General features: G+C 41.1%; 2 long non-coding RNA genes across 3 annotated transcripts; both read left to right on the top strand.

Annotated features, from left to right (window-relative positions):
- The first annotated feature begins 508 nt into the window (after positions 1–508).
- On the top strand, positions 509–14848 carry LOC135179482 (uncharacterized). 2 transcript variants are annotated; one of them, XR_010304009.1, is made up of 6 exons: positions 509–693; positions 5859–5935; positions 8656–8801; positions 9005–9060; positions 13166–13220; positions 14712–14848. It is a non-coding gene; the product is annotated as an uncharacterized LOC135179482 (long non-coding RNA). The 2 variants fall into 2 exon arrangements; XR_010304010.1 differs by lacking the exon at positions 9005–9060 and having other exon boundaries at positions 511–693.
- A 5412-nt stretch (positions 14849–20260) lies between these two features.
- Positions 20261–30112, top strand: LOC135179483 (uncharacterized). The gene is made up of 3 exons (XR_010304011.1): positions 20261–20611; positions 21115–21271; positions 29934–30112. It is a non-coding gene; the product is annotated as an uncharacterized LOC135179483 (long non-coding RNA).
- The last annotated feature ends 41977 nt before the right edge of the window (positions 30113–72089 follow it).

Consider the following 72089-nt stretch of genomic DNA (forward strand, 5'->3'; position numbering starts at 1 on the left):
AATGGGAGCTTTGTATTAGCCAAATTGGCTATTTCTTTACAGGGATGTAGCTAATTCCATGCCATAGACTCAATAGTACCCAGTGCTGGATATTATTTCTTTGATAATTGTCATTACACAAGCATAGATACCTAAACAGAAAGTGCTAGGAACATCTAAGGGTGTCTAGCTGTGCATAGTTATGGATAAATTCAAAAAGTTTATGTTGTTTGACTGGAGGACTTGTAGCATTTCCTACAATTTGTGCACTAATTACAGTCCTTTAATATTTTATTGAGCAATGGACATTCCACTTAGAGTCTGATTTACAGGTAAGCCCTGCACCGCACAGCTCCAATTGAACACAGTAGGGTCTGGAGATGTCCACAAGTTAGAGACCTTCCTCCTCTGATTCTGTGAACTGGCAAGCAGTAAGTCACCACCAATGCCAGGCAGAAGAAGAGGAAGCACTTTTATGCAGTGCAGAACCAAACAGTGGTGGAATCTTTGCCAGGAGAATTGCATTTACAAGAAACAGGTTGCTGAGAAGCATGCAGTGATGCTCTCCCTTAGTGTGACAACACTTTTTTCTGTGAATGCAGGTCGTTCTCCTTTCTTTGGTGCTCTTGGAATATATCTTTATGAAGAGGACAAAGAGTGAGGTGGTTGTATATGAAGGAAGAACTGTGATGGCCATAGATTTGCTCCTGATCTGTAAGTTTATGCACTACTACTCTCAATTAAACTGTTTGTTACTGATCAGTTGACAGTGTAATAAACACCAAAAAAAATCTACCCCTGTAGTCACCTTTATATATTTCTTTGTAGTACTGCTACTACCCTCCACGATTGCCAGTATTTCCAGCTTGCACCATTATGGGCTAAGGGCCTAGAGAATATATCTTATGAGGAGCAACTGAGGATGCTGGGGATGCTTAGTTTGAAAAAGAGGAGGCTGAGGGGAAACCTCATTGCTGTCTACAGCTACCTGAAGGGACATTATGGAGAGGCTGCTGCTGGGCTCTTCTCACAGGTAATTGGAGACAGAACAAGGGGGAATGGCCTCAAGCTGAGGCTGAGTAGTTCTAGATTGGACATTAGGAAAAAGTTTTATCACAGAGAACATAGTCATGCATTGGAATGAGGTGCCCAGGGAAGTGGAGTCACCCACCCTGGATGTGTTTAAGAGTCGTTTGGATGTGGTGCTTAGGGATATTATTCAAGATAAGTCTTGTAGAGTAGGGTTATAGGTTGGATTTGGTGATCCTGAGGGGCTTTTCTAACCTGGCTGTTTCTGTGATTCTGAGCTGCCCTATCCCTGGCACTCAATTTCCTTTGCACATGGAGTTGGGCACATATGTACTAACATGTTTACCATGCACTGAGTTTGGATCACTAAAGACCCTCCTCTTTGCAGCTTAACCCAATACATTTGCTTTTCTGTTGCATCTGAAGGATGATGCTGAGGCAGTAAGTGGAGTGCAGCAGCTCTTATCAAGTTCTGCAAGGCGCTGAAGAGACCTTCAGGCTTCAGGAGGAGCCCTTCCAGAGTCTCAGTGAAAAGGGCTTTGATGTATCAGAGTTGTCAGTAGTGGGGAAAGGCATGATACAGCTTAAAAGTGATCCACAGTAAAAGGGCCTTAAATGGCTTAGAAAAAGCACAGATCAGGTTCCTTTCAGCAATGCTGAAGCTCTTATTGATAGTTGCTGTGTTTGCTGTTACGCCTTGCTCGTGTTAGCCATTGCAGTAGCAGCAGGATCACGAGACAGACTCCATGTGCCGAGGTGGCTCTCAGGAAACCCACGTCAGCTATCTTCTTAATCGGCCATTTTTGTTTTAATTACAACAGATATAATGAATACACTGTGTGCTTGCCCCTGAGCTGTATGCCTTGCTCCCAAAGGCAGCTGCAGATTTCAGATGGAGCAATGAACATCTAGCAGCCAGGATAAAAGCCCGGAGAGGTGGAATAATCGCTTGAATGGAGATAGCAAGACCCTGCAGAGAGATGGGTAGATCCACAGTACTTTAAAGCAGTAATTCAGAATGAAATTCTTCTTTGAGCTCTGAATCCTTTGGAAGGATGTGATACAGTACACCTGTAGTTTTGAGATAGATGCAGGAAAATTTAAAACTTGCTAAGTAAGAGGTTACTGACAGTTTGCAGGAGAAGCAGTCATGACTAAACCTCTAGAAACCTGAAGGGAGGCCACTGCAGTTGGACAGGGGGAAAAGGAAGAATTGCTGAGGCAACAAAGTACAGGCTCTTGTAGGTTGGACTTGGTGATTCTGAGAGTCTCTTCCAACCTGGATGTTTCTGTGATTAAGGAAACAAGGAGCAGCCTCGCTATCTGTCTTTGATACATGGACATTGTATCCTAAAAATTGTTCCCTTTCAGATCTTGATAATTTAAGATTATTTTTATAATGCATCTTACCCTAGCATGCAACTAATGTAGTCTTGCCTGCAATTGTAATATACAACAAAGCAAGGGCCATCTGAACTGAAATTAATGCCCAGTGTTAAATCAGGCACTTAATCACTCATTTTAGTTTGATTTACTGAAGCTGTTGTGTTTTTGTTCTGTATTACTGGCAAAATTTAGCAAGACACAACATGTCTCTGAATACCACTACATGAAGGCTCACTTTAGGAAGCAGCATAGATCATCCTGATTCTTAAAAACCCAATAGCACCATTACACTTGCATATTAGAATACCCCTTTCTCCTCTCAAACACAGGCATATACTGCCCTATCAAGTGGCAAGTGATGCATTGGTTTGCTATGTAAAAGGGCTGTTAAGAGGACAGGAGAAATTAATTTCAGCCAGCTACAAATGTTTTTTAAAAATACTAAAATACTTTTTACTGGAAGACTTTTAAAAATCAGCCTGTGCAGGAGGCTGATTCATTTTGTGTATGCTGCTGCTCTATCTTTATTTGGAGATAAATGATCGCATTATACTCTTTGCTCTCCCACTTGCAAATTAAGTTGTCATTCAACAACTCATAAAGAGGAAAGCTGCAAAAATCCATAAGAACAAACAATGCAGTTATTCTTTGTTTAAAAAATGTGGGTTTTTTTTTTAATATATGGGTTTGTGATTTGTTTTTTCCCCCTCGCTATGCTTTGTACCTGACTACATATTGGCAAGATGCTTGTAATTTCTTTCCCTGCTAGCTGGACATCATTAAAATCCTATTGAAAGCAAATACAATTATTTTTCAAGGAAAAAAAAAAGAAAAAAAAATCTATTTTCTAAGAGATTAGTTTTGGAAAAAAAATGTTTCTTTCTTGGCAAGAAAGTTTTGACTAGAATTATTTTTCTCAGAAGAATGTGAATTCCAGAACAAAAAAAAAATGAAAAAAGAAAATGGCTTTTCCAAATTAGCATACAAAGAGAATATCCAAATCCCATTGATGTGTTTTGTTTTTACATTACCAAACTCTGATATTCCAAGTCAAAACAAAATGAATAATTTCAAAATAATGATGTAATACAGTCATGTAAAATAAGTATCTCAAGGGAAATGTTTTTCTGTGGAACTTTCAGATGGGAAGCTGCATGAAGAATATGTCATAGAATGGTTTAGGTTGGAAGAGACCAACAGTGTTAGAAGCTCTACCCTAGATGATTCTGCATGGACTAGAATTTGACCTCTTGGATTGCAGCCATTCATTATTGTTTTCTGTTTAAGAAGGAACATTTCTGCTTTCACTAGAATTTATTTTTTCACCAAGCACACTTGAAGAAGCAAGATCCTTTCCAGTATTTTCAGTTGAACTTTTCTCCAAGGCTTCTGTTTTCTCCTCAAGCTAAATGTTGTAATGCAAATTCTTAGCCCTAGTGGAAATCAGCAAATACAAGTTGTGCTGGTTTGAGGCTAATTGGAATATTTTAATGAGAGAAATTAGATTATTGGCTGTGAAAAGAAAATAATAGTGATGTCTATATCACTAATTTGTTCTGCTGAGAGATATAAAACTAAAAAATGTAAACAAAGCCAGTGAGTCTCTGTCTGGCTGCCATTTGCTTCATAATTCCTCTGCCTGGACCTGTATAACTCCTACCAATTCTGCTTCTAACTTCTTATCTGGCTTTCAGCATCTCACCCCTTGCACATAGGTTTTGAACTAAGGGAGGAGGGGTGAAAAGAGGGAGGGGGGTTGGTTTGAAAGCCCTCCTGGGTGGTTCTGCTGTTCAGGAGGGCGTTTTATGTTTATTTGTTTTTTGTTTTTTTCTCAACCAGGTTGGAAGAGATCTCCAAGATCATCCAGTCCAAACTAGTGCCCAGCCCTGTCCAATCAATTGACCATGGCACTAAGTACCTGATCTAGTCGTTTCTGGAACACCTCCAGGGATGGCAACTCCACCACCTCCCTGGGCAGCCCATTCCAGTGCCAATCATTCTCTCTGTCAAGAACTTTCTCCTAACATCCAGCCTACAGCTCCCCTGGCACAGCTTGAGACTGTGTCCCTTGTTCTGTTGTTGATTGCCTGGGAGAAGAGACCAACCCCCACCTGGCTACAGTCTCCCTTCAGGTAGTTGTAGACAGCAATGAGGTCACCCCTGAGCTTCCTCTTCTCCAGGCTAAACAACCCCAGCTCCCTCAGCCTCTCCTCACAGGGCTGTGTTCCAGGCCCTTCACCAGCTTCGCTGCCCTTCTCTGGACACATTCCAGTACCTGAACATCTTTCTTGAATTGAGTGGCCTAGAATTGGGCAAAGTGCTCAAGAGGTGGCCTGATACAAACAGATATTTACAATGTATTACAAATATTTACAGCTATATATAGAAATATAAAAGTTAAAAATAATAGAGAATCACAATACCCCTCCCAGCAGTCAGAGTGCCCAGGAGGGACTCCCAACCACCCTTACACCTTCTTTCCACCCCCCTCCCTTATCCCAGAGTCTGCCTTACATGCAAGGTGAGTTGGAAGAATCAGCAAGGGGAGTTAGAAGGAAATGATTAGCTGGATTGTGTGCAGGGTCTGACAGAAGCAGTTAATATGGCAGAAGACAGGGAGAGACTCTGACGTATCTATGTTTGTGTTCTGTTTTTTATATGTCTTAGCAAATCTATGAGTGGAATAGACATCGCCGTTGTTTTCTTTTCACAGCCTATAATCTAATCTCTCTCATTAAAATATTCTAGTTAGCCTCTAACCAGTATAATTCCTTAACTTCCAGCAGGCTGAGTTAGTCTGGTGAATTCATGGCAGAGATGGGAAACTCCCAAGCTACCACACAAGTATAGCAGTGATACAGTCCTGTATTTCACCTTAATGAAACAAAGCTTTGAAAGTGAGCTATGTATAAAGGACTATATCTCACTTGTGATGTCAGTCAGGGCTGTGGTCTTGCTTCCTGATTGCTTGGTGGGTACAGTGCCTGTGAGGCTTGCAGTGCAAACTTTGCATGCGATGAAAAGCAAGTGTAGGCAGCAGTAACCCAGTATTTGTATTCTCAGCAAGTGTGTTAGAAATGGTTTAAAGCATGTAAAATTCACTGAGCTTGAACAGCAGCATCTTACAATTTTTGTCCTCATTGCTTCTTGTCTTACACCTACAGTGACAAGAGGAAAAGCACTTGGGACTTTGGTAGGCTGTCATTATCCGGCACATCAGCTGCTAGTGCTGTGTGTCAGCAGACGTTTAGGTTGGATATTAAGAAAGTATTGTAAAGCACTGGAACAAGCTACCAAGGGAAGTGGTGGAGTCCCCCTCCCCAGAGGGGGTTTAGAAGAGGTAGATGTGGTGCTCAGGGACATGATTTAGTGTTGACTTGGCTGTGTTGGGTTAATGGGTGGTCTCAGTGATCTTAAAGGTCTTTTCCAACCGAAACAATACTATGATTTTATGTCTTCTGTAGCTCAGCAAATACAGAGTCAAACACGTCTGACCAACTGTCTCTGGAATAGGTGCTGTTTTCTTCGATGAAGACACCAGGTAGGACCTGAATTTCAGCTTTTTCTGTCTGTTCTGGCTTTCCTGCAGCCCATTGATTGCCCATAGCATCTGTCTCACAAGTACACACCTCTTCTCCCTTAACTCATGTTTCCCACAGACGAGCAATTTTATATGTACTGGCTTTAAATGGACACGAATCCCTGATGCTATAAATGCTGACTCTGGGAAAACTGTGTTTAAAACAAATCACTCAGAAGAAAGACACCAGCCTGTTACCCTGTATTACACAAAGCTAGATAGAGGCTCATACTGCATGCCTGGTCAAGCACTTTGAAAATCTCCTTTTCCTGAACTGCAATAGCTAGTGGGGAAATCTGCCTGATTAGAGCTAATGCTGTCTCTGTGCAGGCTAATGGAGCAAGAAAGAGAGGACAGAATACCTGCTGGGGCTTGTGCTCATCTTGCTGAGGCATATCTCTGGGCATCATCCCTGATAGGCACCAAATGGGTGCAGACTGTGACTCTCCCATGCTGCAGACACTACTAAGCTGCTCCCTGGGGCTGAATGTTGAACACTTCCCCTCACACAAATGACTTGGGGCAAAGCCATTGAGGAGCCTACAGCTTGGACTGCTTTTCTTGGTGTTGCTTAGAGGTTTAAATTCCTTATCCATGGTTGCCAAATAGCAAATGAAACTGCATCACCTGTAATCCATGTTCCTAGTGGGATGCAGGGTAAAAGGGCTGTCTGTAATCAGTGAATGGATTCTGGTGTCCAGAAACAGGAGATATCAGGTATCTAGGCTTACTCTAGAAGAAGGTTTTTAATTTATTTATTAAAAAGGTAGACTATGTGGAACTTTATATGTTGGCAGTAGAGGAATGGCTTTTTCACAGTATCAAATTTGACTGTAATTTCTCTAATGGTACTAGGATGACTACCCATGGACCTCAATGTAGTCATGCAATTGATCAGGAGCTTCATCCCAATCTGGTAGATGGGAAAACTGAAGGGAGCTGGGATTTCTCTAATACATCTGATAAAGGAACCCAAAATCTCAGGCACTCAATTGAGTGTCTTCTTCCCCGATTTCTGAGGACAACTGTGCAACTAAGTTCTCTGACTTAAAAAATAGATGGGGGTCTAGAATATTATTAAGTTTACAAATGTAGCCTTTTCTCCTGCAAAAACCCAGAAGACTTGCCTCTATTTTTATTTCACAATACATAGACTGACACAGAGTGTCTGCTAGTAGACTGCTCTACAACAGCACTGAGTGATAAAAACAAGGCTGCAGTGTAATATGATAGAGAAATGTTTCTGCGAGGTCTTGACTCTGACCTTATGTTACCTGTATCAAAATAGTGCAAAAAAGGAGACAGAAGAAACCAGCCAAGTGCTCTTGCTGGCACCAAACTCACTAAGCATAGATCATAGTATATTTTTATGAATAGATCTTGGAGGAGTTGTGGAAGATTTGCAGATCCTGTAATTTTACAGCTGAAGCTGATGCCTGGCAGTCAGCTGCAGCTCTGGTGGCTGAGGATTGGGCACAATGACTGAGCTCTCCAAGGGAGATCTACAAGTAAGTTGCAAGGTTCTTCAGCCTTCAGAAGCTGCCTATCTTTGAAAATCTTTGTTATATCAAAATAAATGTCAGGGAATACAAGCATGGAGATATTCTCCAGTTTATCAAATGAAACCTCTACAGAATCAGTTAAGCCTCTGTTTGCCAGATCCACAAATCATCAGTCTGCTCTTGGATGTGCTTACCAGTCTTAGTGGGTATCTCTTGCACTAGAAAGTATCTGAAGGCTCTGGACAAGTGAGTTGTTCTCTCTGCTGCAACACCTGGGGGCACTACACAGGAATTAGAATACAGGGTTTTGAACAAGACACTTAAGCATGTGGCTAAGGAGCTCTGCTGCTCTGCAGTCTGAAGCAGGTGAGTGTGTAGCAGAGAAATAGGAAGAAGAGGTATGAAAGGAGTGTACAAGTGAGCAGAGGTTGAACATCAACAGTATTTGATTAAATACTTATTAAAAGCAATCCATGTTATATGGATGCTACACATATTGGTCAAAAGTTTATGTGCAAGACAAAATATCTATGTGCCTGTTGTTACTCTGTGCTTCATGCATGCAGGTTGGGTTTCCCTGTGCAGTGACATTACAGATGTCTACAAATTGTGTCTTAGCTCTAAGTTGTTTATAATGTGATTGCAAACAGCGAGTGCATTGTTTCAACATGGTTAATGTTTATGAGCTGCATTTCGGTTTATAGGTGCACACAGATTGCCTGGAAAAATACCAGGCCATTCCTGGTAGAACAGAAAGATGGAAGTCTATGTACTCTCTTCTCATGCAAAATCACACTGGGAGCAAAATGACTGCAGCAAGTCTACAATTGCTTGGGTCTTGAGTTTCTGTAACTGACCTTGTGTCCTCCTTATGTCTGTGAGATTATCTGAGATTCCAAACAGGGCTGCTTCAGGCAGAGAAAGGAAGAAAATAAGGACTTGGGAGCCTTTGAGCAATCAAGTCTGCAGTGCTGTAGATTTTCAGCATAGACATGCAAATTCCCTTTTTCCAAAGGTTTTCCTCTGGCCACCACTAGAACTGTCAACAAAGCCCAGCTGGTTGTTGTACTGCTTTTGGCTCCATGACCCATGTGTGCACTCTGGTGAGAGGGGGGCTCATGCAGTGTAAATGGATTTAATGCTGCTTCAAGCCACATTAACTGTACTCAACATTTACAGCATATGGTTCCCAGGTTTCCCAGTGGAAAATATCATTCAAACCTGCTGCTCCTCAGCTCTTGTACCTTCTCTGCTATGCCTCTTATTAACCTAGGATCTAAAGCCACTCAAAGGTGTCAGAGAAGAAGGATGCACCATGGAAAGAGGTAACATCAAATATTGCTTTCTTTGTTTAATTTTTCCCCCACTTCACTAGAAAAGATTAGAAGTAGTAAAATGGACCTGCTAAGTGTAAAGGTATCAACATGAACACCTTCTGTGTTTTAGGTTAGAAAACAGCAAAGAATGAAATTAAAGCTTATTTATGGATAGAATGATGGGGTGTTTTTTTTCTTATTTTCACTTGCAGTTCTTCTCTTATGTCTGCAAACAGTCTCTCTGGAGAACAGTAACACAAATGTACAGGTAAGCAGCAGTGTTACGTAGAACAGGGATGCACAGGTTACTGATGTTATGTGTTCACAGAAGAAGAGAACAGTCAGTGAATGGACTCTTCACATAAGCCTCCAGCTCCCCCAGCAACGTGATGGGTGATGTTAGGTATTCTGTGCATAACTCTCCTTGAACAGTGAAAGCTGCATTGCTTAAGCTGCCAACTGCATTATACACTTTTACCTGCTCAGCTGTAAGAGTTAAGAGCTTGGCTTGCCAGGCATGGCACAGAAGGGAGGTGTGCTGAGGAAGGAGCAGGAGACCCCTGCTAAAAGCTGTGCATCTAATTTCTCATGCAGGGTTGTTTTCACTCATTTTCCTGTTCTTCGGCACTTAATGATTTTTCTGTCATCAATGGAGCTTTAATTGAGTGGGATTAGGGGTGGATTAAAGGATCTCATCAGAGCTCATACTCCCTGCATCCACTTCCTGTTGAGTCCTCTCAACAGAAGAGCTATTGACATTAGAAAAATGAAAAATACTTAAGACAGTGACACAGTAAGGGAGAACTCAATTGAAATATAACCACAGAGTTGCAAGTGTTAAGGCACACATGTCATACAGCCTTGGAGATTGGTTTGTGTCACTTTGCCTGCTCCTGGATTTCACCTGGCTTTATAGAAGAGGGGTTGAAACTTCAGCAGACACAAAGATATCATCTCCTCCCTTTCCTCAACTTCTGATGGATTTTTTTTTTTTTTTACTAGAGGCCCTTCCTAACACACAGTTGGATCAATATTAAAAATAATGTAAAATTCACAGCATAAAAAGCCAATGGATTTGCATTTCATTCTGTATTTACACTAGATTTAGACTGAAAAATACAGTAGAAGCATAAACCTTTTCTTTTCTCCTTTTATGCCAGTGAGAAGTAGGATATAGAAATTATGCATTTATTTGGGTTAGTTCTCTTTTTACTTTTTTTTTTCCCCCCTTGAAAATACTTTATCTTATCTAAGCAGGAGAAAAGGGAGAGGGAAAGGTGTCTCTGAAAAAAGAATATATTGAGTACTTTCCCAGACATGGGAGAAAATCCTGACCCAGCAAAGAAAAGGACATACTCTCAGTGATTTCAGGGTGTGCAAATTCACGTATTGCTTCCCATATAGAGCAAAAGCTTAGCTCTGCTCTTCGTGTCCTGCTTTAATCACCAGGACTTACACATGCAAATCCATAGCAAGACTCTAACTACAACACTTGGGACTAATCATACAGCTCTGTGTACTATGACCAAATCTCATCACAAACATTTTTTTTATCTTTTTGACACTTCTCCAGTAACAAAAATTTCCACTCAGGTATGCACAGCAGAGCTCAAGTTTGATGTGCCACTGTCATTGATGGGATACATGAATACGGCACACACAGTCACGTATGCAAGTCAAAATTTACCAGGAGGTTGTGTCAGGTTTACATTAGAGATGGCTTCTCTTCCATATACATACTAGAAAGAAACAGTGGCATTTTAGTCTCCTGAAGGATGCTTTAGATGCAGTTCTAGATATATCCAAGGCCTTCAAAGTTACACCTATTCAAAAGGGTCCAAAATGCTCTATGCTTAAATTATTTGTAAGACAGGTGTTGTTTTTAAATGTGCTCTCTGCAAGTCTTACGTTAAGCATGACTTTGTGTGGCCATTTCCTCTGCTCCAGGTCTTCCCAGTTTCCTGTTATCTTGATTAGTTGATTGAACATATCAGCATTTTAGTATGGCTTTTTTTTGGCTATTACTAATTAATTATTGCTTTAATCAGCATTACCTCATGACTGGGACATATCCTCTCCCAGATAAAACCCTGTGTGCAAAGCATGAGGAGATATTCTTCACATATTTAGCAAATATTTTTTCCTTATGATTGTGAATTAATTTTCTACTGAAGATACTCAGTGACATGGTCTCAAGCTAAGACTGGGTAGGCTTAGATTGGAAAAAGGAAAAAGTTTTTCATGGATAGAGTGGTCAGGGACTGGAATGAGCTGCCCAGGGAGGTGGTGGTGTCGTTCACCCTGGATGTGTTTAAGGGTCGTTTGGATTTGGTGCTTAGGTATATGGTTTAAGGTGACTCTTGTGGAGTATGGTTATAGGTTGGACTTGGTGATCCTTAGGGGCTTTGCCAACCTGCACATTTCTGTGACATTAATTTGGCTGTGGACCGCCTGTAACTCCTTCTGCCCAGCTCATCTGGAGTGAGCACTGGGGATTTGTTGACATCTAGTAGCCTGCCTAACTCCACTGTGTATGCACAGTACCCATTCAACCTTACAGGGTTACCAGGTGCCTGCAAATTTGCAGAGAGGCTTTTGAGAGACTAAATCTATTTGCACTGCAGAGCTGCTTTTATGCAGGTGCAATAAAATAAATCCAACCAGTCTGTAAAACTTCAGAGTAATCTTATAATGGAGAAGAGAAGGCTTCAAGAAAAACTTGCAGTAACCTTCCAGTATCTGAAAGGGATCTACAGGAAGGTTGGGGAGGAACTATTTACAAGGTCTTGTAATGACAGGATGAGGAGTAATGGGTTTAAGCTGGCAGAGGAGAGATTTAAACTGGAAGTTAGGAAGAAGTTCTTTACAGTGAGGGTGGTGAAACACTGGCACAGGTTGCCAAGGGAGGTTGTGGATGCTTCCTCCCTGAAGGTGTTCAAGACCAGGTTGGACAAGGCCTTGAGCAACCTATTCTAGTGGGAGGTGTCCCTGCCTATGGTGAGGGGTTGGAGTTGGATGATATTTTGAGGTCCCTTCCAACCTAAACCATTCTATGATTCTATAATGGCACCTGGCTTACTTCACTGCCTGTGTGACGATGCATCTCTCCAGGAAGTCCCAAACAAAGGTTGGTAGACCTGTACTTATGAGACTGGATTTTAAGATAGATGATGAGAGTTTGCCTAATAATGCTATAATGATTCAAACTTGTTGCTAACAGTCCACAGGAAGGCACACGTCAGAGAAAAAAAGGGATTGCAGGGTCTCATCTGTTTACAACTGGAAGATTATGGATTTTGTCATGTGGAGTCCAGTTGCAAGAAGGCTTTGTAATGGCTGTTGAAGGACGAGGGCCAATGGATGTGCAATGAAGTACAGATAAAAATTAACTTCAAATAGAGCTAAGGAAAGGAAAAATCAAATTTAGAGCAGCTTTTTCAAATCACCACAACTAGAAAGAGTACATGTTCACTCTGGACTGTTGCTACAAGCATTCAGGAAAAAAATATTGCTGGAGAAGACAGCTGCTAAAAATACAATCTGACATGTTGCTCCATATTTGCTGAACACAGAATTGACACAGAGAATTGACTATAATGTGTTTCTTAGTAGTTTTTTTTCCCTTCAGAATAGATGACTTTAAGCACGTGACTTTGAGCCCAGCTTGTTTAAAACCAAATAGCATAGCACAAATGATGTTAAACTGTGGAAACCATGGTTAGTAGAACTCAAGAGTCAAATTCAGACACTTCTTATATGCTGCTGAACTTCAGGTATAATTGGGTCTGTCTCATGTTGATACTAAAAATAGAGATATTGTAAATAAAATGGGGAAAAAAATTATGGCACAGGATCCCATGAGCTAAAGCCTGCAGAGCATCATTCTAGTGGTCAGACATAATGTAACATGGCCAATAGATTCTCCTGAAGTGCTCCTTGCCCTTATAAGGCAATAAATGAAAACAGTCAGAAGAGAAGAGGAGATGCTTTCAGTACCCTCTGCAAAAGAAGACAAATGAGAAAACTAAAGCTCATCAGATGCTTTGGAGTTCTCTAAAGGAAAGGAGAACAACTCTAAGAGTGATTGAGAACTGTTAGTGTTTTTGTTACCAGTCATTCTTATTCCTTCCAAAAAAGAGTTGTAAGGATGATCCCTCCTTGAAGGAGCTGTTATCATGTTGATCCAACAGCTGCTGATGAGAAGTGAGACAAAGGCAGACACATGCACACACAGGTCTCATCTCCTTCATAAGGGTTTTTCCCTTTAACATTTTCTGTTTAATGGATGTATTGAAGTTTCATAGTTACAAACTCAATCTTGAGCTTCTCATTAACTACAGCTGATAAACACTACATTTACATTTATGTTTCAGGCAGTAAGAAGAGAGCACAGGGAAGTACTCCTTGATTAAGTGCATCTGCTTTTAGGTAAATTTATTTTCTTATTTGCAATCATTGTTCATATTTTCTAGAACTAATTTCCTTAACTTAACAATAGAATTGATTGCTGTCCTGCAACAGCTATTTCAAGAAGACTGGCCATTTCTAGGTCTTTTACTATCTCAGTTAAAATGCTGCTACTTCATTTGACAGTAAGAGTTCAAGTTAAGCATGTAAAAAACTACCACCGTGAGCAGAAGGAAATTGCCTTCCTCTGTTTCCCTATGATATACAGAACTGCAAGATTTAAAGCTGAGAGGCCTTTTATAGGTGACTATAACCACTGTGAGAGTAGAATAACAAGTCAGAGGGAGAAGAGGAGCAGTTTTCATATCCTTAGGTAGATGCAATATTGCAAGAAAGTTTCATAGTTTGCACAACTTGTTGAAATGCTGAAAGAGGCTGAGAGACACAGCCAGAACTTTGAATAAATTAGATGATATGGTTTAGAAGGGTTGCAAAAATATCAGAAATCTGTATATAAAGAGGCTTTAAGGATCAAGGCTTTGAAATAAGCTGGATTTGTAATAACAAGGTTTTATAAAGCATCCAGTCTAGAGGAATGTACAGCCAAAAGATTTCAAGGCTGAAGTTTTCCATAATACAGTAAAGAAGCATTTCTTCATTTGCATCATATTAAATTCTGCACCTGAGGACATCAGCCTGACCAAAACTCTCCATAGATCTTGAGAACTGGACATGACCTGACTCTCAGACCCCTCTCAGAGAAATGACATGCTATATGCCATCTTTTCCAGGCACACTGGTGAGCTTTTGGCACAGAGCTTGAGGCAACATTGTTTGTGCTTACCAAACACAAACCTTTCTGTATTCAGATCCTATGAGGAAACCAGGTCTTGGCATGTAGTTCCCTGTTGCTCCTTTGTAAGGAGAAGTCAAAAAAAAGCAGGTCAACCCTGCTTAGTCTACATCATCTTTTGTTTAGATAACAGATACAACTTCAGCTGCGGAGACACAATGGGGAAGGAGCAACATATGGTACAAAGTCATAGCCTGAATGCTATGTTTTTACTAACTTTGAAAAGCTCCCAGGGAATTCATTGGAATCTATGTTAATCTAAAGTAGAGGGAGTTACTATAGTTACTAATACAATAGCTACTAAATATAATTCTTACTATACGAAGCACACATTCTGGGATCCTATAAGTTGAAAAGATAAAAGATCTTTAATTATGTTTGCCACGGTAATAAATGATTGGCTTCCTTTTGCATAGTTTCAGAGCACGTGCATTAACACTGGATGTTTTCAACAATGCAGCATCAGCCAGGAGTATTAAAGTTCTTGCTCCCTCTCCTTTTTTATTTTCTTTTATTTAAAGATTGGAGGTAATTTTTCATGTCAAGGTCCTGATTGATGTGGGTTAACTTTCGCTAAAATTCTTTTGAAACGTTTTGAGTAATGCTAAAAATTATGGCATGCAATATATCAAAATAGCTCTTTTTTTTTTTTTTTTTAGGCTTACTGCATAAGTAAATAAACACCAGGGAATTGTGGAAGGTATTCATGGTATTTTGTAAGTGAGTTTCAAAGTGCATGCTGCAGATTTATATGCTTTGTAAGCTACACTGCGATGCAGGTTGCATTCTATTAAAATGGGCTGTGGGTGGGGAATGCATGAGGATCTACTACATTTGTGTCTTTGCCAACATCAATTTGAAATGGAGATCAATTCACCAAGAAACGTATTCAAGCATGGATTATGTAGGCTGTCCATCAGTTGTCAGCTTCCTGGGGAAATACTAATAGCAAATCCTCAATCTTAGGCCAAATGTCAAGGCTGTAATGTCCAGCACTCTTGAGTATGGAAGATGGGATTACAAAACCATCTGCCATTGACAGGCAAATGTTAAACCCACTGATCTTCAGCAGTCAAGATCTGAATAGCACAGAAAATCCCTCCAAGACATAATTCCTAAAGATAAGTAAAGTAAAACAAGATGAGGAACAGGTGAAGTGACAATGTCTTTTTCTAAGAGAAAAAGAAAGAAGGGTGTCTCCTATTAGTAATGTGGGGGGTGGGGGGTGTGAGGAAATTACAGACAGATCACTGGCAGGGGTACAGTGTGGATCTCTCCCAATTGTTTTACAGTCATTGTCTTCAGTTAACAGAAAATCAAACCAACCTGGGAAGCTGAAGATACCTGCCTTTCCCCTCCACATTTAGATATCTCAGTGAGGTGCTCAGGACAGATGTCTAAAACCCCTGCGGTCAGCCCATCCAGAATAGCTCAGACAACTCACCTTTCTATTTTGAAATATCGAGAGAACAGGTCCCTAAGCAATGTCCTGAATTATCAGACTTGTGAATGCAGCCTGTACGGTAAGGACAAAGAAAATATGCTCTTACTTTGAGCAAAAGGAGATGCTGAGAAGACAACACATGGCTGAGGAAAGGTTCAGAGATGCTGTAAAACTACTGTGGATCAGTATTAGGAAATGTTAGAGCAGAACAAGCTACTCTATATTTTTCTTTCCGTTTCAGATCCATAATGATAGCTACTATTTAAGTGTAAGGGATGAACTGCTTTCTGAAAGCACTTATCTTTCTCTTACAATGATTGCATTGGACTGCTAGTTTGGATTAGACATGGTATGATTTTAAACTGTTAAACTTAAGGGAGGCACATTGGTGAGACCCCACCTGGAGTACTGCATCCAGTTCTGGAGCCGAGCCACTATTACAAGTGGGATAGGGATGTGCTGGGAAGTGTCCAGAGAAGGGCCATGAGGATGATCAGGGGGCTGGAGCTGCTCTGCTGTAAGAAGAGACTGAGGGACTTGGAGCTATTCAGTCTGGAGAAGAGAAGGCTCCAAGGTAACCTTATTGTGACCTTTCAGCATCTTAAGGGGGCTACAGGAAAACTGGGGAGGGACTTTTTAGGCTACTGGGTAGTGATAGGACTGGGAGAGTGGAACAAAGCTAGAAATGGGTAGATTCAGACTGGATGTTAGGGAGAAGTTCTTCTCCATGAGAGTGGTGAGACCCTGGAGTGGGATGCCCAGGAAGGTGGTGGAAGACTCATCCCTGGAGGTGTTTAAAGCCAGGCTGGATGAGGCTCTAGACAGCTTGATATCTAGTGTGAGGTGCCCCTGTCCATGGCAGGGGGGTTGCAACTGAATGGTCCTTGTGGTCCCTTCCAACCTTGACTGATTCTATCTAATGCATATAGGTAAACACAAGCAGATGAAAACCATTTTAAGATCCTTTCAAATGCTGGGTAAGAGGTAGGCATCTTGGGAGGATATGCTTCAGTATTCCAAGGTGTTCAAAATTACCTAAGCAAATGAGCTATGACTTGTAAAGCTGGATGCCATTGGGAAGGTGAAAGAAAATGGCTGTTTGAAATGCTATATTCAATATCAGGTACACCATGCTCACACAGTAAAGAAGCTTGACAGCTGTCAGCATGTACCTAGTCTGTGCAAAAGTGCAGGACAACCTCTACTGCAACTGTCAAAATGCCACTGCAGTATAATTTTTACTCTTCTAAAGGTTCCTAATGTATTTTTATTGTTGTCTTGAAATAAATGAACCAAACAATGGCTTATTTACCTTTTAACTGTGTAGCAACTGATAACTAAAATAAACTTTTCTATCTTTCTATGACTTAAGGCATGAGTGGGCACAGAAAAACAGGTACCCTTTCAACCAAGACTTCAATAGTTTTTGAAGCAAAGGCAGACAAATGTCCTGCTGGCAGTTTATCAACTTTTTGTCCTACCAAGCTAGAGCTGTGCATAAATCTGAGAAACCTTTAAGCTTATTGTAGCTCTGTATGAATAATCTAACATGCACGTCTGTTACTTTTCTAGCAATCACATTGTTTTCTCTATTTTCTACATTTCTAGGCAATAAAGGAAGGTTTCAGGAGTTTTGTTCTTGGATCCTAGACTAGAAATTATTTTTATGATCTGCTCCATTTGCATGCTGTCTCACATCTGACAGTCCACTATGAGCAATTGAGAAACTTCTTCAGCATAAATTACAGTAAGCCTTATGGCAATTATTGCTATCTTTACTGATCCATGCAAAACCATTTCTTCTCTCATTCCAGAAACTGCAAAGCCTCTTCTTTTTAGAGAGTTGTTGTCCATATTACAGTTTTCAGGAATGTGGCTGTGCAAGTAGAAGTTAACCAGGCCCCTGAGAGGTCTGGTTAATTAGGAGTTTTGCTGCGTGGCAGAAGTGAACGAATTGTGGGTAAGAAAGAGAGTACATGTAGATTTTTGCCCAGTAAAGAGCAATTTTACAATTAATTAAGGAATAGATGATAAAAGTCAGGTTATCTGTTATACTGGAGTGTAAGGGGGCTAAGCCCCAGAGTTGTTTTGGTGCTGGCTATTTTGTTAAGACACCTGCAGGGTTAAGCTATTAAAATAATAATCAATCTTTTTAACAATGTTAAGGAAGAAGTGAAGTGAATCAGTAAGATGTGAGCACATAGTCAGCTATGGTTTTGGAAAATGAAGATGTGAAGTGAGTGAACTGGGGAGTACAAAGACACTTTTAAAAGAAAACCTCTTTTGGTCTGCTATCTGAAGATGACATCTTCAGTTCCATCTATCAGAATCCACCAGGTTGGAAGAGATCTCCAAGATCATCCAGTCCAAACTAGCACCCAGTCCTAGCCAATCAATTAGACCATGGCACTAAGTGCCTTATCCATTTTTTTCTTTAACACCTCCAGGGATGGTGACTCCACCCTGGGCAGCCCATTCCAATGCCAATCACTCTCTCTGTGAAGAACTTCCTCCTAATATCCAGCCTATACCTCCCCTGGCACAATTTGAGACTGTGCCCCCTCCTTCTGTTGCTGGTAGCCTGGGAGAAGAGACTGACCCCCACTTGGTGTCTTGTCCTGCAAATTGAAGCTTTTGTGATACCAACCTGTTAAGAAGTTTTTCTTGTTTGCATGTTTCTGTTGTTTTAGGAACTAAAAACTTCTTACAGGTCTTCTGCTGTGCACATCTACAAAAAAGAAAAAAAAAGAATAATGTTTTTCTAATAATGCCTGCAGAGGCATGAAAGGAATAGAGGATCAGGTAGCCCTGTCTTTATGAGACAACTAGCAGGTTGTATCTTGATTTGTTGAAGGACTGTTCCCTCAGGATCGCTATTATGGCTGTAAGCCATCTACAGGGCTGTAATTCAGTCAATTAAAAATATATAAATAATGTTTAAATGCTACTTAAGTCTGTGCTCACAGTCTGCTCTGCACCTACACAGAGCAGGCCAGCAGGCACTAGATACACAGCCAGGATTCAGCCTGGGATGAAGCCATAGAACAAAACAATCTTTAGATATCAAATAGTTTTCTGTGCAAGACGCTGCCTGCTGTTCCGGAAACATCTCAACACTGTCTTTTTTCCCCCCCCTTTTTCTTTTTTTTTTTTTCTTTTCCTTTTTTTTCTTTTCCCTTTCTGCAGAAGCTGATAGCATATCTGTACAGTTTCTGCAAATACATCTTTTAGTGTCTTCTGGATGTAAAGGTTCTGTGTAACTGCTCTTATCTGAGCTCAGCTGTAAAGCCTGGATTCTCTTGCAGATGGCTGCACGTCTCAGAGCAGATCATCATCACACTGTAGCTAAGGCTCTCCAAGGCTGGCCCACAATTCAAAACCACACAACATAAAAGCTCAGGACCTAGTGGATGAACAGCCATGGAGGCATTTTCTAACCTGCTCCCAAACAGAGCTCTGTGGAAATGTGGAGGGAATTGCAGGAATCGTGAGCACAGAGCAGGGCTTTGTGATTTGGTTAATTCCTCACAACAGCTCTGAAAGAGAATTGTTGTCACTTTTATGTTTTGATTTATATTGTCAAAACCCTCAGACTGAAGTATTGCAGTGGAAGTGACTTGTGCAATGTTTTTATTAGTTAATTCAGCCTCTGGCACAACTGAATGAATTGAGGGATATCGCTTAAAATAAAGGATAGATAATAATCAGAGGGCATCAATGACAGTGGCAAGGTCTGCTTGCTTAAAGTAAGAAAGAGATGAATGATCACTCTGATTTCTCTTGTTCATTGGCTAGAAGCGATGAGAATTTGAGCTTGTCATTCACCAAGGACTGATCTAGTTAGCCTCGAAAGCCTGACCACTTCATTCTGAACGCTTGCTTTCACACTTCTAGGTCACTTCTGCTATGAATGGAAAGGAATAATTCTAATGAGACTTCTGGCCATTGTTTCTAGTTCCTTTCAATTCCTATCTAACACCAGCAATGAAGCAATACTCACATTTCTGTGAATAAGCAATATTACAATTTGCTTCCTGTGGCAGTAATGTGTGAATTGGCATAGTATGTGCTCAGTGAGTGTCCTAGGCAGCTATGCAGTCAGGCATTGAGTAATTAAAGTTCTGATTTGAAATATACTTTTGCTTCATCAATGTGCTTATGTCCCTTTGAAGTCAGTGGGTTATAAATGTGGGGTTTTTTTCCCAAGTATGAGTATATACCTTCCTGATTTTGTATGTGGGAGTACAGCAGATGAATAAAACCAAATTGGGAAGTCCTTTTCTCTGACCTGCATTTTTGAATATCCAACTTGAAAAGCATGTGTCCTGGTTTATCAAGGATTTTCAAACTGAGCAACTCTGAGTCAAGGTAGGACCTTTCAGTTCCAGGGAGTGCTTCATTTTGCAGCTGTACAAGTGAAGTATTACATACCTTTGCCAGTGAGGCATAGGAGGAATCTGTTGTATAATGTTTGTCATCAAAGCCAGTATACGGAGGTAAAAGGAACTCTGTGAGAATAGAGACTTTCTATTGATGACTGCTCAGAAATGGAAATTCATGCTGCCTCTATCTGCAAACAAGGAACAATTTGACAAGAATAGAATATATTCAGGGAGCAGCAGATCTGTTTAATGCAGAAAATGTTAAGAAAACACATGGCTAAGATATGCAAAAGATTTGAGTGCTTGAGACTCATCTGTTAGTTGTAAAGAATTTAAGAAGTGTTTCTAAAGGGATCTCTATTTTTAGAAGTATTTTTGAAGGATAGGAAAAAATATTTAGTGAAGTGCAGGAGGATACAAGTAAGAATAACAGATTTCAGCTGTGCAGGTTGAAATGCAACCTGGACAAGCAGAACAAGCACCTTAATTATAAAATTCACTAAATTATTAGAAGGTTTCTCAGGGAACATAGTAAAAGTACCATTATTGACTGTGAAGAAGGATAATCTATAAGTAATGTCTCCCTGGAAAAGGCTAATTTAGATAATATAATGTGTTTGTTTTTTTTAATCATGTTTTGAAGTTTTTTGAATGAAGAAAATATTAGTGGAAACCTCTGACCTCTCTGACTTATCTCTGTGCAATATGAAGATGATGCTTAGAAATGAACAAGGTAAGTACTGCATGCATTTACTTTTTGAAGCTCCATGTTTATCACCACTCCAAAGCTTCCAGGACATTGCTTCTGCAAACTGATGGAGGAGACTTGGTTTTTAGCAGATCAAAGCCAGTGGATCACAATAGAGGATTAGATTAAACACTGAAAATGTATGGTTTAAAATGTTTGGATTAATTTGGAAGTCATTAATTGCTTCATCAGTTAACGACTTGAATACCTAAAGGACAGGTATCGGCCTGAGATGCAGGAAGTCTTTTGTTCCTCTTGGAACTGGACAGCTCTGGGAATCAAAGATCAGGACTAAAGTAGGGCATATTCCATTTCTATTTCAGGCATGGAATATACTTTGAATCATACTTTGGTTTATGTTTGCTTTGCTGGGGAAGGTGTTACCAGCCAAAGGCTTTCAATTTCTCTGGCACAAATTACAAGCTTTAAATAAGTAGCTGGCAACTAACTCTATATGTGCTAAACAAAATTCTACCTTTGCCTTCCAGATCACAATGAACATGACTGCAATGTAATTTCCAGCATGTGCAACTCTGCATGGACTGCTTTCCCTCTTCTGACTTTGAAAAGAGTAGAGAGCACAGTAGCAAGGCATAGTCAGGAAACGCTGCTGCCAGAAGTCCTCGCAAGTCCCTAAAGGACCTGGTAAAGTACTTTATAGCATCAGTTGTATTATACATCATCATAGGAATCACTTAACTAATCTTGTGAAGCATATTTTAAACAGCCACAAGGTCCAAAGAACACATATTATCTCAAGTACATCAATATCACAAATATATCAATATTACGGGCTTCATCAAGAGAAGTGTAGCCATCAGGGCAAGGAAGGGGATTCTGCCCCTTTACTCTGCTCTTGTCAGACTCCACCTGGAGTACTGTGTGAAGTTCTGGAGCCCCCAACACAGGACATCAAACTGCTGGAGCAAGTCCAGAGGAGGGCCATGAAGATGCTCAGAGGGCTGCATCAGCTCTGCTATGAGGACAGGCAACAAGAGTTGGGGCTCTTCAGTTTGGAGAAGAGAAGGCTTTGAGGAGACCTTATAGTCGCCTTCCCCTATCTGACGGGGAGCTACAGGAAGGCTGGGAAGGGAGTGTTTACAAGGTCTTGTAATGACGAGACAAGGAGTAATGGGCAGAGGGGCTTTTTACAGTGAGAGTGGTGAGACACTGGCACAGATTTCCCAGGGAGGTTGTGGCTGCTCCCTCCCTGGAGCTGTTCAAGGCCAGGTTGGTTGAGGCCTTGAGTGACCTGTTCTAGTGGGAGGTGTCCCTGCCTATGGTGGGGTGTTGGAGCTAAATGATCTTTGATGTCCCTTCCAACCTAAACCATTCTATGATTCTATTCTGGTGACATCATCAAAATATGCTGACAGCTAAATGGATCCAAAACAGATTTTGAATTTTTTTTGTTTTCACTTCTTGGGGAAATGCTTAGCAACCATAAAGACATTTCCTGGCCAGAACCTAATTTATTTCTTAAAGTGAATTAACAATAATGCACTTAAAATCTAACAATACAGTGTAAGGTAAAATCTGTCCTCAAAAATGACCACCCCCCCAATTTTTTATAATCTCTCAAGTTTCAACAAGAGCTACCCAAATCCTTGGAACAAAATTGTGAAAGTAAATGGATTATTTCACCAATAGGAATAAAGAGGTAAAGGACAGAGCCCATCAGGAATATAATAATTAAGCATATAGTTGCATGCAGTGTTCAACTAGCACATGATTAACAATAAGCTGTAATTAATCTAGAATATTCTCCAAAACATTTATCCTGTATGTACTTAACACTGTATGTAGCTGAAGTAATTTTATTAGAGCAAAAGTATTTCTGTAGCAAGGGTTACATCATTAAACAGGATGTGAGCTCCCACCTCCAGCTAGCAGCAGAAATGCCACCTGGGTCAGTGGCAGGTGCCTGTATGTGATTTATGTGATGCCATCACAGAATTTAGCAAACAACACTTAGGAAAACGAATAATGGATTAATCTAATTTAGCTTAGGTCTTCAAATACCATAAACTGACCTTCCCTACACAGAAAGTGGAAGGTGAGCTCTGGCAGAGATTGACAACTGCCAGGGCTGTCAGCAGGGAGAAGCCTCAAGTCAGTACATCCATCACACAGCTGACTGAAGAACATGCAGGGAGACTCCAGGACCAGCTCAGCATGCTCCCAGAGCGGGACAGAGGGGTTGCCCTGACTCTGTCCTAAAGGGTTTAGGAGTTTTAGAGTTGACTGGAGTAAGGGAGGTTCCCTAGTCCTCTTCTTTAGCTGTAAGAGACAACTGTGCAGCCATTTCAGCTCCCTCAGTAGCTGTTGGAGAAAGGCATGTCTGAGGTGGAGTCTGCCCACGTTCATTTTGCTCTGTAACCCCAGGATTACAGATCTTTTTTTCATGGTAACAGCTAGAGTGACCTGGACATCTTGCACCATCAGCAACACACTTACTAAAACATTCCCTCAGTACAATCTTAGTGAAAATGCCTAATTATGACCTATGAATTTACTGAAGTGCAGTGTTGCATAGATTTAAAGAAGTATTTAAAAAATGTGTTTTTACATCTCATTGCAGAACCTGGACCTTTATGTTTAGTGGTCTCTTACAGGTGCTGTTTTGATTGCTATTTAGCCTAATAAGAGTGGCCCATTTTTCTTCCCAGATGCATGCACAAGCTTTCTTCCCCTAGCCTGCAAGGTCTAAAGGAAGCCTGCCTGCTTCTTTGCTGGCAAGAGTGCCATATCCTAACACAAAGATTTGATGCTACTGCCCCATCTTTAGTTTCTCATTATCATAGAATCCACCAGGTTGGAAGAGACCTCCAAGATCATCCAGTCCAAACTAGCACCCAGCCCTAGCCAATCAACTAGACCATGGCACTAAGTGTCTCATCCAGGCTTTTCTTGAACATCTCCAGGGATGGTGACTCCACCACCTCCCTGGGCAGCCCATTCCAATGGCAAATCACTCACTCTGTGAAGAACTTCCTCCTAACATCCAGCCTATACCTCCCTTGGCACAACTTGAGGCTGTGCCCCCTTGTTCTGTTGCTGGTAGCCTGGGAGAAGAGACTGACCTCACTTGGCGACAACCTCCCTTCAGGTAGTTGTAGAGAACAATGAGGTCACCCCTGAGTCTCCTCTTCTCCTCTCTCCCTGTGTACAGTGAAGATGAGAACCAGAAGCAACATATAAAATCTAAAGTAATATAAGCAGAAGTTGCTCTCTTGTTCACATCAGTGAGAGAAGTTCAGATGACAAAACCAAAAAAAAGTGGGACAACTCCCAAGCATCATGAAGGACATGAAAATTAAGGCACCTGTGGCTGTGACCAGAAATTCATTCACTTACATATTTTTATGTAATTTAAAATGCATCTACAGGTTTTGAAGCTTCAGAGAGTTTAAGGCATTTTCCTTTCTTATCTACAAAAGAAGTTAGAAACCAAAATGCAGAAGAACTCAAAAAAATACCTGCTTGGATGGCATTATTTGTCCATCTCTGCCTGGTAGTCTATTAGTATGAAAAAAGACTCCTTTCCCAAAGAGAGAAGCCATTAATATTTGTAAAATACTTAGACATTGTGATGAGAAGGATATTGTTAGACAGATGTATCTGCAACATCTGGCAGTAGATTTCACAGCCCAGTCAGAGGTCTGGCCTTGATGACTCTGTTTAATTATCTCTTGGCTAAAGAATGTATGTCTTCCCCTCTTATCTCTCATAACCCTACCGAGATCCCGTCTGGGAAAAATATTGGGTTAGTGAAAACTTTGCCCAGGGAGTTGATGAGCTGAGGTAAACCTCAAGCTGCCATGTTCATGAATAGTCAAAGTTTTAGCACATTTTTACAAGCTCTGGCAGAAGGACATCATTAATGTTTCAGAAGTTCTCCTGATCTTTCTTTATTGCTCTTTGGCTAGCGTCCCTGTAGTTTTCCAGCGTAGCATTGTTTTAGTACTGGAAGGAACACAATACCTCTTGCTTGTGGGAGAGTCTTTTTCTTCTTTAATGAGTTGCAAAATAAAGTGGAACATATCTGCAGGTAGCCTTAAACTTGGACGTCAAAGCAGTACAACAATCAATCCTAGCAGTCATTCAGCTCTCTCAGGCATTGACTTTATCATATTTCTAAACGTTCTGCTTTACTAATAGAGCATTTGTTGCTATTAACTGTAAGTAGAATATTATACCTTAGCTAAATCTATCAAGGGGTAACATTTAGGTTTTGACACATGAGAGTGCTGAAGAAAGCTCATTACCATGACTCATTTCTTCCTAATTTCTGTGGGTTTGATAATTTTGTCTGCAGTATTATTCTTTTGCAAGTATCTATCTCTCAAGAAGTTCTCATCTGGTCTAACTGGTGCTTCTGGTTCCTCTGAGGAGCATCCAGACTACAGAAAGCTATTCCACAAAATACCATTGCATTACATGGGATGTACTTCTAAACCAAATGGGAAGTAAGCTTTGGCACTTACCTGATTTAACCAATGAGAGTCTTCTAGCATGGGTATGTTTTTTCTCAGTTATCCTCCCTGTGCTTTCTTGCAGTTTCCTTTGAGCACTTAGTATTTGTTTTAGATATACAAAATTAAGAAAATAACATTATTTTAGTGCAAAAATAATAATCCTCACTGAAATGGTCTGTTTGTGTGCAGTATTTAAGCACAGAAATTGAGAGATCTAGAGACAGTCCTTCAGTAAAATATGTTGTCTTTTAAAGAAGGTGGCTGAAATTGGATAGCTGGAGAAAGGACAATGTGTTTTTGGCTAAATGAAGCAATCTGGCATCATTGCTGATCAGGGCACCATTTATTCCCAAAATATGGTGGGTTTTCCTAAATGAAAGGAAAGTCAGGTCTACTCTTCTGTGAAGACTTTGCCATTCCTTTGCTACTGTCTTAAATACAAAGAATTGGTCTTACAATTACTGAGATCTTGCTCTGACTACATCTGAATTCTATAGCTGTTTGAGACCAATCACACTTCCCTTGCCATTTAGATTTCTTTCCATGTTTTCTATGGGTCATTAACAGAAGATTTACCCACAAGTGAACCTTAGTGAGGGTTCAATAAGGAGTGGAGGGCTACATTCTTTCTTGATATGACTCAAAATTCAAGCCATTTTACATCCTTTTACACCTGCCAGCACTTTTTAAATGTGCAGTGTCATCGGAAGCTGTTGAATGTATAATTCAGGAGGCAAAACCAGGATTCTCTTTAGACAGAAAAGACTTCATTTTAAGTTGATATGGGCTGCCGCCTAGGGTTTCATACTGTACATATTGCACTTGTCTGTGTTGATAGGCTTGCTCTTGTGCAGAGCACCAGCAGCCAGAACACTAGGAAAAAAAAAAAACCTAAAGCCCTTGAAGCTTAATGTCTACAGAAGCTTCTTAATGATCTGCTAGATCAGTGACTAAAGAAATGACATAATGGTTCTTCTACAGTATGGATGCAGTGACGGCACAGGAGATCATATACTGTAGTAAATCAAATCAAGAAATATTTAAATGCTGTTTAGTTCATAGATCAGTGATCTGGTAAACTGTAATGGAGCTTCTAGAGCCATTATTTTCTGATGGAAAAAATGCAAGTTAAGTTCTGTTCATCTATTCGAAAGCAAGAATCATAGTGAAGTTGCAATGGTCTACTGTGTCAAAGCCTGCGTGGAGCTTTTTTAATTGGCTATTCATCTGCTCATTAGTCAGGATTAATGCAGAAGGATCTATTAAGATCTGGTGTCTCAAAGAGTATGTCATGCCAGGAGTCTGTAAAGCCTGAAGATATATTACCCCATCACAGTACCACATTATAGACTGACAGAAAAATTGCATCCTTAAAAAATAAAGCTGCCTCTGAGTAATGCTTGTGCAAGCAAATATCTTAAATCTTTTTTAAACTGCTATTTTTTTCCAGTTCTGTAATTAATCAGAAGAGCATAATCTAAGATTTTTCCCCCCAAGTCTCCTAACACAGTCATGTTTATCAGTTACTGTAACATCATTTAAGAAATCCCAGTTATGCCTTGCTGAAATAATACTTCATCGTGTCTTTGTCCTCATAACCCTGAAGAGTCCTAAAGAGTCAAATGATTCAGGGAGCTGGGTTTTGTTAATGAAAACACTGGGAACTCAGTCTGTTGAGCCTTGAAAGGGGGAAGGAGAGACCTTGGTGCTGCCTTCAGCCACTTCTATCCAGACTTTCTTGTAGATGACCTATAGCACAAGAGCAAATAGATGCAGGTTTCAACAAAAGAACCTCCCTTAGATTTCCTTTCAAAACAAAGGTCATCATCCACTGCAGCAAAGTGCCATTTCATGTTGGAGGTTAGACTGAGCATGGGCATGAGCAACTAGATCTAGCTGAACCTACTATGAGCAGGTTTTGGTTTCCTGATGCCCCTTCCAACCTCTGTTCTTTGATGATTCTATGATTCAGTATCACACAGTATCACACAGTATCACCAAGGTTGGAAGAGACCTCACAGATCATCAAGTCCAACCCTTTACCACAGTGCCCAAGGCTAGACCATGGCACCAAGTGCCACATCCAACCTTGCCTTGAACTGCCCCAGGGACGACGACTCCACCACCTCCCCAGGCAGCCCATTCCAGTGCCTAATGACTCTCTCAGTGAAGAACTTTCTCCTCACCTCGAGCCGAAATTTCCCCTGGCGCAGCCTGAGGCTGTGTCCTCTTGTTCTGGAGCTGGCCACCTGAGAGAAGAGAGCAACCTCCTCCTGGCCACAACCACCCCTCAGGTAGTTGTAGACAGCAATAAGGTCACCCCTGAGCCTCCTCTTCTCCAGGCTAAACAACCCCATAATTAGAAATCCAGACAATCTCTCCCTTGAAATTTTCAAGTTTCATATTAACGTAAAAAGTGTCTAAAATCTTTAAGTATTTAGAAGTATTTATCTTCTAACCCCCTGAAATCTTGTGACAGCTTTAATTTTTTAATGATTATATTTTTTAGTTACTGGCTATGAGTATATCAGTACTTCTTTGAGTGTATCTCCTCCCCACCTCACTCCAGGGGCCAGAAAACTATTTTATGGTGTCACTTACTCCATAATATCCATAACAATTTTGTTAAGAGAAGGCCTATAAATGTGTTCTATCTTACTTTAGGAAAATGATTGTGTGGCATGGAAAAAAAGAATCTACCAAAGTGCCCTCTACAATAACCTGTGATGTACAAGAAACAGGCTGTCAGAGAAGAAACTGAATATGTTATTTCATGTTTTCTTATGTCTATGTTTTGGGATAAATTTAGAGGTGGTTTGCATGTTAAGATTAGTCAACAAGTATTGGATGTGTATTAGTGTGGCAAAAAAGACAACGCTGAGATTTTCTTGCTTTTGCCAAAAGCAGATCACAGGCTCACAGGATGTCAGGGGTTGGAAGGGACCCAAAGAGAGCATCAACTCCAACCCCCCCTGACAGAGCAGGACCATACAATCTAGCTCAGCTCACAGAGGAACATGTCCAGACAGACCTTGAAAGGTTCCACAGAAGGAGACACCACAAATTCTATGGGGAGCCTGTGCCAGTGCTCTGGGACCCTTACAGGAAAGAAGTTCCCACTTGTGTTGAGGTGGAACCTCCTGTGCTGCAGCTTACATCCATTGTTCCTTGCCCTATCCCAGGGAGCAAGTGAGCAGAGCCTGTCCCCCTTTCCTGACCCCCAACCCTCAGATATTTAGGAATATTTATTAAATCCCCTCTCAGTCTTCTCTTCTCCAGACTAAGCAGCCCCAGGTCTCTCACCCTCTCCTCATTAGACAGTGCTCCAGTCCTCTAATCATCCTCGTAGCCCTCTGCTGGACTGTCTCCAGTATATCCCTGTCCCATGTATTAATAGGTCACAGGAAGCAGGAGACAAAGAATCAGGTTGGAAGGGATCTCAAAGATCAACCAGTTCCACACACACACCACACCCCCCCCCCACCTTAGGCAGGGACATCTCCCACTAGAACAGGTTTCTCAAAGCCTCATCCAACCTGGTCTTGAACTTCTTCAGGGAGAAAGCAGCCACAGCCTCCCTGGGAAACCTGTGCCAGTGTTTTACCACCCTCTCTGTAAAAAGCCCTTTCCTAAGATCTCATTTGAATCTTCCCTCTGCCAGTTTAAACCCATTACTCCTTGTTTTGTCATTACAAGACCTTGTAAATGGTCCCTCACCAGCCTTCCTGTAGGCCTCCTTTAAATACACAATGGGTACTACAAGGTCTTCTTGAAGCCTTTTCCAGGCTTTTAGTAGCCTGTCCTCATCTCCATATCAAATTTCACTGCCTGTAAAGTGTTTTCAGTCAGTTCAAGATCACCTACATGTGAAAAACTTGATTCAAAATTTCAGTCACCTTTCAATGATCTCAGCAGATTTTGGAGCACAGAATCAGTCAGGTTGAAAAAGACCTTTGAGATCATCAAGTCCAACCTATAATGATCACATCCTTACTAGAACAATAATCACAGGGCATTTCAGCTAACTGATGCACTTTCCTTTCCTTGAAGAAGGAAAATACACACTCGGTATGTCATCTGTCCAGATTTACCAGCTGTTACTGGTAGAGATACAGACTTTGAATTCACTACTCAGTACTCTGCTGAACCACACAGGAGGATACCTCTTGCAATAAAGAGATGTCATTGCATAGTTACCAATGTTCTGGATATATTTGGAAATTATATCTAGATAAAAAGCATTGTAAAGCACATGATGAAGTAATGACTTGATAAGTTATCTCCTACCTTTGAACGTAATAAAACAGGTTCTACTTTTCTCACACTGTTGACTGGCTGTACCTGTCATATCAGGAAGTAGAAAGTGCTTCTGTTTTCTCTTCTCCCCCCCAAGAAAGGCACATAGCAGCTTTCTCTTTCAGATCTGATTTTATAATCCTGCTTAAATTGAGTATTTTCTCACATTTAAATAAAGCCTCTCTAAAATCTGATATCTGATAGCAGCTCAAAGTGAAGCAATCAGCTAAGAATAACTGAAAATAATTATTCAAAGTGCAAGAAAAAAAAATCAATAACACAGCAAATCAGATTGAAATTTCTTCTGAAAAGGGCAACTGATCAAACCTTGCAGTCAATATTTTGATTTTACTTTCTCACACTGCAGAGATTTTTTTTTTTGAAGCTCATACCACAGTTATGATACACCTGCAATCTCAGTCTCACCTGCAGACCTCCCAGTACATATTCCTCTACTTTTCTGTATAAGCAGTCAAATAAGGAGGGTTTTTTTTTTTTTTTTGTTTTTTTTTTTTTTTTTTTTTTTTTTTTAGGAGGACAGCTATCAAGTCCTGGTTCAAGAATTGCTCCTAAAGCTTGCTCTGTGTGTTTGCCCAATGAAGAGCATGACATACAGGAGCCCTTCGCACTTCTTCATTGTCCAGAGACAATGCAAACCTGAATCTGTCCAGGTATTCCCACCAAAATGAGCCACCTGCTGTGAGATCAGTATCTGTTGAGGTGGGTAGCCCAGAGGTATACTCAGTTTGATAGGGGAAGCACACATACCCTTTCAAGGCAATTGAGCACAGTGGTCAAGACTTCATGGGGCAAAGACATTTTCATTAGCTGAACTATTAGCATTTGGTAGCTTGTGTTAACTAAAGTATAGTATAATTCTTGTGCAAATCAGGTGAATCCTGCCCTTAACTATTCTAGCCAAAGACAACAAACTTTAACAACTGTATCTTGGTAAGATGATTGTGATGCCACAGTTGAGCTTAAACTCTTGTTTTCTCAGACATGACAAACAACTTTGGCAAGTCTACTCATTGCACAGCACACTCGTCCACCTTTGAACAGAGGCACTAACAGCGCCTTCCTCCCATTTGGTGTTAGTTTCATTTTAAATTGCACTCAGGCAGACAAGAGCTGTTTTTAGACACATGTTTGTGGGGCACTGAGTGTGCTGGTGTGGCTGGGACTTTCTGAAATGTCAAGAAGATAAAACTTCAGGAGTCTTGGTCACAGTTTAAGACCAAATGTCAGTGTAGAGACTACACGGATTCAAACACTGAAACACTTCAATGACAGACATGGGCAAACAATTACTTACACTGGCACAGGTTTCCCAGGGAGGTTGTGGCTGCTCCCTCCCTGGAGGAGTTCAAGGCCAGGTTGATTGAGGCCTTGAGTGACCTGTTCTAGTGGGAGGTGTCCCTGCCTATGGTGGGGGGTTGGAGCTGGATGATCTTTGGAAACCAGGGAGCACTGTGGTCAGAGGCAAAGCTGATGCCACATCAGAGAGGAGAGAAGAAAAGAAACAAAAAAGAAATTGTTTGTTTTAACACAAGACTGTGAAGTACTTAGCCAGCTCTGAGCTCAGTGAGGAAGAGGGTAGTCCAAAAGACAGGCAGAATGTTTCACATGAAACAGCCTCACTACTAAGGAAGTGAGAGGCGAGAGAAATGTTTTTGAAAGGAGAGGAGAAAGCCAGACGTTTATTCTGCTCATCAAAGGGAAGGAAGAAGCAAATGAATCAGAAATCAAAGATTGAATATCATTGGTCTTGCTGACAAAGCAATCAGCAATCCCCTCACAGCAAGTACAAGGGTTTGTTGAACAAAGTGAAGAAATTTAAAGGGCCTTGAACAAAATAGGGTCTTTCCCTTTATAAAATGAGACGTAACTTTAGAGCGACTTTTTGATTGAGGAGCTGCAAAGAACAACTACATTAAAAATATATAAATCCCAGTTTTGTGATGTACAGTTAATAACGACTTTGTCCAAACCCTCTCCAGCCTCCTCTGTAGTTCTCCTAAGAAGGCATTAAATGAGGGCATTTTTACTTTAGTTGAAAATCAATGACACTTCAATGAAGCATGCCTTTCCAAAATATTATGCAACTGAGAAGCATGCAGTTCTGCAGCTAAGTCAAGAAGCCAGGAATTCCTAAGTAACTGTACTGATTTAGTAGCAGAAATCTTAGGGAAAAAAAAAAATCTCTATCAACAGCTTCAAAATTTATAGGTCCTATTGTTAGTTGCCTGGAAGTCTCAGCATAAGCCCCTGAGGTTCTATTGCAATGCTCAATTGATACAAAGCAAAGCAGAATGATATTTAAGGTTTATTTTTCTGGGATATTTTGTGAAAACAGGACTTTGGTGGGTTTTTTTCCATCTTGCTTGTACGAATAGGAGCGAAGAGAGCAAGAGGGCAATGCAGTGAAAAAGCAAGAGCCCAGTGCTTTATATGTAACCGTGCCTCTGGGTGACCATAGAACCACAGCTGACACTTTCATCTAGTGCATAGATCCTGCTCCTGTTTAGTCTGAACAGATTGTAGTATCTCTGTATCTTCAGTGCCTGTACTACCCTTAGGGATGACTGAAATCACTTCCAGACAGGGTGGTAGAAATAATGCGTAGGGGTGTACCTGTACTGAACAAAAAGAGAACCAAAAAGGGAAGAGAAGCTAATATAAATATCAGTTAGCAACTGCTGAACACCTAACTTCCGACATAGGCAGCAAAGAACTGGAAACGTCAAAAATAAAGCCCAGAAGTTAGTGATCCATGGCAACACAAAGTGGATATTCAAATCAACTCCTTTCCTCTTTCAGCTCTTTCCTGCTGCTCACCAGGTCTGTCCTACAGAAGCATATGGACTAATGTAGTAGTTCTGTTACTATTTAAATTTTAGCTGTAGTTATGAAAAATGAAAAGAGAGAAGTCAGCTGTGGCTGCTTCCACAAACTGGCAAATTATCTAGTGGCTAAAGACAGGTTTCTGTTAAAAATCTAATGTTATCTTAGGCACCAGTTATATAACCCCTTATCAGTAAGACTTTTTGTCTATGTGTGTGTCTGTGTGCATGTACATGTGTATGTGTTTAATAGTAAGAAACTTGCTTTTAAAAGGACAAAAATTAATTTCAAACGAGAAAGGATGTGCTTGCTTTTGGAGAAATTAACTGCTCTAGTGAATTGCAAAGATAAAGCAGAAGAAATTATCCAATAATTTGTCTATTGTAATTAGAGATGGGTCTGAGCTGCTACATTCTTAGCCAGATCCAGATTATGGGGCATCTGGAGCTGGAGTTATAGTTTTTCCTCATAGACTTTCACTCAGGCTAATGTGAAGAGCAGATAAAAGCTAAGGGACCTGGTACCCTGCCACAGCATGCAAACAACAGCCTTGGACTCTAAAGGCAGTTACTCAAATCCTATGGTAGAAGATTAGGAGCCAATTACTGCAAGTTAGTGCATCCCATTCAAGATATTTTTCCCTTTGGTCATAACATTGAAAACTATCCTATGACATTAAGGCAATGCTAATTAATTACTTGCTTCCTTCCTACAATGTGAAAACTCAGGTTTTCAAAACTAAATTTTAACACAGACACCTCAAAAGCTCTAATTTTTTCAGTAAAATGAAGCTTTCTCTCACAGACTTTCTCTCTCTCTCTCTCTCTATATATATATATATAACCTATCAAATCTGGGTGATGAAATTCAGTGGAAGAGAGAGAACAGGTAGTGCAGCCACAAGCAGTAATTGAAGCTTTTTGTGAATCCTCCCAACCAGGTGGCCACACATTTGGCAGGCAAGGAGCAAGACTACAAGAAATTACTGAAGACCAAACTAAGGCATGTAAGTGTATGGACATGAATGAAGTCTGAACAATGTACTTCAGGTCTAGAAGTCATCAGAAGTCTGTTTCTGACTCTGAGGACCACATACTGACCTTGAGACCAGGAGGGATGTGGCAGCATACTGCACCTCATTTCCTGGCTCGTGTCTTCCTCTTCAGAGGAAAGCTGAAACTTGCACTCTGATCTCTTATCAATGTTCTGTGGTGATTTAGCCAAAGCAAACTGCAGTGCAGGCACAGTTGTTTATGGCTGAGCATGAATTTCTGCCTAATAGACCATAAAAATTTATTAGTAGGTTCTGCTCAGTCACACCTGTGACAAGAGCTGACCAGGTACAGTGGCGCAAGTAACCCTCTCCTGGTGTTTGTCATTATTACGAAGGCAATAACTGGAAGGCACAAGGAGAAAGAAGATCTTGTGTGCAGATAACCAGTTAGGTGAGGAAACTATAGCAGCAGCAGTGCAGATGATGGCTGAGATGAGCATAAATGTTATCTGAAGAGGAGCCCAGGAAAGCAGAAATCCTCACCAGTGTTTCAACAGTGATTTGGTGGAGCAAACGGAAGCGATGTTGGGGAATATGCTTTGCAAGGTGTCAAGTTCTCAACAGGTGAGAAATACAATCTCAGCAGTGCCAGCAAATTGGTACTGACCTTCTAGGAAAGCTACTACCAGTATCAAAGCATCTGGCCTGAGCCAGTCCCACGCAAACAACAGAAGGCATAATTGCATTGCTGATTCTGGTTACCACAAGTTCAAAAAGAGCGAATAAAGCACACAATAAACATGAACATATTCCAGCTAATTAAGTAAAAACTAAACCAAAAAAACAAAACCATTATCAAGCAAATGAAGGAAGCTAAAATCAGCCCAAACCCTATAAAATCTGCAGAAAAAAGCAGCTAAAAACATGACTAAAGCAGACCTCAAAGCACAGCAGCCATCTGTGCCAGCTAGGATCTAGTAATAATGCAACTCCTAATAGCAACATGAATAATAAAAGTAAAACTCTCATGAGTTGCTACTGTTTTTTTTTGCAGCAACAGTAATAGATTTTTCTCTTTGCTCTTTATGTATGGATCATTATAACTGTGCTTACCATTTACAAGGAAGATCCTTCTTTTTAGATGTAATTGGAAGGCATATTTGCATCCAGTGGTTTAAATCCAGCTCTGGGAGCACAATGCTGCCCTCCAAGGATTTCCAGGGAAAATTCCTCCCACCATAGCTGTGAAGCCCAAAGTCCCTCTGTTGTACCTTCTCTCTCAGGGATTCAGATCACAACTGTTTCTAAGAAGATATTAAGCTAAAATACAGTGTGGGTGTCATGGCTTCTTTGCTCCATCAAAGGCAGAACATCTCTTCTTCCCTTTGCATTCCCTGCATGCTCCCGAGATCCCCTTGCTCCTCTTTGATGAACTGAAAAGTTCAAGAAACAAGCAATTGCAGTGGAAGCAGCAGGAAAGCTATTGCTTGATGGGGGAGTTTCAGTGGCTTCTGGCCTTATTGATAGTAGTTGGAGCAAGAGCAGCAAAATGGAAAGGCTGTCTCAGCTGGAGTCTTCTGAGAAGTTTGGGGTTTCTGAAGAATGGTAAAAATTGGCTGAGGATTCTGACACATTGCTACAGAAAATGCCTCAGAGTGTGAAAAATACTGCCCACTTAGAGAGAATTACAGTGCTCATTTTATTCATCTTAGCAAAGAAGAAGCCAAAGGACAATTAGATTAGCAATGCTGGGGAAGATCTATATGATATGATATGCCTTTGAAAAGCAGAGATAAAGGTACAGGAAAAGAACAAGTCTCAGGAGGTAGGAGGTGTCAGTAGTCAAGACATGTCTGGGTTGTCTCTGTGTGATCAGCCTCAGAGAAGTTAGCCAAAGTAGAAAGAAGAGATTCATAGAGCGGCTTTAATAATGGTATCAGCTGAGCGAGTCCAGGGGAGCCAAAACAGTACTTTGAAATGCCCTATCTGTGATACTAACTGCTCAGAGCTTTCTAAAGCATATGTGACATTGACTCCAGGTCTTAATGAAGGAAGCGCTTCAAGAGATTGACTACTTCCAAAGGTATTTTCTATGATTTTCCTTCCTGCCCTGTGAGGGTGACCTGTTAGAGCACAGGTTTTCTCTCCTGAGGAGGAGAGGAGGGATAACAGAAGATGTCTATTTCCAAGAAAGAAGAAGTAGGAACATTCAGGAAGGACACATGGAAGTAGAAGGGAAACAATATTGTACTAAAGACCACAACTGTTGAGGAGAAAAGGATTTTGAAGGCTAACTGGTTTGGGTTTTTTTAAACAGCATCTTGTGTTCTTTCTTTCTGCAGACAGAAACTCCATCAAACAAATCTTGCATTTGACATCTGTGCTAAGCTTTGAATGTCTTTGAAGAATGCACATGTCTGGGCCTACTTGGTACATAAGAGAGCTGCTCTTCTGCCTGCAGTTTCTACCTAGACCCCCTCTGGAGGCGAAGTACTGTTAATTTGAGGCAACAGCTTCCCAACAGAGATTGCCCGAGAATGAATTCCTTGTGCCCCCATTATGTCTGTTCCCAGCTGGAGAGCCTTTCGGCAGATACACTGTGCCTTCAGTGTTCTCTGCTAGGTGAATTTTCTGCCACCATGCTAAGCGTCATGCAACGTCCCCTGTGTAACATTGACTGAAATGTAGAAACGATCAAGTCATCTGAAAGGATATGGGGAGGTTTTAATTTCCTGAAATAGACCTGCTGTTCAGGCAGTATTGCCTTCTCTATAATAGAAAGTTCAGGAATATCAATTTCTAAATTTGTCTATTCAAATTAGGCCATTACCATTAATGCCAACTCCATCGAAAAACCATGAGTCAGGCCCCCCCAAAACTATGAGTATTTAATGGTGTAGAAACATTGTCCTTTTTTCTCTGTCTGATTTTTAAAGCCTTTTGGAGACAGGTTTTCAAGTTCTTCACAAAGGCAAGATTAGAAATTTACTTCCCATCCCCTTCTCTGTGAAAGGTTTTCTTGTCATCGTACGAGTTCAGGAGCTGAGCCAACGCAAAACTGCAGGAGCTGACAACACTGCCTGATGGTTTTTTTCAGGTGCTTCTGTCACTAAGAGATGCTGCACACCATCATGACCAAGTTAATTGGTTAGGCCTGTCCAAGTGCCTGTGCACAGACGCTTAAGTGCACAGTCATCAGTTCATATAAAAATAGAGCTGGAAAGAGCTTCCTCTGGTCCACCTCTTTGGTTATGGGTGAGATCTGCTAAATCTGTGCCATTCTTGCTCAGCTTGTTCTTAAAGATCCCTGACACTAGATGCTCAATCATCTCCTCACTGCCTTATATTTAGAAAATAATTCCTAAATTGTAACTTGAGTCTTCAGTGTTGTAATTTAAGATCATCTCTTCTCAGCTGGTGAGATATCATGGAGAATTTAGTGTTCCATTCCACTGTGCAACAGCTTTGTCAGGCCTTCTGACAGTTTTTCTTTAGTTTAGTAACTCAGTCTTTTAATCTTTTCTGTCAGATTGTGGGTTTTTTTCAGGCTCTGCTCATTCTAGTTTCTCTGCTCTGGAAGTCTCTCCAAGTGGTTCACTTCTAGCTGAAGCTCAGTGACCAAGCCTGGATATGTAATTTTAACTAAGCCTAACTGGGACTAAGCAGATGGGGAGGACCATTCCACATCTCTTACTGTTAAGCTTCTGTTTATACATCCTTCTTCATATCATCTTGGTATTGCTGTTCCTGTTCAGCTTGTGGTTCCCCAAGCCTTCTTGAATAGTGTCTGCACTGATCAGCTGCTCTGATTCTTGTACTATGCTTCTGTGCCTTCCTACCTGTCATTAATACTTCACACTTACTAAATAACATCTAATATTTTCCAGGCTATTTCTTCAATTTCTGAAAACCATCTTGATTTCTAATTCTGTCCCTAAGTGTGTATGCAATGTCTCCCAGCTTCACGTCAGCTGCAAATTTAATAAGCACATTCTCTGTTCCGTTGTCTAAATTGTCAGTCACTGATTACAACAAAATCCAGAACAGACTGGTACAGAAACCTCATCTGAGAAATACCTTCTGAATAAAGTTTCCTAGCCCAAGTTTTCACCCATGACATCACAGATTCATTCAAGCCACGTTCCCAAAATCAACAACAAAAGCCTTTCTAAATCAAACCCCACCTCTTTTCCCATATGCACCAGGAAAAGCACTTTTCAAGATTATTGAACTAAGCTTGTTTTAAGAATGTAGGTCACTACTATATTAATTTTCAAAGTTTAATAAATATTTATGGCCATCTGTAATTACCCTCAGAAGATTCCTGTGTGTTTCCACTGAAAGAGACTTTGCTCATATCAAATATACCTGTCTGGCTAATGATACTGCCACTGTCTTCTCTGGCACCTAATTGTAAGATAACCCCAGGAAAAAGCAGCAACTATCTGAGCCTTTTCTCTCTTTATAACTCTTACCAGACTATCAACAAATAAGTTTATATACACCAGCAACATTTCAAACCTGTTTAAAGGAGGTAAACAAGTCTAACCCTGTAACATAGTATTGCAGTGATTAAGAGCAGTTGTGGATGATCACCATAACCAGAACAGCAAACTAAAACTTGGATCTGATTCTCAAACAATGCACTCAAATATTAAACCCAGTGCTTATATTTAAGAGGCTTTTGTTCCTTTAGAGCGAGCCCTTCTTAAATTACACTTCCTGACATTTTGTTGAGCTTTGCTTGCATGACATGGCATAGAGCTCACCTTTCTTGAGGGGTTATGCACACACACAGAGGTGATCCATGATTTCACTGTGCCCTCCATACCCTGCAGTAGGCTTTCTGTAGGAGTCAGTAATGCCATAAAGGTTCAAGCAAGTATAAAGTCTTGGCCACCCACTTCAGCATAGGTTCAGGGATTCTGTTTATAACCCTTGGAGTAATTTAATTGTGGATCTGATCTGGGGAATGATCTGTAGTCTATCACTTGGGAAGACTGTTCATTTTGTGGGAACCACATTGAGGCAGTCCAACAGAGAATTATGTTAAAGATGTTCTGTAGTGAGGGCTTGTAATCTGTACACAAGTCTGAGGAAGAGCACTGAATCAAGAAAACTTAATTTTGACAATCCTGATATATAGTCTATTTTGGTTAACCAAAAGGAACACATACATTTTCTACATTAGAGAAATTTCCATTATTTTTCTCTCAGCCATGAAAATCGATTTTGATGTGATTACACTCAGAGGCTGCTTGACATGCTTCTGACAGTACAAAATGGATAGAAACGGTGGGTGGTGTTGAATGGAGGATACTGTGGTTAGCTGAACTCTGTCACGAACTGAAAATGGTAAGATTAAAGCACAAGCCATTAACGTACCGAGCAGGAGAGTAAGCCTTAGGAAAAATGCTGATGATGATATTTTGATGTTGAAGATTGCAAAAGATTCAAAGAGCTTTCATCATCTTCTGTTTGCTGTAATCACTGACATTTGTTGGACTGGAAGGACGTCACCAGAATTCATCAGAGGAAAGCAGCAGTTAAGGGCTAGCATAAGGACTATGCCTAAATAGAGGTCAATGTTTATAAAAAGAGGAGCCAGTGTGTTTGGAACTGTACAAAACAATGAGGGCTGCATTCTGTTCACATTGATTGCACTGGACTCATGAGTGGCTTCATGAACACTACTTCCCTTTTTGAAATCAGGATTTGACCCCATATTTCTATATTCCAGATGAATCCCTTACTGTTAGCCTAATATTTAGGAAGATCCTGGTTTGCCTTGAGAACTCAGGACTAAACAGAAAGAATATAAATGAGCAATAGATGAATGTCGTAAAGCCTGAAGTTTCAGATTAGTCAGCCAGATGTGTGGATCCTCTTTTAAAAGTGTTTAGAGCTGGCAAGACTGGAACTTGCTAGCAGGGTACTGAGGCACAGCGGCTGCAAGCAGCTTTCCTCTAGCAGGACAAAGAGTCTCTCATTATATGCTTTGGTGCATACTTTGCTCGTAGATAAGTAAAAGCAAAACAAACAAACATATGTTCAACAAGGTTACAAAACTAGATCATTACCCCACCTGCATAGGAAGCTTCCATCACCTGGAAGATGTTTCAACATGTCTTGGGAGTGACAGATTTGGAAAAGGCTATCCATGAAGTGTCCCTGATGTTTCCTAGGTCAGAAATGTCATGTTGACTTTTTGTATTCTGCTACTTTTTCTGTCCAGAGTCACAAGAGGGTCTATTAGAAAGCATATTTTTAGTCTTCCCCTCACATTTTAAAAGCTTGAAAAATATTCTGCTTTGGTGTGGATCTTAAATGTAAGGATAAACTGACTTAGAATTCATTCATTCTCAATACCATTCTAATGGAGTTAAATAAAGATGCAATCAATAGGGTTATAAACATAATAAATCGAGTCCTATGGAAATGCTATAAAATATACACAATTAAATAGCAATTTATATCCATCTTAGTTACTGGCTACTTTGAAGAACTGAGAAGAGAATTATGCTCAGGACCGAGCAAAGCTCCAAGCTTACAGTTCCCATTGACAGTAAAGTCTAGCACACTATTGAATGTTTTTCTGACTGAAGTCTTTAATCTCTCTGAACCTTAGTTTTTGCCATACAAATAATAGTTCTTTATCCCTGCTGTGCAGATCTGTATTTGTTATTTTTGCAAAAAACATTCATATCTAACAGTTATAGCAGCAATGCATATACACGCAAATATTTCTCTTGCCTGCAGCAATTATCTGCCCTTTACACTTCTCTCTGTACTTTTACAGTTGTGTTTGGATTTCTGTCTTTCATCACCTGCATGCTCCAGTTCATAGCAGATATTTCCCAAAGAGTCATGAAAACTGCATTTGAAATTAGGGTCCCACTATGTGTAGTTTTCATTGTCTTCAAAGAGAAGTGATCAGTCCTTACGGCTCAGGGAACAGGAAATAAAGTGCACTCTTTTTATAGAGTAATAACAGCATCATATATTAAGTCATTGTAATAAGTGGCACTGAGTGGTTACTATTTTTCTTTTAACATAAATCAATGAAAAATCAGACCCTGTTTTTCCTTCCTCAAACATGTCCTAAGCCTTGAGTTCACATACTAGTTTTTCTAGATATTAGGAATTACAACTCTGTGGTTTAAGAGAGCTAATGTCTCATCCAAAGGTGCTTAAGGGTCAAATGCACCTATAATATTGAAAGAGTTCATAAGATAGAGATTTGGAAAACTAAACTCTGGCTGAAGGTCATCTAAGTTCATTTCAGATGGGTAACAGTTTGAGTCTGGTCTAAGGTTATCATCTGTACAACTTCAATGTTAATGAAGAGACATTCATAAATAGCATCAGAGAGTGGCACAATTAACCTGCTCTAGACTCCTCTTTTACAATGTTTGCTGGAGGCATTTATGCACTGACTGTAGAGGCAACCTAGACATCTAGTTAAGGCTAGATTAAATAACAAGATTAAACTGTCATTTGAAGAACTAGAATTAGGAGATGAATGCCACTTCTACACTTTTTAAAATAAACCCAGCTCTGAATGTCTTGGTTGCTTCTGAAAATGGGATTTCATTACTTTTGAAATTTGTATTCTCTCTCTGCTTTTACTGTGTGAATGATGGAAAAGTATTAGACAGTAGTTATATCTTAATAAAAAGTGCTTAACAAGCAAGAAGTATTTATATAGTATCCTATTAATCTAAATTAAACTCAGTTAAGTCCTTCTGGGATACTTACATGGTATATTCTATCCTTAAAGCGTTCACGTTCGCCCCTTTACTGTTAGACTGAAGTATGGGTATGTATCAAGAGAAAATTACTTCCATGGGGTTTCGTTTTAAAACTGGACATGCAATTCCTATTATCAGGTCAAATTTTGGGGTCCTTACCAAGTATTTCCTCAGTCACCTCTCCATCAAGATTTCTGCTGGCTGCTTTTTACTTTTAGTGGTTTGATCTGTGGTTACTGTTTCCCGTGTAATTTTTCCTGCTATGCAAATGTATTTCTTAATATAAAGTTTTATTTGCAATGCAGTTTCGACTGCATAGGGATATTTTATTTTTATTTTGTTTTGTTTGCTCTCTCTGGTTCTCCAGATATAAATATACTGCTTTACTGTGCAATTTTCCCCTCTGCCTTTGTAGTAACTATAATCCAGTGACTTCTCCCCCCCCTCAAAAAAAAAAAAACAAAATAAAACCCACAAACTTCCTTGATCTGTAAAGATAGGATGACCTAATTTGTGAATTGTAGGTAGTTCTTCAGCTTAGAAATCAGTCAAGGAGATTATGTGTTGCAATATCTTTACATATCTTCCACTAATAGGTCCCTGGTACCCAAACCAGGTTGCATACATTGCCAGACCTGAGAAGGGGCTGTGGTTCTTCCCAGTGATGCTCTTCTGATTGTCTTCTGCTTTAGTATGGTTCTCAGTAAGCAATGAGAGAAGAGAGAATGCTGCTTCATATTTTCTTATTTCCAGCTACAGCCTTCAGTTCATTGGAGCTTTGCCCTAGCTGCTAGTTTGTGAAGGGAGCAGTAAAAGATATGGAGGCTGTGAGGACCCTTCTCAAATCTTTCCTCTTTTCATACGTGTTCTCCTTACTTGTCTCACAGTGTTGGCTTCTGGTCTTTTGTATTATAATGGATTTGACATAGTCAATCTGTAATTAAAGTGAGCCTTTCTCACTCTCCTCCACTGTCTCTCTAGTGACCCTAATAGCTGAGATGTGGAAGGAGCTTTTGTGTGAAGAATGAGTTCAGCTCAAGCTCTGCTCTGTTTATGTTTCTGGCAGTATATACAAGATCAATTTATCAGAGACTTTTTTTTTTTTTCCTAAAGGTGCCAGCCAAGTCTACCCTTTCTTTCTCTTCCAAATGCTATGTTTTGTTGCATGCCACTTCACAGCTCCCTATCTTTGCTCCTGGCATGACTGCAAGGCAAATCTACAGTGAAGAAATTCAGGCTATTGACCCGAATGTGCAAAGTCCCCAACAATCTTGCCTTATCCCATATCTCCATTTTTACTTTCCATGCATCTTTCCTCCCTATCATTCACTTAATATTTTACCTTTAACACTCCCTTTGTCTCCTTTACCTCTCTGATTGCCTCTGTCATGTTTTATTCATTTGCTCTCCTGCTGTTTCTTCCAATCCTTTTAAAATATACTTCTGTGCACAGTCCTTCCTGTCTTTTCCCACATAGTTACTAATTCCCATAATAATGATCTAATATCCCTGACACAGCAGGATTTGATGTGGTGAAAAGCCAACACAGGAGCCACTAGCCTTCTTCTTGCCTCACTTAGGGAGCCTATGACATGCCTTTCAATGTCACAGCACGAGGGGGAATGACTATTACTTCTTTGATTGAGATTAGTCCATTGACCATTCTCCTTCATGCCTTGGGCAGATGTGTAGTAAGGAAAGATGATTAAAGCTTACTCTGAGATTATAAAGGTCTGGGAGTCAGGTGCTCAACCTCCATCCAACTTTGCTGCAGTGTCACTGGGGAATGCACATGCCCCAAACAGAAAGAGTAGAGAAAAAACATGCTACAAAACAGAAAGCCTTGTCTGCATCAGCCACCAGGGACGAGGTACTTGGGATAAGATATCTTTTCACAGATCATAGCATGTCAGGGGTTGGAAGGGACCCAAAGAGAGAATCAAGCCAACCCCCCTGCCAGTGTAGGACCATACAGTCTAGCTCAGCTCACACAGGAACACATCCAGACAGGCCTTGAAAGGCTCCACAGGAGACACCACAATTTCTATGGGGAGCCTGTGCCAGTGCTCTGGGACCCTTACAGGAAAGAAGTTTCCCCTTGAGGTGGAATCTCCTGTGCTGCAGCTTACATTTATCGCTCCTGAGGGGGCAATGAGCAGAGCCTTTCCCCTTTCTCCTGACCCCCAGCCTTCAGATATTTAGGAACATTCATTAAATCCCCTCTCAGTCTTCTTTTCTCCAGACTAAGCAGCCCCAGGTCCCTCAGCCTCTCATCATCAGGCAGTGCTCCAGTCCTCTAATCATCCTCGTAGCCCTCTGCTGGACCCTCTCCAGCAGATCCATGTCCCTCTTAAACTGAGGAGCCCAAAACTGAATGCAGTACTCAAGATGGGGTGTCACCAGGGCAGAGTAGAGGGGAAGGAGAACTTCCCTTGATCTGCTCTCAAGATCCCATTGGCCTTCTTGGCCACAAGGGCACATTGCTGTCCCATGGACAACTTGTTATTCACCAGCACTCCCAGGTCCCTCTCCACAGGGCTGCTCTCCAGCAGATCACCTCCCAGCCTGTACTGGTGCAGTTTGTTATTCCTCCCTTTGCACTAGTCTTTGTTGAGCCTCATTTGGTTCCTCTGTGCCCAGCTCTCCAGTCTGTCCAGGTCTTGCTGGATGGCTGCACAGTGTTTTGAAACACTGTGTACACTTGTGGTTCCATTTGTGAATCCACTTTCGCACTGATTTTCATTCCTTTTGTAAGAACTATTATTTTGGGCCAAATTCCAGAATCCTGACTTGAAGTTAATGAGAAGTTAATCTGAGGCGAGACCAAATAAAAACTGAGAAGGTGTTTATCTATTGGCACAGTGATAGTACCTTGCCTGGAATTCTGACCTAGCAACGTCTAAGATATACAGCCCTGAAAATAGCATTCAAGGGGAGGTTTGGTCAGGGCACGGCTGAAAGCAGATGGCATATATAACAGAAATCACTGGGAAAAAAAAAGCCCTGCTGAGAGCAATATATGACATTGTGAAGGAAATCTGCCTTTGACACCTTGTACAATCAATTTTTTTTTAAGGAGGAAAAAAAAGGATCTTTTTAAAGCACTGGATAAAACAACACTTCAGGTCCTGCCAGTCTCTGCTCTGCATTTGCATCATGAAGCTCCTGTAAATAACAGACCTCTCCTCATACATTCACGTCATTCCAGTATGGTTGCAGGAAGGAGGATGAGCAGTTCCTGTCCACTTCCCAAGCTGGGAGACTGTTTTTTGGAAGAGAAAAGTCCACTGAGAAAAGATAGAATCATAGAATGGTTTAGGTTGGAAGGGACCTCTGGAAGGGACATCAAAGATCATATAGTTCCAAGCCCCTGCCATAGGCAGGCACAAATCCCACTAGAACAGGTCACTCAAGGCCTCATACAACCTGCACTTGAACACCTCCAGGGAGGGAGCATCCACAATCTCCCTGGACAAGCTGTTCAAGTGTCTTGCCAACCTCACTGTAAAGAATGATAGATGAAGAGGATGGTTGTGGTGTCCAAGGGATGCATTTGTGTCTCACTCCCTTGCTAGCAAGAGTTTGACAAACTGCTGAGCTTAATGTGTGGTCTAGCTAACAGGACAGCCTTTGCTCCTCCACAGACTGCAGATTTTCCCTTCTCCAGCAGCATACACACTAAGTATCACTCAGTCTTGACTAATCCTAGAAATGACATACAGGAATAAGAGCTGTGGCCTTGCCATCAACAATCCTAAACAAAGTCAATCAACTGCCTTTTTTTCCCCCCCTCCTTGCTGATATAGTAACGCAAAGCGGTGCTTTAATCTTGATTTGATAATTATGTCTGCAACCTATGTAAATGAACATATTTAAGTGATATACAGTATGTCGTGTTGGGCTGGGGTTTTTTTTTGCAAGGCAAATCATATTTATGAATGCAGTTCTGCAAGCAGAAAAAATTCAAAGAGGTTTTGTAAAATGTTAGTTCCTCAAATGTAAATATTAAGCTATGATATCTGCATGAAGCTAATCAACCCAAGCATTCTGTCAAAGCCCACATGACAGGCTCGCTCATCCTTGACAGCCTAATTGACACTATTAATCTCATGAGGAGGGTAACTTTGACAATAATGTACAGCACATACAAAGGCAAGGAATTTGTATACACCAGCTACCTTTCCCTGGCACGTCTCAGAAATAATGTTTAGCCTCTGTAACAATGCTTTTCATAACCTTGTGTTTTATGGCCAACCAGCTCCCATCCTGTGGAAAAAAGAGAGCAAAACTTCCATCGTAATGGAAGGGTTGAGTTGAAGTTAGGGCAACAAGGCTGGTGAGGGGGCTGCGGCACAGCCCTAGGAGTACTTGCTGAGGGAACTGGGGGTGTTCAGCCTGGAGAAGAGGAGGCTCAGGGGAGACCTTATTGCTCTTTACAACTACCTGAAAGGAGGTTGTGGCCAGGTGAGGTTGGTCTCCTCTCCCAGGCAATCAGTGACAGAACAAGAGGATGCAGCCTCAAGCCATGCCAGGTCAGGTTCAGGATGGATGTTAGGAAGAAGTTCTTCAGAGAAAGAATGATTGGCACTGGGAGGTGGTGGAGTAACCATCCCTGGAAATGTTTAAAATGAGACTGGATGAGGCACTTAATGTCATGGTTTAGTTAATTAGAAGGTGTTAGGTGATAGGTTGGACTCTATGATCTCAAAGATCTTTTCCAGCCTGGTTAATTCTGTGATTCTGTGAAGTTGCAACCTTAACTTCCTAGCTTTGGACGACTTTCCAACCTTAGCAGTGCTTTTTTCCTGTTGGTTTAGTGAACATCCATATCTGGATGGATCCATTCCTTGATTGTAAAGCAAATATGCAACAGCTATCTACATTCCATTTTGAAGTTCATTTAAAATAGTAAACCATGAAAGTGTCACTCTGAAGCTTTTTACAGGGCTAATACTACCTTGTCTGTGTGTCCTTGCAGGGCAGTGTCAGAGCACAGGAGACCTGTAGGGGATGTAATAGAGCAGACCAGTCAGACACAGCTTTGACCTTTCCTTATGATGTCTTTTCAATGGTGAGAAACTTTGTGGGTTTATGTCATTGCAAGAATTGATGTTTCTGAAATATTTTGCATTAGTTTGTAGAGAAATTAACTTCCCCCCACCCCCAATTGGAACTTATGCTATTTTAAGATATTGTTTACTTCAGTGGAGTCCATAGCACACTTCTCTATTTAGGTGGAGTCCCCTAGGATTATTTAAAATAGACTATATATTATCATCTCTATTGATATTATGGCTGTGTATAGAATGTCTACATCTTAGGTAGCATCTGAAGTATTGCTTCTGTGAGTAAAATTTCAGTTCCTTGAGCAGAAACTCTTACTGAATGCTTCTGCATAAGAAAGCACAAACGTGGCCATGGCAGATTCAAAATTTTGCTCTAATATAAACCCAAATGACAACAGCTACACTAAGATTTAACCTCAGCCTCCTTATCTTTACACATTACATTCTCTTCATCTAACCAAGGCATCTGAAATAAAAAGAATAGAAAAAAAAGCTATAGAAAGCTGAAATCTATTTAGACTATTTTGTGGGTTGTTTTTTCTTCTTATGTTGCTTGATGAAGGAATAGATCAAAATGTTTTATTTGAGAAACTATTCAGGAAAGTTAAATAATGGCTTGGGTAAAAAGGACCCCAGGAATCACTGAAAAACACTGATCTACTGTGTAGCGGCAGTGCCTGGTTGTTGCAGTCCTGTGTGCGAAAGTGAGGCTAGAGGCAAGCTTTTAATCACATTTCCACCTGTACTGGCACCAGCATTCATCTGATACCATATTGATGTGGGTCAGAGAGTGAAGCTAGCAGAAAACTAACCCAGCAAAGAAAGTTTCTGCTACTTCAGTTCCCTGAACCAGATCAGTCAGGCACCAAGGCTGGTGATGCAAAGGACCAGGAAACTCAGCTAGGAATGAGAGGGGTGACAGAAGAGGCATCAGCTTTTCTTGGCTAACGTTGTGGTATTGCACCTTGACTTCAGAAAACTGGAGATCAGCTTTCTGTTTTCAGCAGCAAAGGCTTTTCTGGGGCCTCAGGAGAGGCACCAGATCAGAGTCCTTTTCCTCTAAGGGTATGAGCAAAATACCTATTTAAGTATATACGGGGGCTGGGGGTAGAGGTGATCTGTTGTTTCAAATACCTTTCCCTAGCTGCAGTATGTGTGCTAGCAAATAAATCATCCTCAGTTTTGAAGAGGATCACTTTGTGTGCGGAAACTCTGCCCATGCTGCTGTCAGCTGGCATGGGGACTCAGCACAGAGCAATGCCAGGAGCTCTGGCTTCACCAAAAAGCTGTGTCCTGGGTTTCACCTTGCCACTTTGCCCAGCCAGAAGTAGTGGAGATACTGTTACTTACAAGGCTCCTACTAGAAGACTATGTGAGGACCCCAAATTAAAAAGACTTAGTCTTCCTAATTAAAAGACTTTGTACCATTTATAGAATTAGAACTGAAAGCAAATATGGCTGACAACAAAACCTGCCTTCTGAGAGGCAACATAGAAGGAAGGGAGTTATATTTCTCTCTCACTGTATCACATAAAAAAATCCAAACATTTTCATTTCTATTTCGATTCCCTCTCTCTCTTTCCATTTCTCTTGCCCTCTCTCAAAAACACAGAATAAACATCCAGTCTTCAATGGTGACTTGGAGAAGTCAAATAGCCTGTACAAAGTTAGGAAAGTATAACCTTCTATCACATTAATTTTAATTATTGGCCACAGAAATATTTGTTTTCACCAAAGAGCTTTGACTTATGAAAAATAAATGAAGACATTTTTAATTGCAAACAGAAATATGTCTATATTAAGTTGGTTCCAATGTTTGCTACCGCTATGGTTTTTATTTAGCAGCACGTTTTCATCGCTGAGTATTATTACCTCTGTTTCTGAAGAGCTTGGAAGTTTACTTGTTGTGTATCTAGAGAGTAAAAAGGTACGCCTGTGTTGATTTCATCTGGGTCCTGTTTTTCCCTTTTGCTTGCTTACACAAGGTGCATAGCAATGGGGAGTGTTTCTTTTCCATTACCCACCAGCTGCATCGCGTTCCTGCAGTTGCAAAGCTGTTTACTTTTGAAATTACTTTATTAATTGAAAAACTTGTAAATATTGGTAATGTCTCCTCCTCCTGTAATTGCTACCACATTTTTATCTATGGTACCCTTACATTTGTTGCATATCAAGCCTATTCAGCTACTTCAATGAGAGGCAATAAGATATGATAGAGGAAATAAGATGAAAAAGCAGTATTAGTTAGCCCCATCTAATCCTTGGATCTCCAATGCTGATAGAAATATTAATGAACTGAAACCCTGACAATGCTTTCAGATAGGACTGCTGTGCTCACATGAGGACACTCACATCTAGAGAAGCTGCACCCTGACTCTCATTCAAACAGGCTTCACTCAACAAATCCGGTCTGGATCCTCTCACTGAGACAGAGCTAAAATAATACATAAGGAACCTATTTTCTAACCGTGTCCTTTAATTCCTTAATCTGTAGATTGCATTTTCCACCAACATCAAATGTTAAACTTTTTTTTTTTTTTTTAAATTTCTGTTTGGAAAAATAAGAGATGGTCCTGATGCATAAGTCACTTTTTTTTTGTTTAGTGGCAGAAACACATCTGAAATCCTGAATAAAGCAGACCCCATTCTGCAGTCCATCAATTCTTACTAGGAGCTCTGTTTGAAGGGCTTGCAGGATCGGTTCAGAGAAAATGTGAGGAAGATAAGAGGAAAGAAAAAAAAAAAAGGAGAGAAAGAGAGAGATTGAAAGGGATTTTGTGGAGACAGAAATATATTAAACCAGACTATGCTTTCTATTTCCAGTAGTCTGAGGAAAGTTCAGCTCTGACTTCAGAAAAAGAATTCAAAAGAAAACATGTAGCCAGGATTAGTGTTTGCTAGCACGCTCACTATTAAATTCAGTTAATGTGCTGTTTCAAAAGTCAGCTCAGAGAGAACTTTCTGGAATAGAAGAAAATCTCTTGCTTCTCTCCCTTGTCTTTCACACAAATATGCACCAGCACGCTCACAGAGCCCAATAGATTCCACAGTGGCTAGATGAGATACAATGTTAACTACAAAACCTTTTGGTCAACCTAATGAGTCTGTTTTCTCTTAAATATGACTAAGCTGACTAGTAACCTGTTAAAACCCAAACTCCTTTGTAAAGCAGAAAAAAAGAAACAAAACAAACATTCTTTATAAATAAATTAAAATTCTAACTAAAAAGCTAATTATAAGGGTATTTGTTTTGTTTGAGGTAAGGCACATCTATTATCATAAAGATAATTAACTCAGTCTGACAGATCTAATAAAAGGACAAGTTTAGCATTGGCTTAGCCAGAAGCCCAAGGCAAGCAATTTTTATAATTACTAGTTATTGTAACTGGGCTCAGAGAAAATGGTCTGTGATATTTAAACAGTAATGTTAATTTGCATTTAGACCCATTTTTTCCCTCTTTTCCAGGCAAGATCTATTTAGCTGGAATGAGTAAAAGAAACTTAAAGGGAAAAAAAAAAAAAAAAAAAGAGAGAGAATAGCTCTCTCCTTACAGACAAAAAACTTGGTCTCTTTATGCCTGGATAATTAATATCCTCACAAGGTAAGTGCTCTGGTAATCACAAAACAATTAAACAGCTTAACACAGTTTTAACACTCAGAAAATGTTGAGTTTTCAGCCTCAAATGATGTCCATAGACTGTGTTTATTTGGAGCAACTGTATCTGTTGATGCAGAGAAATGCTATGTGTACCTCCACTGCCCAAACCCTGAGCACACCCCTGATGTTGAGCAGGTGAAGAAAGGGCTGGAAAGGGGGAGGAAAGCACTCAGCTGCGGTAAGGAAGTGGTTCCCATTCAGAAAGAGAAAGGGAACAAAATAATGTTCAGGAAAATATGCATAAGAAGTAAATTGCTCCTGCTGGCATGGTATAGTGGCCCTCTAACTTAATGCTTACCTCGACATTTCGCAGCACATTCTGTGCAAGAAAAACAAATCAACATTTTAAAAGGAGAAAGTTATTTTTTAACTTCTTCTGTAATGAAGGTTTTAGAAATAAGTAGAGTGCAAAAATACATTGGTGATACACTATGAAAAAGCACTAAAGTACTTGCCATTCAAGTATGACTTTCATTATGTACTCCAAGCAGATAACGTTAACTCAGTGCATTTTGCCAGCATAGGACCAGATCTGGGGAGCACTTTAAGGTTACATAAGCCCAAGCTCCCCAGTTTTTGAAGTGATGTGTGTATTGAGATGCTGTAAACTGCTCTAAATTGTTTGAAGCCTAGATCTAGAGTCCCCACAGCACTGCATGGGGTTCCCATGAAAAAGTGCAAGTGGAACATGAAGTCTTTGTTCACAAGATGGTGGAAAAGACAAATCTGAGACACGAGTCAAAGGGATCAGACTGATGCTTGCTGGAGCACCGCAAGAAGTAGCCCTTGTTTGCTGCCATGCTGCTCTTCCTCGGTCCCATCCTGACTGTAGGAAGAGCTATACTCCAGATGCACACCAAGGCTGCAGTATTAGGGTGCACTTGCCTGCCTATTAGTTCATAAACTTTTTCACTGTAGGATATTTTTTACGATACTTCTCCAGTTTTGGGTCCCCAAAATTTGTATATTATATCAAGGACCTTATTTTGTCACCAGTCCTGCTAACATTACTGGCTAGCTTGATTTCTTTTATTAACATTGTGGTGCCATTTTACTGTTCCTACTGCATCCTATACAGTAATGATATGGGTGGAGGTACTCCTTGCTAGCATTTTTCCTGTCTGGTTGTCTGAGGTTGAAGACACTGCCCTAGCTTGTTGTGCTTCCCTCATAATAGGTTTGATGTGCTTTTAAAACAGCTTGGTCAAGGTAATTTTAATAATGGGAGGCTAAATTTAGGATCATAACTGCCTATTTGAACTCTGAAATTAGCATACACTCTATCTTATGTTTGGCTATTGGCTGGATATTAATAATTCAGGTTTTGTCTTCAATAAAATGTGCTTTGTCACTAGATAAGGAAAAGGAGATTTTAACGTATTTTGACTGAATATTCTGATGATATTAAAGTATTTTCCAGCCTTTTCTTTTTTCTTTGAAGATTTATGAATTTATTTATTTAGAAGGCCCCCTGCCTATTAAAATCATGCAGGCCCCATGTCCTGCAGGCATCATCAAGATTACTCACCCTCACACGCAGCTATCTGTGTGCTTTGCTAGAGGAGAACTCAAAGGTCTGATCCTTGAAGATTGCAAGCACTACTGGACTACTGACTCAGCATCATCTGCAAGGATTTGGTCCTTTTCAAAGTCACAGCCTGTGACGTCCTGCCAATGTGGAGGAAGTAATGTTTAGGGCCAAGGGTTGACTCTGCAAACTGTAACCTAAGATGTAATCTCAGCTCTGTTTATAGACATCAATCTTATCTCATTAGGTCCAGAAGAATTTTTCCACTTCTGTTAGAAACAAGTAGACAAAACTGCTTTTTTCGGACTGTATTTATGGCCCTTGAAGCCAGAAGACTGGCAGAAATTCATTTTGAATTTCAAAATTAGGTCTGGGAAAAAAAAATAATCCTTCCTGTTCTGAACTGCATGCATGAAACAAGCCAACATAGCATGATGCTTTCACTTCCTAATTATCCTCAGTTTGGGCATTTTTTAGCCTGTTTTTCTAGAGTCCAAGGATTTTATTCATAGCACTGTACTGCTCAAAGACCACCATTTCTGCTTGCCTTTAGCAATGACATTCAGTCTTCTTGGTGGAGGAAACTGATGGTGACAATTCTACAGCGTCCATTTGCTTCTATTTAACAACAACAATGTCAAAAAAAAAAAAAAGGAACAATTCTTGACATATTTAAAGACTTTAAAGTGGGTCAGCTTTTGGTCTACACAGATTGATGGAGCCCTTTAAACAGGCTCTGGTTATAGCATGTTATTAATCACTGTAGCAGACAAAAAATATATTGTTTCCTTGCTGAGAATAGCATGTTTTCCTTTGCTTATGAATTGATCCCTGAAAGGTTCCTCCTGGGAGTATGCTTGTTCTTTCTTTCCTTCTTTCTTTCTTTCCTTCTAAGGCAAAATACCTTTAAACTACAGATGTGCTAATCTGTAGGAGACTCCAGAACTCATTGATCTGTGGGCAGTGTAGGTATTAATCTACCTGGGTTGGGAGACTAAAAGAATGAACGATTAATTAAATAGCCTCGAGGTTATTTTTCAAAACAGCATTGTAAGCAGTGATGGGCAAACCTCAAAAGGTTTTTATATTGGGTTCAGTTCAGTTCAACTCCCTAAATTTCATAGACTGATCTGATCATTGAAAGCATGCATAAAAGGGAAAAATACTTTGAGACAATAATTCGTTAGACCAATCAGCCCAGTGGGAAAAAAACAATACAACGTTTAGGAAATGCATTATAATCTTGGCCCTGGGAGTCAATACACATTTCTGAACACATTTAAGTGACTCTACAAGAGAAAGCATGGGTGTTTAGACAGTTTCCAAAATATGGTTCAAGAGGAAATGCAGACTTCATTACCACGTTATTGTTTCCATGTCAACTTAGCATTTGGTAAAGTTCCTAACAATTTCAACACAATGCAAAGCTTTTTTTCTCTTCCCATAGGTTTTACATCTTGCTGCACACTTCCTGAAGTGACATGCAAGATGATGCTGCCAAATCCCTCAGGTTGTTTCTGCTGTGACCCCAATGAAATAAAAGTGTGGAGAGATGTCCAAGTATAGCCCCCATGATACTGCATAAATTGAATCATAAACTGTACACATCCATGTATTTCCCCATCCCTGCTCTTTGTTCTTTGCTCATTGCATATTCTGCCAATGCAGTAAACTGCTGGATGATGCAGACTTGCTCTAAGAGATTTAAGCTGAGCAAGGGCAGCGTAAAACCATACAGTACAGAGCCTCGTATAATTTATGTTGCTTCTAACTGAAGCTTGGCACTGTGTTAACAGCACCTATCTCTATCTATTCCATTGCTTTCCATCACCTCAATGGGTAGAAAGGACCAAAAGGATGCACAAAAGTTTGACTTTTCCACCATATTATGGAAAGATAAACTCAGATTTAAAGCTCTTTGGAGGTGCCTATCATTGTACTATCAAACAGCAGAGCTCCTTCCTTCATAGCGTCTCTGCATGTGATGGTAGCAGAAATAAGATGACTTCACTGTAGTAAATGGGCAGACAAAACAACTGCAATGATTCCTATCAGGGTTCTGTCCTGCAGTTTCTCCTGCAGCTTGGGAATGTTCTAGTTCTAACACTAATAGACCTCTCTTAGATGTAACAGGCAGATGGTCAGTGGTGTGAACTACTTACTGAACCACTCTTGAGGTTATGCCAAGATATCTGTATAGCTTTCTGTAAGCCAGTGCTTTGAGGTCGCAGGAAGAACAAGGTCAGAAGTGATTCACCTCATGTTTTTAAGAGTGCCTATTGCCTTGACTGGCTGCACACAGTTGCTGAGCTACATTCAGAAAAGGTAGAGGTAATAATTCATAACAATTCACTTATTAATTGAATTTTTGTGTCCTCTTACATTTGTAAATTGTGCGTGAAGATATCCTGATTTTCTTATTTGTTGCTCAGAGCTATTTGTTGACACAGGAAACAGAAACCACAGTAAATGCTGGCTGAGGCTTACCCTTCTTTCGTAAAGGCTGAGTAAAACAGCCATCATCTAGGCACTTACCATGAGGGCTGGTGAAAGAAAAATGGAGTGTAAAGTCAAAATATGGGAAGCTGAGAAACAGAGATAACCATCATAAAAGGGTTTGCAGCCTCTTGACCTCAGCAATATCACCAGCTACATGCCATAACTTGATCTTTGGCATTAAACACTCTGCTGAGTAGGCATTTGCTTTGTTACCATCTTCCTGGCTGTCCTTTTTCCCAGCTGCCTTAACCCTTGGGCTGCTGCCACACTCCTCCTCCATCTGTCCCTCATGACACATTCTCTCCATCCTTGAATTAAATTTTGGTTACAAACCCCCCTGAAACAAGTCTCAGAGCTCCTTCCCAGACATTTGATGAAGAATTCAAACACAAAAATACAAAAGTATCTGTTCAGCCATTTTGATCAACTCCTTTCACCCACACTGCAATTTTTGCCTGCCTCTGCTACTTTTGTCTGGCAATGTGCATATATACAGTCATGCTCTGAAACACAGCTGGAAAACAGAAAAGACAGGAAGCATCATTTCTGTTCCTCCTTTTTAGCATGCCTGTGGTTCACTCTAGAATGTCAAGTCTTTGCCTTCAACATGGAACAGCTTGGATTGCCACACATACCTTTTGGGACCAGTTTCCTAAATACCTGCAATGATGTTCCTAGCTCAATGGAACACACAGCACAGCACCGCTCTATGACAGTCTCTGACCATTACATACTTGCCTCTGCATAGACACAAATTTCAAACTCACATGCAATTTTTTTTCCATACCTGAGAACATTATCAAAATTTCCAAGACCATTTCCTCTCCCCCCCCAACATTGAGTGAGAAATTGTTTCGAGCACTTCCATTTTCAGTATGCATTTGAGTGCTAGGATGAAACTAACGAAGAGCCCATTTGTGAAAAACATAGAATCACAGAAGCAACCAGGTTGGAAGAGACCTCCCAGATCATCTAGTCCAACCTATCAACCAGCCCTCGCCTCATCCAAGCTTTTCTTGAACACCTCCAGGGATGGTGACTGCACCACCTCCCTGGGCAGCCCATTCCAATGGCAAATCACTCTCTGTGAAGAACTTCCTCCTAACATCCAGCCTATACCTCCCTTGGCACAACTTGAGACTGTGTCCCCTTGTTCTGTTGCAGGGTGCCTGGGAGAAGAAACCAGTCCCCACTTGGCTACAGCCTCCCTTCAGGTAGTTGTAGGCAGAAGGAATGTGATTGCAGGCAAATCTGACTGGGACTTGACACAAAGGTTCATAGAGAGTATTTTGCAGTGTTTACCCACACTGGGTAGCCCTCAACTGAAGGGACTAACTGTCTCTAGTTCAATGCAGCATCTGAGTAACTGAGAAATACAACGCACATTGCAGATTTGCAGTTGCCATATTGCTCCTGCACGTGTCCAGAGGGGCTGTGTGAAAGGCACGTGCATAGCTGCTACAAAGGGCAGCCTAACAAGGCAAGAAGCTTCTGAACTCTCCTGTCTCTCTCCTCCCCATCTTCAGCAAAAGTCATAAAAGAAATGGGAAACTGTTGCTGGAGTTTCTTGTTTGGTTCCCTTTTAGTAAAAGGTATAGAGGTTATAACAGACAAGAAGAATAAGACAAACCGACATAGTTAGACTATGGTAATAGAAAACTGTCTTACCGAGAGCAGCTGACTTTTGCCCTCAGAAGAGATCTCTTCAGTAGGCCTGGTTCTTAGGTTGAGGCTGATGTTTGCCCTGTGAAAGCATGATCCCACTTCGTTACTGCTTTCAAGCAATTATTGCCTCTTTATCACATCCACCTGGTTGGTGGGAGTGAGCAGAGAACAGCAGGAAGACCAAGGGTACTTATACCCCCTTCTAGCAACCACTTGAAGGCTTTTTCAGTTCTTGCTGTAGAATCTGTGATTCTCTCATGGGTATGTTGCTGCTTGAATCAAGACAAAAGGCTTTTTCTTTTGCCTGGCAATGAGTCTGTCATGGTGAAGAAGTCTGAAAAAGGCCACTACAGCAACAGAGGTGAGTCCTGTGCTTACAAGAGTGTGTTGTAGTAACTGCAGGCAGTATTACTGTAACTATCTGCCCTTGCCTTTTTTATGTTCCTTCTGAAAGAGAGCTAGACTCATCCTCATGCCAGCTGCTAATGTCCTCTGAAGGCAGAGCCAGTGGAGTGAGACATGCTGATCCTGTGCCTCAAGTTATCTTATCAGCTCCCAATTCTGATCCCTGGGATGCAAGGGAATTTCTAACATAAACCTTAAATGTTCCCACAACACAGAAATTGCTAAGCTTCTTAATTTAGCCACTTTATTTCTTAAGCCTGAACTGTTCTCCAGGAAGTGGGGGAGAAAAGTCAAACATTCATTAGAATAGTCACAAATCTGACAGATTTCAGCTTCTTTGCAAAGAACTGTTTTGCTTTCTCATGAATGTTTGACCACTTTCTGGTCTCTTCACCTTTGGAAAAGCTCTTCTAGAATTGGAAATTTTAGGAAAGGTAGAAGAATGTGTGCAAATGAATAAAGTTTGGCTTTCTAGTAAAATATTTATCTTTCATGAACATGGGCAGGATGATCCCACAGTTGATTCACCTTCCAGGGTTCCTGTGCCCTAATCTTGGTTCAGCAAGTGTGATGTTAGCCTACTCTACCACAGCTTGCTGGGCAGAACATAATCCATGAAATGCTCAGTATGGTGTCAGGGAATAAGATATTTCTGGTCTGAAACTTGTATTATTACTGCGAACATCAAAGTGTTTTTCCTGTGAACATAAAACAGCAACCCCAAAACCAAACATTAAACTCATCACATTAAAAATGTCTCGCACCTTCTAGGATCCTCCCCTTTAGTTTATGCCTACACACATAATACTTCACATTAAAACTCCAGAACTCTGTGCACAGGTTTTGATGCTAGGCCTAGTGCAATATTTTGTTTGCCTTGTTCTTTCACCTTATCTTTTACTGATTCCTTTTTTTCTTATTTGTTGCACTTATTGTTCCTCATTTAATCCTTACCTGCTTAGATAGTCATCTGGCCTAGTTTATTATATGGATTAAAGTAAATCCTATAATGTAAGCATTGTTGCTTTTCTGTATGCTGCCCTATCATCTCTGTTTTGCTGGGATTTTGGTTACTGAGGCTGGCTTTAGCTAAGGGAGCTTCTGTGTCTGAAACATACCCCCTAAGTGACTGGGATCACGCTGTAAGCAGCTTTGTTCTCGACTTCTCAGGTACCCATTATCTCATTGCTTCAAAAGCAGACTTAATTCTTCAACCTCTGAAGATAATTTTGCCTTTAATTATTGTCAGAAGCTCCTGCTGAGGTGAATGGAAGGGGTGTCAGGGGAAAGGTCTCTGTATGTTTTAAATCAGAAATGCCTGTTTGGTAGGTTTCTGTTTTGTAGTATTAACTCACACTGGGTAAATATGTACTGTGGATGAGAAGGAAGCAATCTCTTCATGTTCTAGGGTTAAAAAGCCTGCAGAGATTTGTTCTGGTGCTGTAAATCCCTCTGCCAGTTTAGCAAGACTGGCAATGTGTAAGATCATTAATAAATAAAAGCAAGTATGAACATCAAGGAAGAGAATTGATTCTTCCTTTCACTTCATGCTGATTCCTCCAAATTAGAGGTGAAGGAAGGCAACAAAGAGTTCTGTTAATGCCCCAGACCTAGAAAATATGTTGGATTTTAAGATGCCACAAATCAGCCTCAAAATGTTGGCTGCTTTGATCTTGGGGAACTTTATATGGCCCCAGGTCTGCTAGCAACAGATGAGGTACAGCTGTCTCAGAGGGGCAGAAAGATCCTGGCACATGAGCTGGCAGGGCTTGTTGAAAGGGCTTTAAACTAGGATGGATGGGGTTAAACACAGCAGTACTAGACACAAACTGAAGGAGGCTAAAGGGCTAAGGGTGGTAGGCCAGAGATAGGGGTAAAACCTGCATCCCAGCTGAAGTGTATGTACACTAATGCATGCAGTATGGGTAATAAACAAGAGGAGCTGAAAGCTGGGGACAGAGTGGCTGGAGAGCAGCCAGAAAGAAAGGCACCTGGGGGTACTGGTAGATAGTAGGCTGAACATGAGTCTTCAGTGTGCCCAGGTGGCCAAGAGAGCCAGGGGCATCCTGGCCTGCATCAGGAACAGTGTGGCCAGCAGGACAAGGGAGGTTATTCTTCCTCTGTACTCAGCACTGCTCAGGTCACATCTTGTGTACTGTGTCCAGTTCTGGGCTCCTCAATTCAAGAGAGAGGTTGAGGTACTGGAACGTGTCCAGAGAAGGGCAACAAAGCTGGTGAGTGGCCTGGAGCACAAACCCTATGAGGAGAGGGCGCTGGGGGTGTTCAGCCTGGAGGAGGCTCAGAGGTGACCTTATTGTTGTCTAAACTACCTGAAGGGAGGCTGTAGCCAGGTGGGGGTTGGTCTCTTCTGCCAGGCAACCAGCAACAGAACAAGGGGACACAGCCTCAGGTTGTGCCGGAGGAGGTATAGGTTGGATATTAGGAGGAAGTTCTTCACAGAGAGTGATTGGCATTGGAATGGGCTGGAGGTGTTCAAGAAAGGCCTGGATGAGGCACTTAGTGCCATGGTCTAGTTGATTGGCTAGGGCTGGTTGATAGGTTGGACTGGATGATCTTGGAGGTCTCTTCCAACCTGGTTGCTTCTGTGATTCTATGATCTGTGCATTTCTTTGCTTCTGAAGCTCACAGCTTGCTTTTGCTTAGCAATTGATAATCAAGTACTGTGTATGACATTGACTGCCTGGTGCTGTGGTTGATTTTTATGCCCTGCTTTGCCCCAAGACTTGCTCACTGATCTATATACTCCTATGTAGGAATGCACCAGGATTTCTTCTCTCATTTTCACACTTGCACAGTTTTTCCTTTTGGATGATAATGGCTGCTGTAATTGCTATGTGACCTATAGTCTGAAAGGTCTATCCCAATGTGAAAGTTCACACACATTGCATTTTCAGGTATGAATTTCTAATTCTGCTATGCAAGGACATAGTAGCAGAGTTCAACTATTGTTACCCCAGGAATTAAAGCCTCGTAGAAGACAGAGAGCAGGCATTCTTCACTTAAAAGGAGTCTAAAATCACATCTTCGTGGGAACAGTTAGCTGGAACTGGAGGGACCACTGCCCACCATATAAAGAGATTTCTTTTTTCCACATCTCCAATTAACAATCAAAAGATTGGTAAAATGAGAACAGTAACTGTATTTGCCTTTGTAAGTCAAGGAAACAACAAACCCAGGGATTATTCGCATTAACCTGAAGAGCACATGGGAGCTTGAAATAGCTAATGGCCAAAAGGAAAGAGATGCTCAGTGAGGTCCTATATGTCAGTAGACTCATAAACAAATTACCTATGGTTACTTAGCATCTGCTGTGTTCAGAAAAAGGGCTTTGCAGGTTCTCTGCACCTAGGATCATCCTTAAGAAGACAAAATAACACTTCCATCAATTTCTTCTCCAGTGGAAATTTTATGCTGTGAAATGTAAAAATCTGATGCCTGCCTGAGTCATTAAGAGGCTAGCTAGATACTTCTCTGTTGGTATTCACAAACCCATCTTGAGACTTCAAGGTTTCATGCCTGGTTTTATAGTCACAAACCTTGGAAACACAGAAATCCCAGCTTCTATTAACAAATTCAATATATTTCTACCCTTAGCTGTCCTAGAGGTAATCCTGGAACGTGGTGATGTGAGAATAGTTTAAAAATATGGATTTCAGAACACAGAGAAAATAAAATACCTGTCTTTTTATTTTTTTCCAGTGTCTCCCTCAAGAGTTTCAAAGGTTGTGTTTAGTAATCCTTCCTCTTTTGGGACCCACTTTGCAACTTTAGAGTCATAGAATCAGTCAGGGTTGGAAGGGCCCACAAGGATTATCTAGTTCCAACCCCCCTGCCATGAGCAAGGAGACCTCACTCTAGATCAGGCTGTCTGGAGCCTCATCCAGCCTGGCCTTAGTCATTGTTGCTTCCTTAATTTAGAATTCAATATGTGTCTGTTGGTAGTTCAACTGCTGTCTATTTTTGGCAGTCAGGAGGACACTTATCATAGAAGATGTGGGAATATGGCTTGATGAATCCCACTAAAGCTAGCTGAGGTTGAATGTTTCCCATACACTGCACTGAAAATCTGCTCTTCAATGTTATTTATGTACATGCTTGTTCCTCATGGGCTCCCCAGACCTGCATGGTCTGTGCATGCCTGACCTGTGACCTTCCCAAACACTGCCCTGCTGCTTCAGGGCTGTTATGGCACTTGCTGCTCCCCTTGCCACCCAGACACTGCTTGACCCGTGCTGCTGCTTTTAATTGTCAGCCTCCTGGTGCTTGTGAGTACTGCACATATCCAGATGCACTGTCACAGTTGATGCAGTTCTACCAGACAAAATATGCCATTGTAATACAGGACAGGTGGCAAGTACAAAAACCTATGAATGCAAGATTTCTTCCCTGGATGCATCCCCATACAGAAAAAGAGGGAGACTGGGCAGCACCTTTCCTCCAGCCAAGCTTTCAAGAATAAAAAGAACCCCAAACCTCCAGATATCTTTTGCTGCATTATTCTTCACCTGAATACAGGAGATGAAAATAAACAACACATCTAAAATGATCAGCTTTAGTGTAAATAGTACAGATGGACAGCAGCTATGTCTTTGAAGAATAAATGCACATCTAGCATTCCACATAGCCTGAGTTTCTTAATCCAAATCCTGCAGCTGCACTGCTGCATGGCTGTAAACCGACCGCTGTGGGATAGATTCAGCCTGCTGGCTGGCTGGCCACACCAGGGAACTATCATCTGGGTGCAAGTGCAGGTATCTGAGGACAGAGCCAGGCAGGCAAGTCTGTCTTTTATCGTGAGCTGAAGGTACTCTGCTACAAGGGGATCAGAGTCCCAAGGGATTCCAGTCTTTATAGAACTAAGAAAAGATCAATGTATCAGCATTATTACTTGCATGATTTTTTATCTCTCTCTATATATTTTAATGCTTTGAATTAAAACTAGTCCCATGAATGTAAGGTATATCCCATGAATATAAGGTATATATGGTGCTTTAAAACACCTGCATCTCCTACCTTGTGTCTGTTTTGTCCTACTACCTAGGGCTACCAAGATTAATTTGTTATGAGAAAAAAAGTTCATTTCAGAGGATACCAGGAAATCTTAGCTTTGTGGCTAAGAAAATCTTTCCATGGGAAAACTTGGTTTCCCTCACCAAGGGCTTGAATCTCCAGTGTTTTTGAGTTAAGAATGTTCTTGCCTGAATGCTTGCTCTTTCAAAAGCAATTTCACTCAAATTAATATGCATGCTAGTCCCAATGTTACTGTAATCAGCTGTTTGGGTTTTTTTTTAATTTGAGAAAGGATATTTTCATTTATGTTTAAAGAAATTTATTGATACCTAAACACTTCTACTGCAGCTGGAAGGGTCCCCAGTCTAAAATACATGTCTAAATACCCATATAATTTTTGCTTAGGCAAATGTGTACTTTTTTTTCACAGTCAGGCAACACTTAATCTAACCAACATTTACTCAGATCAATATATTTTAATTGAAACTAATGGCAGATAGCTTAAACCAACAGATTTTTCACTGAACTAAGTACATTAAATCAATACATTGCTAAAAATTGCTATATCTTGTGTAAAAGGTATTTTTATTCTGTGCTAAATTAATTTTAGTGGAATGTATGCATATCAACAGTAATCAAAATACTGATACACATTGCTGATGGCATCAGTATGTTCAGAAAACTCTGAGCAAACTTACACAATGAAGTCACATAACACAAGGAGCTAACCTGCTACAAGTGAAGAGTAAGAGGGAAGTGGCTCCTCTGATACAAACTACTCATCTTATCTTGAATAAAGTGCTTAGAGGACTAATTTAGGCTGGCACCAGGAAGGTAAATGAGGCACCTCTCTGTTCAGTAGTGCTCTCTGTACAGGCATCTGTACATCATTTTTCTGTGAGCTTACAATCAAGGTGGCCATTTCAACAAAGTATCTCAAGTTTGGTGAAGCCTGTCATTAGTGGCTATGATTGCAAAATTTGTCAGCGTGAAAGAGAATTAAGTACCTCAGTGCTTGTATTGAGCATCTCTCCTATGAGGACAGGCTGCAACAGTTGGGGCTCTTCAGCCTGGAGAGGTGTCTTCGAGGAGACTTTGTAATGGCCTTCCAGTAGGTGAAGGGGGCCTACAAGAGGGCTGGGGAGGGACTATTGGCAAGTTCTTGTAGTGACAGGATGAGGGGTAGTGGGTTTAAACTGGCAGAGGGGACATTTAAACTAGATGTTAGGAAGACATTCTTTACAGCGAGGGTGGTGAGACACTGACACAGGTTGCCCAGGGAGGTTGTGGATCACAAAATGTAATCTAAGATCAGGTTCTGTGATTCTGTGATCCACAACCTCCCTGGAGATGTTCAAGGCCAGGTTGGATGAGGTCTTGAGCAACCTGTTCTAGTGGGAGGTGTCCCTGCCTGTGGCGGGGGTTTGGAACTGGATGGTCCCTTCCAACCTAAACCATTCTATGAAAAATAAATTCAAAACCAGTTTCTGAAAGCAGCCAGTACCTAGTAACTGAGAGAAGTCTCTCACTGGCAGTAGAATCCTCCATAAAGCCTGTAAGAAACTCATTCAATGCCAAGGATACTGAGAGTAAAAAGGATTGAAAAATCTAAAATTCAAGATAGCAAGAGTAGGATTAAAAAGGCTACCATAAAGGAATTATACAAGCTAGATGAAAAATTATGGGGGAAAAAACCCAAACTACCAAATTACAAGAATTTAATACTATTGAACACTCCAAGACATGAATGTTTGTAGGCATAGAGCTTGTGGTTGATGAAACTAGAACTGCTACCAGGAATACTCAGAATATTTGCATGTTATGTTTGGTTCTTTTCTGCGGAATAAAGCCAGCAGCCCATCTCCAAAGCTTGTCTTCCTTGACTGCAAGATTTTGGGCAGAGGACTGTCTCTGCCTGTCTTCTGAGACAACACATCACAACAGGACCTCACTGACTGCAAACAGAGAACTGGAATAATTGGTGGCTTAAGCAAGCAACTGAAGGCATTTACCCATCTGGTACTTTCATATGTTCAGCAGGAGATATACAAGAGCAGAGGCATTGCTGTGTAGGAGCTACAGTACAAAAGCCACTAGGTGGGGTGGGGGCTGGCATGTGGACATCTGCTTTAGTATTCAGTTACAATTACAGCATAATTTGCCTACTAATTTCATGCCCAAGGTTAGTTGATGAATTTGTATGCTTAATGATGGCTTATTGAAGTGCAGTTAGCAATGCTGGCCTCTGTTTCTGTGTGGCAGAGAAGTTTTCTTTTTCCACTGCCCTGCACATGCAGGAACATAAAAGATGACCATAATCCCATACAGAGAAGTCAGTCAGATCATTGCAAAAATAGCAGCTAAACTGTAGCCATCATCTCTGATGGCTTCACTGAGATCTGTGCAATGCCAATGACCACCCTCTCTAGACAATTCACATTATGGGGTGTAGATCTCCTGCTACTGTACCACCTATTGGAAATGGCCTCTCAGCAGGCATCCTCCATCTTCTGCAAAGGCATTTTCCAGTTTCAGGTGAAGAAATTCCTGCCCCAAAAACTTTGCAAAACTGTCCCCCAGTCTTTTTTTATGACTAGAAGATAATGAATAGAAGCCAATAAAGCAAAGTTGTAGTCTCAGGTTGTGCCAGGAGAAGTATAGGCTGGGTGTTAGGAGGAAGCTCTTCACAGAGAGAGTGAATTGCCATTAGAATGGGCTGCCCAGGGAGGTCGTGGAGTTACTGTCCCTGGAGGTGTTCAAGAAAAGCCTGGATGAGGCACTTAGTGCCATGGTCTAGTTGATTGGACAGGGCTGGGTGATAGGTTGGACTGGATGATCTTGGAGGTGTCTTCCAACCTTGCTGATTCTATGATTCTTTCTTTCTGTGGTCTAGATGACTGGCTAGGGCTGGCTGCTAGGTTGGACTGGATGATCTTGGAGGTCTCTTCCAACCTGGTTGATTCCATGATTCTATGATTCTTAAGCAGGAGCAGTATTTTGCTTATAATCTACAGAGAGAAACCTTCTTCCTTTTCTTCCACTTAGTTTCTCAGTATTCAGCTGAGAAGCCTGAGCTAAGCACTAAGCAAAGGTTTTATCCTTTAAGAAGAATCTCAGGTGATGCTTTAAACAATGTAAAGCTTTTCTCTCATTTGACAAATCTTTTTGTAAAAAATGATTTACAAAAAGGTTTTTGAAGTTCTGAAGTAGTTGCCAGAACTTTCTATCCCATGAGGAGGCAAGGTGGCAGCCACATGACATATGGGCAGGATTTTATGAATCCTGCAAGAGGTTAGGGAGGCTGTCTCACTTTCAGAGAGATGCCACTGTATTTATAAGATGGTATGTACCAAGGGAGAATCCAAGTGAAACATGCAGACTTCACATTCTGTAATAATTTGCTTTAATTAAAATGAGACATTGCTAAGCAGAACTCCAAAGCAGAACGTGGTCTTTCCAACCTTTGGAGAAAATCAGATAACGCAGGGCTTTATTATTTAGCTTTTTTTCCCCCCTGGGTCTAGCTTTCTTTAAAACAAAAAAAAATATTGGGCAAAAGCTTTGAGCTGACAACTGAGGAGCTGTAGGCACAAAGTTCCTTGAAAACTAAGTAGATGGACCATACAGTTTCATTTTCTATGTATCTATTCCCCATGATTTATGATTCTCACGGAACAAGATGTGAAATTCAGGCCAAAATGCTGAAATGAAGAGCAATGAAAGTAAACAATATTGACGTTTCAGAGCAAAACCCTTTCAAGCTCAGTTATCCCTGTTGTTAAGGAAGCAACTGATGTAAGTCAAACTTTCAGAATGGAAGGACAAACAAAAAAATGTAAGGTTTTGGAAGAGTATGAAGCTGTTGATTCTTTTGAGAAATGTATTTGATAGCTGGGTGCTTGGCTCAGCAGAGGTCTGAAGGGTTAGTAACTGGAGGAGGAGGAGGAGGAAAAGAAAACCCACCAAAACAGCCCCAAACCAAATAAACAAATCTCAAGCCATGAGCAGCCTTTCCCAGATTTAATAGGATATGAAAGTTAGAGATTTTCATCAGAATGGGATTGGCTCCTCCTCTCCATATCTGTGGCTAGCAGTGCTCCAAACTTGAGAAAACCCATTCTCCTCTTTCAAATTCTGTGATACAGATGAAAGTATCTGAACCAGGAGGGGGAGCAACCTTTTGCCATTCTGTCTCTCCTGTTACACTGCTGGGATTTCTGCATGCTCCAGTCCTCATTATTTAGGTAGACCTTAGATCATATCCTTTAAATAAGTAGCAATATCCATTTAACAAACAGGTTCCCTCACAACTTAACAGTCAAGTACCCTTATCTATTTAACAAGTAAGTTAATTGAGTTGTTGCACACAGCACAATCCCTTTGTATGTTCAATTAATTCCTCACAACTGGTTCAGACTTGCTGCCCTTCAAATACTTGCATCGAGATTTACAAAAGGTAGTGTATTTACCAAGAAGATGAAAGAAGAACAGCTGACTGGTCTCTTTCCAGCTGGGCTTTGCAAAATGCTCCTTGTACTGGACAACTTTATGTTCGTTGCACAGGATAGAGCGTCAGTCTAAGCACGTTGGATGCCTCAGTCCTGCACACGTAATTTCCATTTGTGTCATTTGCAGCTCATTGCAACTGTATCATGTGCATATTTGTACAAAGCCTTGAGGTTTAAAATAGAATTTTAGAGTTTATTACTAATAGATTAGGAATGCTCTGCTGGATCTGACTTCTGTGGGGTTTCGTAGAATCATAGAATCAAACAGGTTGGAAGAGACCTCAAAGATCATCCAGTCCAACCTAGCACCCAGCCCATTCCAATCAGCTAGACCATGGCACGAAGTGCCTCATCCAGTCTTTTCTTGAACACCCCCAGGGATGGTGACTCCACCATCTCTCTGGGCAGCCCATTCCAATGCCAGTCACTCTCTCTGGGAAGAAGGACATTGAACTGTTGGAGTGAGTTCAGAGGAGGGCCACAAAGATGATCAGAGGGCTGAAGCACCTTTGCTATGAGGCCAGGCTACAAGAGCTGGGGCTCATCAGCCTAGAGAAGAGAAGACTTTGAGGAGACCTTATAGTGGCCTTCCAGTATCTGAAGGGGCCTATAGGAAGGCACTATTGACAGGGTCTTGTAATGACAGGACAAAGGGTAATGGGTTTAAACTGGAAGAGGGGAGATTCAAACTAGATGTTAGGAAAGGGTTCTTTTCATTGAGTGTGGTGAGACACTGGCACAGGCTTCCCAGGGAGGTTGTGACTGCTCCCTCCCTGGTCTTGTTCAAGGCCAGGTTGGATGGGGTCTTGAGTGACCTGTTCTAGTGGGAGGTGTCCCTGCCTGTGGCAGGGGGTTGGAACTGGATGATCTTTGAGGTCCCTTCCAACCTAAACCATTCTGTGATTCTATGATACTATCTATGAGCACTCCCAGGCCCCTTTCTGCCTGGCTGCTCTCCCACCACTCTGTCCCCAGCCTGTAGTGCTGCTTGGGGTTGTTGTGGCCAAAGTGTAGAACCCTGCACTTGGCCTTCTTAAATCTCATCATATTTGCCTCTGCCCACCCAGCCTGTCAAGGTCCCTCTGCAGGGCTCTCCTACCCTCCAACAGATCAACACCTTTTATTTTTAAGGCAGTCTATAAGATACAATCTCACAACCACACATATAACATACTCTATCTCAGTTAGTCCTAAACAAGGGTTGAAAAGAGAGAAGTCTTGCTAGCACAGAGCATCAGCACTTTTTAATTACGCTATTTTCTGGTACAAGGTGGTCTGGTGAGATGACCTGCAGAAGGAAGTCAGCACTTTTTGAGTGAGTAGCAGCATATTTTTACATTTGCTTCCTTCAGCCTTCTTTTCTCTTACAAATGGATCAAGTTCGCCTTCACTGGATCTTTAGCTTTGTCCATTAGTACATCCCCAAAGTATATTTTGTCAAACACAGCAAAACACTTTGAAGATGATTTTAAGTTCTTTAGAGAGTTATAGCCAATACTTTGTTTATGTACAGTGATTATTTACTGAGTTAGCACTCCCTAAAGGCAAATCTGGGTAGATACCAGAAAAATGCTTCAGATAATTGCTAGATGGTTTGATCTCCTGGTATTTTGTGGTATTTTATGCTGTCTTAATGGCATCACCTGAGATTCTTTGGACACAAAAATGTTTGAAACTGTGGTCTGTGATAAATTGAAGGGGAGTGATTTTAAAATTCCCACAGTAAGCTGAAAATGTTCTCATGTCCAGGTTGTTGTTCTTGACAACATAATAACAAATGGCTGTAAGAGATATTGTGGTTATAAGAAAGAGGAAAGAGATTGTGATTACTGTAAGGCTAAATCCTACAACTGACAAATGTTTCCATTGATTCTTTCCCAACTATTTTATTTTGAAAATGGAAAGATTCTTTGTCATGTGGTGCTTAGAAATATTTTCTTTCTTTATATTCTTTGATTTTTGCTAAGTGTCACATCTCTCTCTAAATATCACTACCCTTGAGAACCCTTAGAAGAACTCTTGGTTAATCTTCTTTGGTGCCTCTGTTTGGAGGGCATCTTTTAAAGGATATTTGTTGGCAGATCTTTTATTTGTCTCGGATTTATAAGATGAGGATGAAACCACATAGAAAAGCTCACAGTTCCAATGACGACTAACTCTCTCTGTTTATGAGTGGGTGAGGATCACCCGAGAAAATACCAACAGCCACAACTTCAACAATTCCAATTTGCAAGTATCTGTGATGTGAAAATAGTGTCAGCACCTGATAAGTCAACAAAGTTTCAGGGTATATGGAGATCTAATGGCCAAGGAATTACTAATTGGCTAACAACTCCTCTGAGATGTTTTCAATAAAAACAATGCTGGAATAGCACACGAGACAATTTAGACACCAAATTGATGCTATCAATGATCTTCATTACCCCACACTCTCCTTCTGGAACCAGTGCTGACCACACAGCTTGGAATAATTGAGAGGCTGAGCTCTCTTTCCATTTGATATTGTCCTTGCTATTTCAATGGCAATACCCACATACAATAGACTGAGATGATAATACAGAACTTACACCACTCTCAAATACATCCTTTACTGTTGGAATCCATTGTAGTGCTTGGGAGCTAGTTAGCTAATTATTAAGACAATATCAACTTCCAGAAAAAAATGGCAGTTCAGATTCTGTTCTCATTCATCCCCAGGCAGCACCACAGTTCATTGTGATGTGTGAGAGTGGACTATAGAAAACAGTGTCAAATTATTACTTTTCAATAATGGCTAATTTGTGAATGGGTTGTAGGAAATAGCCTGTTTCACAGATAGCCAGTACATTCCTTACCCTCTCTTTATCTTGTCCTTTACCTGCCAGTTCCAAGCTCAGTATTTGCTGTAGGAAGATGTAGGTATCCTTGCAATATCTCTTTCATCTCTCATTGCAGATAGGATCTGGCAAAGGAGGAGCACCACATTATTTTAACACAAAGACAACTGTCACATTATTTCCCCGGTGGCCAATCACCCTGCAGGGGACAACTTCATCTATATTGTACCTGCTTAACATACTTCATTAACTCTGTCAATTACCAGCTACCTCAGCACCTTTTCTGTTGGCATTACACAATTTATTCTTTCCATGTCCCAACCAGTACCACCTTAGAAGCCCTCTTTGTAATACAAGTTAGGAGACATCAATCTTAAAAATGTATATTAGGAGCAATTAAAATAGATTTTCATGTTGGTTTATGGCTTGTTTTTCAATGGTATTCAGCACCTACTACTATTGTTGAGTCTTGAATATATGGGAGAGCTCCCAGATGTATCTCTATTAGAGGTGACTTTAATTTTCTTTCTGGAGAAGTTCTCATTGTCAAGCATAGCAGTTGACTTTTCTAGTTTAACACTTCTTTAAGCTAAACTTTAGAGATAAATAGAGATGGAACTTTGGTTACTGCATCGAGACTTGTTAGGCTAGAAGCTAAAGAGTGTGTTTATCCTGAGTTCCTGTTATGGGCCATAGAGATAGACAACATTCCAAAGGGAAATTCAGCCTACCTGAGCTGATCTCCACCCACTGACTGGGTGAGATCCTGCTCCTCACCAGAGAGCCTACATTAAATGCAGCACTGAAAATATCCTTGTAAGAAACAGGACTTTTAAGGAGAAAATGAAAAGTGTCAGGTGACTGCAATGGTCAACAAAAAGGTAGAGTTGGATGAAGAGCTGAAATTTGGTAGTGGAAGTAAGGTGACATTACGGTTTGGTCTCTCAACTCAGGTACAGAGCAAGAGAATTCTGAGTCCCAGGGCAGCAAAGGTAAGAGGAGGCGTAGAACTATGGAGAGCATTTTCCCAGAGAGGTGGGAAAAACCCCATCCCTGGAAGGTGTTTGTTCATTGGCAGGTGTAGTACTTTTCCCCCCTCCTCTTTTTTCCTCCCCTTAAATAAAAATGAACTCTGTGCAAACACTGGCTGACTACATTTTAATCTGTCAGCACATTCTTTACATCTGTACATAAACATTATCATCACCAGCTCAAGAGTGTTACTGCAAAAATTATCAGAGCCCTCAAAACGTATCCTGTGCAGATTCTATAGAATACAACCTTAATGTGAAAACAAGGAAGCTTTAAGAGGAAGAGAAAAAAAATAATTTTTAGAGATATTTAGCTGGGGTTTCCTTCCCTAACACATGTATGCATGGGGTAAATATTTTGTACAATACTGTCTTCTGCCCTATAAGTGATGAGAAGATAGTCTGGGGGAGAGGTTACAGGACGTGGCATACTTTCAGAGATTTTTAAAGCTTCTCTTTTGAGAATAGAACCTCTAGATGAGTATTTGTGTGTCTGTAGGAAATAAAATACAGTCATCTTTTTCATGTTTATAGGGATGACCTTTTACACTACAGTACAATGCTTTGAAGCACAGTTATTTTTAATTGCTTTATATGCCTATTGAGACCATTCTGCACGTCACTTTGTTATATACAGCAGCAAGTCACATATGTTTGGACAATGAATCTTATGGTGCCTTGATATTTATGTGGAAGTCTGAGCAGGAGTTGTGGAAGCTGTGTTCTGGGTTTTGCTGGTGGTGGATTTCTTGTTGTCTGGTTGGTTGTGCTTTTTTTTAACTGTCACCCTAGCTATATACCTAATGAGGTGACAGAAATAATTAAAAATGACAGATTGCTTTGTCTGCAGTGGGGCTGAGTGATATTTTCCTATAATACAGCTCAATAAACTCAGCCTGTGGCAAGCCCTCTGCATGTGACTCATCGCTGCAGCAAGAGTCCTGCAGGTGGTGGGCTGGGCAGTGGGCACAGCTGTCAGCTTGCAGGCTCTGAGAATGCAGCAGGTCTAACCTGGCCATGCAGTGCTGCCCCCCAAAAAACCTGATTAGAAGTTGAGGGGGTTGGATAACTCACAGGCATGTCTGTCTAAACTTCTTCCAAAACTGTGTGGCTACATTTCTAGCTCAGACATGAAAAATTTGGAACACAGAAACTTAGAAACGGAGGAGTATTGGAGCCTCTGAGTAGAGAGGTGAACATTCCAGGGACAGGCCATAAAATGGCAACAATGGAGAAGTTAATATCATAGAATCACAGGATCAGTGAGAGTTGGAACGGACCACAAGGATCATCTAGTTCCAATCCCCCTGCCATGGGCAAGAACGCCTCACACTAGATCAGGGCTGTCTAGAGCCTCACCCAGCCTGGCCTTAAACACCTCCAGGGATGAGGCTTCCACCATCTCCCTGGGCAACCCTTTCCAGACTCTCACTACCCTCACGGTGAAGAACTTCTTCCTAACATCCAGTCTGAATCTCCCCATTTCTAGCTTTGTTCCATTCCCCCTAGTCCTGTCACTACTTGCTCCAATTTCATTGGAATATCAAAAGCTTTATATCTGGAAGCACAGCTTAGATCTTCCCCTTTGCTGCTTCTGCTGTATCTGCTGCTACTTTCTCCCATTGCTGTTTTGGCTGCTGCTTTGCTGCTGCTTGACCCCATCCCCATCTTCTTTAAGGTTATTATATTCTATAGAAGTTTATTCTCCCTGGAGATGTTTAAAAGGAGACTGGATGAGGCACTTAGTGCCATGGTTTAGTTAATTAGAAGGCTTAGGTAATAGGCTGGACTCGATGATCCTAGAGGTCTTTTCCAACCTGGTTAGTTCTGTGATTTAAAACTGTAAAAAATAAATTTTCGTTTTTCCTGCTTTCCAAATTCTGAGTTGTAGTGAATTTATTCTACTGGGGGAGGGATCTGCTCTAACCCTGCATCTCCCAGTCGCTGATGCCTGGGGCAGCGTGGCTGCACCTTCTGCGGCCAGCCCCTCCGCGCCCGGAGGCGCCGTCGGCGTGGTGCGGGAAGGCAGCCGCAGAGGGGCTTCGAGGGAGCCTCTGCCGGCGGCGTGGTGCGGGAAAGCAACCGCGCTGGGGCTTCGAGGGAGCCTCTGCCGGCAGCGTGGTGCGGGAAGGCAGCCGTGGAGGGGATTCGAGGGAGTCTGTGCTGGCGGCGTGGTGCGGGAAGACAGCCGCAGAGGGGCTTCGAGGGAGCCTCTGCCGGCGGCGTGGTGCGGGAAGGCAGCCGTGGAGGGGCTTCGAGGGAGCCTCTGCCGGCGGCGCGGTGCGGGAAGGCAGCCGCGGAGGGGCTTCGAGGGAGCCTCTGTGTCAGCAGCGATAAATACCTCGGCATCCACGCGCCGGTTTGCTGCCTCCTGTCTGGTGGAACAATGAAACCTATCAGAAGAGATTCCTCAGGACAGAATGGCTAAGTCTAGGTGTTAAGACTGATAGCTGGGATAATTAGGGGAAAAGATCTGTAGTTTCACGGGCTGTGCAGAATAAATTCCAGATATCCCTGCCTAATCTTTCAAAGTGCCTTTATCTCCAGAGCCAGCCAGGGTGACCACAGAATACCCTGAACCCAATTATGTACTTTCTGATTATCATATTTTTATTTCTCAAGACACAGGACTAAATAAGAAAGATCAAAACATGTGTGAACCAGAGTAATTTCAAATGTCAAGAACTAGTTATTCTTACAACAAGCTCCCAGGTCTTGACAATGTAAGCTATTCTCTGTTTGGTTTGATTCCTCTTGGGGCGTGGAAACGAGGGACTAGAGGATTTAAAGTGACTTTGTACTGTGGAATCAACACATGCTTTTGAGACCTTTATTTGACACTGCCTTTGAGGATTTTTTTCTCCCTCCCTTCCCCCCTTTTTTTTTTTTAAT

Source organism: Pogoniulus pusillus, chromosome 11 (assembly GCF_015220805.1).
Source record: "Pogoniulus pusillus isolate bPogPus1 chromosome 11, bPogPus1.pri, whole genome shotgun sequence".
In the NCBI taxonomy this organism is placed as follows: Eukaryota; Metazoa; Chordata; class Aves; order Piciformes; family Lybiidae; genus Pogoniulus; species Pogoniulus pusillus.